We start from the raw sequence: 72,089 nt of genomic DNA, 5'->3' as shown, positions 1-72,089 counted from the left end.
GTAACAGCTGTGAGTCCCATGGGCTACAGGCAGCTTGTCTGGGCTGTGACACAAATCTTTTATCTCCATTAAAGTGCACTACAGGCTTCCTCAGCACAGACTGTTCAGCCATGTGCCCCTGGCTGCATGTGCTCACACTGATCATGACTACCTACCTGCTGGTTAACAGCCATGAGGGGCCAGCATACCAGTCCCATCAGCAGCCTGAGACCCCTGACTGGAGGATGACTCTGAAGACCATCAGGAATGGGGTGCATAAGATTGACATGTATCTGAATGCAGCCCTGGACCTTCTTGGAGGAGAGGATGGACTTTGTCAGTTTAAGTGTAGAGATGGTAATGTTTAGACATTATTTATCAACGTTTGGAGTATTACCTTGTTGGATAACTTGCTGTTATGGGATGTGAATATAATGACCAGTGACTCTCAGGTGAAATGTAAGCCAGTGCTTCTTTATCACTAGGGAATTGTACTCAGTTCTCAAAAACAAACAACAACAACAAACAATAATAATTTTAATCTTTAAAATAACACAAAGTGGTGACCAGATATCAAGCTGTATGTTGTTTTCGAGAACCTGTGTTCTAAACTCTATTGGGTTAACACAGTAGACAATGATACATTTAAAACGAATCTCTTTTAAACTTCAATATGAAAATATGATGCATTCAGTACTTTCCATTAAGCGTAGAATAAAATATTTTCTTATTGAAGTAAAATCTTTCTGATATTTCACCTGTATGTGTAAATCTTGAGCTGGGTTGCATTAGTTTGGACAAAATTACCAGAACAATTCTGATGTTAAAATTCAGTTGGAAAATCCTTAGACACTACATTTATGTCATAAGTATTCTGATTAACTTAAGAAAACATGGGATTTGTGCAGATCATGGAACAGGGGAGCTTATTTAAATTTTTACACATTGCACTATATGCACGGATATTTACTAACTTGAGAATTGTCCATCATTCAATGTCAATTTTACATTTATTTACAAAATACCTGAACTGGAAGTATAACTGACTTGGATAATTCTTCCAGTTTTGCTATTTTGCTTTTAAATTTGAAATTCCCTTTGCATTCCTGACAATTCGCACTTTTGTAATTAACCTTAAATTTTTTATTTTTTTTATTTTTTACACAAAGAATGTAAAAAAACAACAAAAAAAAAACCTTTCGCCACAGCTCCACTCCTTTAGTCCATCTACCGGGATTAAATTATGACTCATGGCATCAGAGATGTGGAAATTAATAGAAGCCTTATTATTTAATTGTGTAATTCTATTGAAAACTGTAGGGGAATATTCTTGGTTACATGGGCATTTGATGCAAAAAAATGAGCCGTGACGAGTAGTGAGTCCTACCTGGTGTCACTCAAAGCATTTTTATTTATCCTTTGGAAATAAAGATCTGGTGCTGATAACCTATCTTTCATCAGCATATCATGCACTTGTTATCAGTAATGAGAATTTTTTTTTTTTTTAAATCAGGTCAATGACATTTTGGTGTTTTTCTTCTTGTGAGACATGCAAGAGAGACTGTGCTATAGGTTTTAACAGAACGGTGTGATGCAGTTATGACAGGAAAAATGCTTACTGGTTTATAACTTTTATTGGCACTGGGTATGTGTGTCTGTATATTCATTGCATATGCATGACAAAATAAAAATAAAAGATTTTTCTACATTTTTCAAAAGGTAAAAAAAAAAAAAATAATTTTATAAAGAATATATGTCAATCTGACTCTCCATATCTGTTGCCCTCCATTTGTTATTGAGATTGTGGGCATAGTTGAACATCCCTATACTAGGAAAAAAATAAAACGTGAACTATAAGGTAGAAAGGCTATTGAGGGTTTATATTTAAAGGAACACTCCAAGCAACATGAGTGTTAGGGTGCCCTGTAGTTGTTAGGGTACCAGGTTTGCCCTGTAGCCCTTTCTGTTGTAAACTGTCAAATGGTTTGACTTCTTTACTGGGACCCACACTGGGCTGCTTTTGGAATAGTCTATAGTTGCTGGAGAATGGAAGCTGTCTGCCTGAGCCAAGACCAGTGGTGCATTTCTTCACTAACTGAGCGCACTCTACTGTAGAATTATTATCAAAGTGTGTGAATGTCTGGCGGTGTATTTGGTGTACAATTCAATGAAAAGCTTTTCAAGCAGGCGTCTCTTTCTTTTATAGGATCTAAGCCATTTCCACGCTACGGCTACAAACCCTCACCTCCAAATGGATGTGGCTCTCCAGTATTTGGTGTCCATGTAAGTATGGCTTATTCCCAAGCACTCAGTATATAATTAAACAGTTGTGTATTTAACTAACCTGCGGTTTATAGACCTGCAGTCAAATGGGTTTTTAAGGCAAATTGTAGTTTCATTACAATCTAATTATTATAGAATTCGGCCCAGAAAAAGACAATAAAACACATAAAGTGGTCCAAACAAGGAAAGTTTATTCCAATACTCGCCCAGCTTATTGAACATCATATACCAGTGAATAGTTAGACATTATTTAGTTTGGAGAACATTGTCGTTTCTCAACATGTTTAGAGTGGGAGACCGTAAAAAGGGAGTCTGACACATTTATGTGTATGATGGTACTGACCCTACAGGCTGAAGATAAAACCCACTTAAGGCCTTGCATAGTAAAATAAAAAACCAACAACAAAAATAAGTTATTTGCTCTAAATCTCCAGATCTGATGAGCGCTCTTATGGAAACAACAGGAAACTTTTCCTTAAACCTCTCAACCAATCCTAGTCTCCCAGTTGATTTCTGTAAGAGTGATAGCGATAGTAATAAGCTGAAAGCGAAGGTGTCCTGCACATACAGGGGTTGCAAAATTTCAGAAGTTTGCAATTTGGTTCCTGTAATCTAGTGAGGGAGTAATGTAAATCCACTCTTGTGTTGAATGTTTGTATGAATATATTAATATATGTGTGTTATAACACATTTTGTTTTACTAAGGTGTATGCCATGTTAATATCAATTACAAACACTAGAGGGAGACTTTTGTACATAAATTCATTTGTTTCTCTTTTTGTAATAACTTTCCTCCTTTTTACATGGAGGGCAATAATCGAATGTGAAATAAGAACAAAGATTAACACCCTAAGGACTACACTTCTGGAATAAAAGGGAATCATGACATGTCACACATGTCATGTGCCCTTAAGGGCTTAAAGGAACACAATATTCACCAGAACAACTACAGCTTATTGTACTTGTCCTGGTGAGTATAATTAGTTCCTTCAGACTTTCTGCACTAAACACTGTCTTTTCAGAGAAAATGAAGTGTTTACAGTACAGCCTAGTGATAACTCCACTGGACACTCCTCAGATTGCTACTAGAGGTGCTTCCTGGGGCAGTGCTTCAGTGTGCAGCACTGACATTTAGTGTCTCCACCCTCTGCATGAAGACACTGAACATACCTCATAGATATGCTGATTGGCCAGGGCTCTGTTTGGCTTGTGTTGGCTCTGCCCCTGATCTGTTTCCTTGACAAGCTCAGCCAATCCAATGCTTTCCTATAGGAAAGCATTGTGATTGGCACAGATAATCCTTTCTGATGATGTGCGCCAAGGAGGCAAATCAGGAACAGAGCCAGAAGCAGCAGACTGGAATAAAGGTAAGATTTTACTATATTTAGTGAGGCCAGGAGGGCTAGATGGTGGTTTTTAACATTAAAGGGTCAGAAATACATGTTTGTTTCCTGACCCTATAGTGTTCCTTTAAATATATTTAAGCTTATTTTATTAAATGCACTTAAAGTGACATTATAGGTAGCCAGGCCACTTCAGCTCATTGAGGTGGTCTGGAAGCATTGCCCCAGGTCCCTTAACCCTGAGCAGGTAATTGTAATTACCTTTGAAAAGGTGATGTAGAGAAGCAGTGCCTTCAGTAATGTCCTCAAATCCAATTGAGTATAGGCTGATATGAAGACAACAAAATGAAACCTAGTGCAGTATTTTCATTGCTGGTGATATTAGATGAAAAGAAAGAAACACATTAAAAAAATTTCTGGAGCTTAAAATCGGCTCTAGATGTTTTTGCTTGGACGGTATGATCCCCATCTATGGATACGCTGGATCATTTTAGTGTATAGGTCATCAGCCTACAGTGTAACTTCTCAATTCTCTGCCATTTATCTTTCATTTCTATGCATGCAGCCCTTGCAACTACTCCCCCGGTTGTGACTGACACATCCTGCATGAAAAAATGGTTTTATTTTCAATCAGATGTTAACTTGCTTTAGGACTTTTTATCACCTGCTCTGTAAATTGAACTTAAATCGCACACAGGAGGCTCCAAGGTCTACAAATTAACAGTGCAGACAATAGGAAATTCAAAATTGAAACTGAATGTGCAGTAAAGGAAGTTTAAAATTTAGATGTCTCTTTACAGGTAATATTTAGGAAGGCTGTGCAAGTCACATGTCTGAGGTTGTAATTACGGCCACATAAACAAAGTGATTTAACTCCTAAATCGCAGATAACTAATCGGTGAATGTGCAGGGGCATGTTCTATATAGCAAACTGCTTTTATTAAACTAAAGTTTTTTTGCTGACTATAGGGTCCCTTTAAGAATTCCATGGCCATTCCTACCATGGATACTAGGGGTTCTAGCAATACCTGCAAAAAAAAATGGTTTCTATGGAGAGCGTTGCTCCTTGGCAAGGTTGCAAGTAATGTAAGTAATTCCACCTGGTAGATCTAGGTTTTGTGATATGTTTTCTTTCAGTTTGACATAGGCATTCCTTCCATGACAAAATGTTGCAATCAGCACGATCGCTGCTATGACACCTGCGGTAATATGAAGAATGAATGTGATGAGCAGTTTCAAAGCTGTCTCTCCAAGATCTGCCGAGACGTGCAGAAAACTCTGGGCATTTCAGAGAGCGTTCAAGGTAAGTTTTTGCATTACTGCACATTACTAGTTTAAAGGAACACATCTATAGCACTTCAGTGTACCCCTCTTTCTAACTTTTTAAAAGTGCTGATCTTAAGAGAAATTGGAACTTGTATGAAGGTGATTGTTTGAACCCTCGTGACTGTCAATCAAGCATTGTTTATACATTTATCCTGCCTCCCAATGCAGAGCTGTCTCAAGGTACTGTCTCTGCTAGATTAGAGTTAAATTAACCACTAGTTTAGCGCACTATGGAAGAGACACTAATCTAATTGTACTTTTAAAATAGAGATTTTAGTCTGTAACACTGGAGTGTTCCTTTTAATAAAGACATTTTTGTACAGTTATGCGTTTTGAGCCTGCAGAGAACAAACTCATTACTAAGATTGCTCACTGGAGAAATCGCAATCTCCATATCAACCTATTGTTTTACAAATTAGGGTGTAAAAGCAATTACAATTTCTAAACAAAAACAGCAATAGCATCTCTTAAACATTCATGTAGGGTTAACCTTACTCCCTTCACAAATAATATATATTAGAAAACTACAATAAGTGAAACACCTATAAATAGTGAAGCGCTAAGCAAATATGGTTATCTTCCCCTCTTAAAACAACAATGTGTGGGAGGTCAGGGAAGCAGCATAGAAAAAAAAAATACAAAGCACTGAATATAGTGCAGAGGTAAAGTTCAAGTGAATATAGCAGAACACAGGTGACGACAAGATACACTCACATGGATTTGAGCCTACAAGCGGATTCACTTCTCGAGCAGTTATGCCTTGAGTTGGAATTACATCCTTCTTCCTGCAGGATCACACTTGGTTTCTGTTCTCTCTCCGAATATTAGGATAGTCTGCTTAATCCGGATCCAGATAAAAAGTGCAAATGTGCTCCCCTTCACTTGAGCCCATAGATCCTTGGCACTAAGTATAAAAGCTTAGTTGTTTTTTGGGGTGGCACTTTACCCAGTTGTATTCCTGGAAACTGTTATAATAAATTTATAAAGTATTTGCAGGATGTTCACAATACTTTATTAATTCTGTTACAAAATTTCAGTAAAAAAACAGGTATCCAGAAAATATAGTGGTACTAAAACGTGTTTTGCTGAAATCTTAGTTTCTTTAGTTGGTTAGCTGACATTTTATGTTTTTTTTTTTTGTTTTGTTTTTTTTAATTGCAGTTGTTTCTCACATTTTATTCATTTTTTTTTCTTTAGCTTGTGAATCAACTGTGTCTCTGCTTTTTGAAACGGTCATACACCTGGGATGTAAACCTTACATGGAGAGCCAGAGAGCTGCCTGCATGTGTCAGTTCGAAGAAAAGATTGACTTGTGAAGTAAACTATAGGAATTTTATAACCATAATCTCAAGTACCTTAACATTTCAGTCATGCTGTTGTGACTTGTATGAAAGACTCTTTAACAGATATTTAATATTTAGTTAGAAATGCAATCAAAGAAAATTAATATATTTTAATGCAAAATAAAAAGTAAATTGTTTTAAATGTAATGTTTTATTTTTTTCTTAATGAAAGAAATAGCATTCAGTGCTGTAAAAAAAATTCTACTTGTTGCTGTTATTATTATTATTATTATTATTAATGTTGTTTTTTTTTTTTTTTTAATACACCATAAGTAAAGGTTTGACAATGCATCCACTCCTCACAAAACTTCCTAGAACAGAGGCAACTATAGGCACTCCAGATGTTGTGGACTTCATCCACCAAAATGCTCTTACACCCTGGTAAAGCATCATGGTAGGTGTAGTCCAAAACATCTGGAGTGCCAAAGGTTGCCTATGTGTGACCTAGAACATCACTTATTTAGGGTTTATGGTAGTGTAAAATATTGGCTCCACCAATGTGATTTTCCTTTTTGTCAGTGTTCTCTCTTGTGTTTCCTGTACCCTACTCACTAAATATTTTCTTATTTTTTTTTTTTCTTTGAGGGGCAGACCCTAAACACTCCTACGGTGTTTTTAGAAAGAATGGGGTAAAAAAAAAGCACTTTAGGCACAACAGGGTATAATCGCTAAATCCTTGACTGGTAGGGTCTACTTGAGGACTGGGTTAGGAACCCCTGGTCTAGACTTAGAGATTACCCTGTTGTGCCTTTTGGTGCCTTTTTTGTTTTTCTTTCCTTCTTATGAACACCTTGGACATAACTGGGTTATCCCTAAATTCTGCTGGGGGGGGTACTTGAGGACTGGGTAGGGAACAACTAGTCTAGACTCCAGATCATCTCCCTTGCAAAGACTTCTCATTGAGCAGCAGTCTGTCTTTGGATAGCCACAGAAAGTCTGGATTGGGGAAGAAGGGGAGAGCGTATAAAGGCTGCAGACGAGAGATCATTTACAATTTGTTTTTAGATATGCCCCCAATGGAAAAAAATGCATAATTAAATGCATTCATATTTTAATTGGTGTATACTCAAGTTTAGTAAACAGTTGGAGGAGGTTGATTTTATTTTTGCAGGGTACCTTTAATTTTTATTGGGCTAGTGTCTTTGCTGCATCCATGTAGTTTAAAAAAAAAAAAAAACACACACAAACAAAAAAACATGCACAATTCAGGGATCTAGCTATCCATGATCAGTCTCCAATTAGAGCAGTCTGGATGTTTGCTGCAAATCTGAGAAAACAATTGTGATGATTCAGATCAGGGAAAAATAATAACTATGCACAGCCCACATCACATACGTAAGTGGTGGTGGCTAAAATGTGTCCTACACAAAAGTGTATCGGATATTTTCCCAGTAGCTATGATATATTGATGATAAGTTTGGTCATACTTTTTGTAGATAGTTTGTGTTAATGTGGATCATCTTGTGCTATATGCTTTGAGTTACTTTTTATCTCTTGGTTTAAGGCAGAAGTATGTTGGCAATTACAGCAGAGAAGCTGAGAATTACAGAGGTTTATCTACTAAATTTCTAAATTGATAAGCTGTGCATTTAGCTGGCTTGTAGAATTATTTCCAGTTAATCAAATTTTGCCCAAATTTGACCATTTAACCTTAAATTTGAAGGTTAGTGAATAAACACACTATTTCATGCAATAACCTGTAGTCCCTGTAAGCATATAGCACAAGATGTTCCTTATTACTGAATATTAATATTTTTATTTTTTGGCTCTTGCTTAAATATTTATACAGAAATGTTATTGTTATTTTGTTTTGACATTTTTAGACCTGAAAATGTAAAAAGAGGGGGGAGGGAAATCAACCCTTATTAGTAGCATCACAATCCTTAAAGGGACACTCCAGGCACCCAGACCACTTCTGCCCATTGGAGTGGTCTGGGTGCCAACTCCCTCTACTCCTAATCCTGCAAGGTAATTATTGCAGTTTATTATAAACTGCAATAATTACCTTGCAGGGTTAACTCCACCACTAGTGGCTGTCTACTAGACAGCCACTAGAGGTCACTTCCTCCTTCATAGCACAGGAAACCTGTGCTAGAGCGTCGCTGGACGTCCTCACGCTGTGTGAGGACCTCCAGCGTCGCTTATTTCCCCATAGGAAAGCATTGAAATTATTTTTCAATGCTTTCCTATGGGGAGCGCTAACGCACATTAGGTCTCCTCGGCTGGTGGGCAGGATCAGTCTCGCCCACCGGCCGACGCAATGCGGAGGAGGAGCGGCGCGGAGGAGGAGACAACGACGAGGGACATCGTCACTACCTCAGGTAAGTGACTGAAGGGGTTTTCACCTTTCAGTAACTGGGGATTGGGGGGTGGGAGGGAGAGGGACCCTCCAGTGCCAGGAAAACGGATTGTTTTCCTGGCACTGGAAATTCTCTTTAAAGGTAATCTGACTCTGTTACAGGCACAGAATGGTATGAGTGCATTTTAAGGTATTTTAATTATAGAGCTGTACTGGGACATACACATGCTCAGACTGGCCTTCTGGCAAATAACAAGTGAGATGTGGTTGCCATAGTCTGAGGGCTATCTAGGATAAAGTTTTGGAGTCTGCACTTTCTTTCTATGGAAGTCCATTTTAACCAATTCATCATAACCCTTACTGTCCTGAATCTGGCAGAATGGAGACACTTTGTTTTCTGTCATTCCAATTATGATCCTTGGTGTTTGACATCTGGGAACACCACAGAACCTTCTCCGGGACATCAGTAAATTGCTTTGCATTTTGTGGAGGGCACTAGGACCATGCAGAGAATGCTGCAACCCATTCATGCACCTTCCCTGGGTTTAAGATATTCTGTAAAAAATAAAAAAAATACCAAAACATTGCTTTATTAAAATATATAACTTAGCAATATTTATTTTGCTCTATATTGCCATTTCCCCACTGCTTTTTTTTTTTTTTTTTTTATAAATGTTTATACTACCTGTTTCCTATGTTATATTTGTATGTAAATATTATATATTGACAGTACCCCAGCAATCCACCCCGATTAACATACTATCAATGTAGGGAGGTATGCTTTTTGGTCATGATGATGGGTGCTATCTAGGCTGGTGCTTCACAGACCTCTGATAATACAATTCTGGCAAGTGTGATGGAGATTGGACTACTGCACTACCATACGAGGATTCACACACTTAGGGTAAAGTGAGAATTCATTGTGAATTTCTAATTAGACAGATTGGCTGTACTGAAAGCATAGCAGACTTATAGAGTTTTTCCATTTTGGTTATTTGGACCTTAAATTTGAGATTCACTGTATTATTTTTTTTTCGTCAATCTTTTTTTAAATTGAAGTACATATGAGCCATACATTACAAACTGTAATGATGCAGGTAATTTATTCTGTGTTCTACACAGAGATTAAAATGTCCTCATTTTATGTTTAAGTAAAAGATAAATGTTGGTTAAGATATCTCAAAAGCAAGAGCGGCGTATAAAGCAAACAATAACCACTTATAAAGAAATTGAAACATGACATGAGATGGGAATAAAACTAGTGATAACTGTCAACTCAACAAAAGAAGGAAATTTGTAGAACAAAATTAAGAAACACAAAATGAGACATCTGCGGCTGTCATATGCATGCAACATAAAATACCACAGTTTTAGAGAATCATCTAGATCAGGGGTTCTCAACCTTGTCCTCGAGGACCCCCTACCAGTCCAGGGTTTAGGGATTACCTGGGTGTGTCTAAGGTGTTTAGAAAAAGGAAAAAAAGACTCTAAGGTGTTTTTTTTTTTCTTTTTCTAGAGTCTTTTTTTCCTTTTTGTAAACACCTTAGACACCCAGGTAATCCCCAAATCCTGGACTGGTAGGGGGTCCTGAGGACTGGGTTGAGAACCCCTGATCTAGATCAAGGGTCAGCAAGTTACAGCATGTGTGCATGGCAGTCGAGGTACCTCTGCACGGCACTTAAGGCTGCCAGACCTCAAGTACCTCCTACCAGTCCATGATTTAGGGATTACCCTGTTGTGTCTAAAGTTTTTGTTTTGTTTTTTCTAAAAACACCTTAGACACAATTGGGTAATCCCTAAATCCTGGACTGGGTTGGACTGTTCTAGTGCAAACCAAGGGGTGATTGTAGGTACAATCCTCAGTTTATGCTTTTCAGCATTTATAGGAAGTGATTTTAGGTCCCAGCACTTGTGATCAGGAATCTGCACTGGAGTAGATCAGCCCGCAGCAGCTATCACAGTGCCTGCCCTTGACGTGTATCTGGCCAGCCCAATCCCCACTGGACCCCAGGGAAGCCACCTACACTACTAGATATACACAGAACTGCTGAAGAAGACTCCCACTCATACAAATAATACAAACAGTTCCCACAAACACAACACCATTAACAATCCACATACAGGCAATACAACAAACAGCCCCACACATACACATACCATCAAACACATCATCCACAATTCTACAAGCAGCCCTCATACACAGCGCACATCCATAGGTATCAGACATAGTACCATAAACTGCTCATAGACATATATAATATAACAGCCCACATACATAAATACAATGCTACAAAACAATTGCAGCACCCATAAATAACACAAGCAGAATACAGCAATATGCAGAGAGAAAGTGCAACAATAGTGGAGAGACCAACTGATCAATCCACTAGAGTTGTAAATGGTTGAAGGGTAAATAGGGCATAACCCAGAGTCAACAGTAGCATAAGGAAAAACTGAAATGGGTGAAAGGAAATCAATACACCCATAATCAGAATTTTACCCCAAGGTGAGTTTGCTCCGTTAGCAAATTACACAAATTGCCAGTAATGGAGCTTGAAATTGAACTTAATAATAGAAATTAAAAACCTTTATTGATCCCTCTTGAGGGAAAGAAACGAACACCACAAATAATAAATAGAAAATGTGAAAAATATGTACAGTGATAGATGTGTTAGTCTTCTAGCCCCACCTGAAGTACTGGTATGTGTAGTCCTAGGGGACTACTGGAGCCTAAAGTCAGTAGCAAAAGCTCATAGTAAGGTAAGTACTGACCAGGTCCCTAAATCAAGGCTTCGTTCGAGACCGTGAGCCGGGTTAGCAGTGAATGCATTATGCCAGCAAGATGCACACCTCAATTTTTTTTATAAAAAAGGACTAGCATGCCAAGGGTCTTCAATATTTCATTTTGGCACATTACTACTAATACGTTGCCTCTCCCTGATCTAGATTGTACAGACTGAGAGACTGGTATGCCATTAATATAGGCCCTATGGCTAACACAAAAAGTAGAGCTCAGCTGATGCCTGCTGTTGAAAAGCCACTGCATACGCATATGTCCAGCGCCCAGATTAGGATTTTGAGATCTTCCCACAGAATGCACCCAACAGTGTAGTTTGGGGGACTTCTCAATGGTGTGAGCTGTGCATAGGGGTTAATGGTTTGGCTTATGGTCTAGGTGATGGCGAGATTGGTAAGTGAGCATTCAGCATTTGCTAGAGCCACTCTCAGTAAGATTCAACTTGTGGTGTCGATGAGTAGATATAGGCTGAGTCTCCTGGGCATGAGGCATAGATAAGGTACCAGCTGCTTGTTGGTGGAGCTTAGTCCAAAATTTTGAACATAGTTGATCAAAGGCTTAGGTAAGCATGTCCACATGGGACGAAACAGGTGATAGAGCTGGCCTCAGAGTGGGGGCCATTTTGAAGAATATCCCCCAAGAAACCAACTGTGCTAATGGGTTCAGCTAAATTCCAGATCAAACACTCAGCTTGTTATTGCCTGGTAGATAAAGAAGCATATCTGAAGAACGTGCTTTTGCTTAATTTCTGGCTTTCCTTGAGGAGCACCAACTGCTGGAAGTCTCTATAACTTTAATTCATTGGGGTCATCAAACAGGAGAAGAGGTGAGAGGAGGAAACAGAAACCAGCAGGTACATACCCAGGGAAAAGGCAGAATAAGAGTAAAAAAGAGGACCTGTTTTTTTCAGGGCTGAGTTCTAGTGGACCACAGCTCATGCTCTATGTCCCTATTGCTTCTCTATTGGATTGTGATGATCAGTAAATTATCTCACCACTGAACAAATTGGGATTCTTCAACAGGAATGTTTCTGCACTAGAATAAATGTAAGTTTTTTTTATGATAAAGGGGAAGCCCTAAAAATAAGTCCCCGGGGAACTACAAAAAAAAAAAAATATTTAAAGGGATTCTATACAGGGAGTGCAGAATCATTAGGCAAGTTGTATTTTTGAGGATTAATTTTATTATTGAACAACAACCATGTTCTCAATGAACCCAAAAAACTAATTAATATCAAAGCTGAATATTTTTGGAAGTAGTTTTTAGTTTGTTTTTAGTTTTAGCTATTTTAGAGGGATATCTGTGTGTGCAGGTGACTATTACTGTGCATAATTATTAGGCAACTTAACAAAAAACAAATATATACCCATTTCAATTATTTATTTTTACCAGTGAAACCAATATAACATCTCAACATTCACAAATATACATTTCTGACATTCAAAAACAAAACAAAAACAAATCAGTGACCAATATAGCCACCTTTCTTTGCAAGGACACTCAAAAGCCTGCCATCCATGGATTCTGTCAGTGTTTTGATCTGTTCACCATCAACATTGCGTGCAGAAGCAACCACAGCCTCCCAGACACTGTTCAGAGAGGTGTACTGTTTTCCCTCCTTGTAAATCTCACATTTGATGATGGACCACAGGTTCTCAATGGTTCAGATCAGGTGAACAAGGAGGCCATGTCAATAGATTTTCTACTTTTATACCTTTTCTTGCCAGCCACACTGTGGAGTACTTGGACGCGTGTGATGGAGCATTGCCTTCATGAAAATCATGTTTTTCTTGAAGGATGCAGACTTCTTCCTGTACCACTGCTTGAAGAAGGTGTCTTCCAGAAACTGGCAGTAGGACTGGGAGTTGAGCTTGACTCCATCCTCAACCCGAAAAGGCCCCACAAGCTCATCTTTGATGATACCAGCCCAAACCAGTACTCCACCTCCACCTTGCTGGCGTCTGAGTCGGACTGGAGCTCTCTGCCCTTTACCAATCCAGCCACGGGCCCATCCATCTGGCCCATCAAGACTCACTCTCATTTCATCAGTCCATAAAACCTTAGAAAAATCAGTCTTGAGATATTTCTTGGCCCAGTCTTGACGTTTCAGCTTGTGTGTCTTGTTCAGTGGTGGTCGTCTTTCAGCCTTTCTTACCTTGGCCATGTCTCTGAATATTGCACACCTTGTGCTTTTGGGCACTCCAGTGATGTTGCAGCTCTGAAATATGGCCAAACTGGTGGCAAGTGGCATCTTGGCAGCTGCACGCTTGACTTTTCTCAGTTCATGGGCAGTTATTTTGTGCCTTGGTTTCTCCACACACTTCTTGCGACCCTGTTGACTATTTTGAATGAAACGCTTGATTCTTCGATGATCACGCTTCAGAAGCTTTGCAATTTTAAGAGTGCTGCATCCCTCTGCAAGATATCTCACTATTTTTGACTTTTCTGAGCCTGTCAAGTCCTTCTTTTGACCCATTTTGCCAAAGGAAAGGAAGTTGCCTAATAATTATGCACACCTGATATAGGGTGTTGATGTCATTAGACCACACCCCTTCTCATTACAGAGATGCACATCACCTAATATGCTTAATTGGTAGTAGGCTTTCGAGCCTATACAGCTTGGAGTAAGACAACATGCATAAAGAGGATGATGTGGTCAAAATACTAATTTGCCTAATAATTCTGCACTCCCTGTAGTGTAAGTAATACAAAGCTGTATTCCTTACACTAGAGTTCCCTCTAGCCTTCCCCTCCCTCACACCACCCATCAGCATGTAAAGGGTTAAAAAAACTTTGTCACTTACCCGATTCCAGCATCGATCTCCCTTGGCACTGGTCAGCGCTCTGCCTCATTCAACGTCACCCGACAGGAGGAAAGGGGGGCTAATGCGCATGTGCAGCAATGGCATTGGGCCCTCCCCATACAAAAGAATTGCTTCAATGCTTTCTTATGGGGATTTTACTAAGGATGGAGGTCCTCATGCAGAGCTTGAGGACGTCTAGAATCAGTAAGGCGACCTTAAGTCGCCTAGCAAGCAGGAACTATTTAGAAAATTGGGCAGACTAGATGGGCCGAATGGTTTGTATCTTATTCTATGTTTCTAACTGCCTTTAGTGGTTCTCTGATTGACAGCCACTAGAGGCAGTCTCAGTCCTGCAATGTAAATATTGCAGTTTCTTAACCCCTTAAGGACACATGACATGTGTGACATGTCATGATTCCCTTTTATTCCAGAAGTTTGGTCCTTAAGGGGTTAAAAGCTTCAATGTCTTCTAAAGCTGCAGTGCTTATTGTGCCAAGAGTACAATTTGACAACTTACCTGGGTCATGCTGGGCACATCTAACTGTATACTCTATATATGATCTTCTGTAGGAGAATCTGGATTGCTGTACAGCACAATGTACAACCATGCAGAGCTATGCTATATTGGCAGATGGTACCATTCTGTTTTGGCTATGCTATATTCTATATTTTTCCTGCAGGAGAACCCAGACACGTTGTCAAATCAAACTAAAATGATAACTATATTTACTGAGGGATGGCAGCAGGTTGCTCCTGGCAGCATAATCACTATAGTGGGCATATACACATTGGTGTGTTCTTACATTTGGCATTTGAATTCTGTTTAGTGCAGGGTATTACTTTTCGTGTGCCTTCCTTCCTTCATTATTTATTGATTAAAGTAACTGTATGGCATCATAACATCTGCATCGAAATTAAGTTGCTATGGTGCCCAGCAGTCCCTGGTGCTTTCTTACCTGAAGTAGTTAAACCGTTCCACAAATCCCACAGGTTTGTCAACAGCGCCGGATCTACCTTTCCCCAATGGCACCTGGAGTGCCACGTCCAGGGGCGCAGCTGATTAACTAGAGGTGCCAGCTGACACTCTAAGCCAATCAGTAGCTCCCCATTCATAAAAAGGCACCTTTTTACCTGACCACTCAAGCCAATAAGCAGCGCACTTGCGTGGTGGCAGTCCACACATGAAGAAGCAGGGTGCCATTTGGGAAATTGAGATCCTGCGTGGGGGAGCAATCTTTTGCATTAAACCGTTCGAGAACAGTTTGACACATTCAGATAAGAAAGCGCCAGGGACCTCTCGGCACCATAACAACTAAATTTCCATGAAGTTGTTATGTCGAACATACAGTTCCTTTAATATGTAAGTGGTAAATTTACAGTGGATCTGACAACCATGGACGAACTAGTACTGCATAAATGTTAAAGTAATGTCTGTGATTTCTGATCAATGGCTATTTTAAACCTGCAATTCGAAATTCACATATGCTTCCATATCCTCATAGATATCATCCTGTAACGAATGTTTACAAAACTTTGTTAAATACATAAAATGATGAATTCTAGAATATCTCACAGCAAACGAAGCTCCTCCCTGGTCTAAGATCTCTGCACCTTTAAAGTACTCTAATTACTGTGTACTGTACAGCTGTGTACATTGCAATGTGCATAAGCAGTTTATCTATTGTATCATTACGTACAGTCTCATGCTACATTGTTATAGCTGCAACTCAGGCCACAGTGTGTAATGGTCAGCACTGTAATAGCACAGACAGAAGACGTTTGGGAAAAGATTACCCCTTGCAGGGAGAAGGAGGAGGGGAAAGTTTCTTTAGGGCGGTAACTGGTGTGCCAGGAAGTAACCGACAAAAGAAAAAGCCATCTGCAAATACAACAGGTAGGACAACTATCCCCAGCAGCAGTGGAAACAATCTACCTTCCAAACAGTGTAACTCCAGCCTGTGACTAAGAACCAGAGGGGCATCTACACCATGGCAAGCTCACCAGGTTGGTATAAACATGGCTTAACATGCCCACGGGTAAAACACACAAAGGGCTGATATCATGTGAGTCAGAGCTCTTTAACATTACAGTCTGTGCTTTGCTTAAACATTGCCTCAGGATTTCTACCAGCCACAAACATATAGCTGTTAACTCTTCGATTTCCAGAAGTGTAAGTTGAGCACTGGCACTCATGGGTAGAATTGGCAAACACATGGATAGTTTTTTTTATTTTTTTTTTTATACCTCAACTGCGTCTAGAATGCTGCTTGTAAATGTATCAATGGTTTTAATCGGCAGTTACTCTAAGGCACACAGAGAACCTTGCCAGTTATTATACTGACTTCTTTACAGCGATTACAAATGTTGCCATTCAGAGGTTTAAAAGCTGGCTGAGGATTATGGAACATGTAGATCTGAAACATTTTGGGTGTTGGGTGCCAATGCTAGTTTTTCCTAAACAGACTGGGGGTTCAGTTTGTGCTTATAATGCAGTTTTTAAGTCAATTCATATCTCTAACCTGGCCTATCAATAACCATTCCCTCACCTCTAATCTTTGGGTGTGAATAGCAGGTGAATGTGAAAGGAATGGTTTACCTCTAATGAAGGTGATTTGTTGCTGTCACTGCAAGTAACCCTTAAAAATGGTATTACCTGTTTTACTTGTTTTTTTTCTGTGAATAACTGCACAAGATAATATTTCAAACCAATACGAATGTTACAGACAGTCCCATCTTCTGTTCTCACTACCCTTTTCACACCGCCTTTTATTTGTCAATATGTACACTTGCTCTAAAACTCTCTGCACAATTATGTTTTAATCGACATTTTCTCTCTAATAAGATAATACAAGCAATTTAATATTCTGTCAACAGACAATCTATTCTGTGTTTGTACCCTGACAAAATGCTTCCAGGACTTACCTAGGACTATACTATTTTGCCTCATGTATAAATATACCCCACTCCCTTCAGACTGTTTTTATTTGTATCTATCCTGTATGTGCTGCATACTATGGCCTAGAATAAATTTTAATAAGCTTTCTAAATTATTCTATACTGTTAAAAAAAACTTTACAAATGATTTGTCTACGAAAAGTCAGGGATTATACCGTGCACGCTATGTTTACTCAGAGCTAGGATAGCTCTACACAATGTGAGTCGACCTTTGTCTGTACACTTTTTTTTTATTTTTTATATTTCTTTCATGCTTTTGATCCATGCATTCTGAAGACTTTGTATGTGCAATTTTTATTGCTTATCTTTTCACTTGTCACAATTTTTTATACATTATTTAGAGCGCAGTGTTTATTTTTGTTTTGTTTGATTTGCATCACTAGGTGTTTATGATTTATAGTGTTTATTTGTTGCAGCTAAGGTTTCTTTTTTTGTTTTTGTTCTGTAGTGATATATATCTATAGTGTGTGTGTGTGTGTGTGTGTGTGTGATATATACACACAAAATTAAGCAATAAAAATATATTTGGCATTGTTATTTTGGCACTTTTTCTGCAGCATAATTTTGCAATTCCATGTTATGTCCCAGCATTAACAGTTATCAGAATCTCATCACAGCTAACCTGGATACAGATCAGAGTGCGTTGTTTATGTCCCTGTCCTTTATATCATGTATGTATTAATTGTATAATCTGATCCCTCCAGGAGCACTATTATTTATATCTACATTAGCTCACAGTGTCTCTGGGGCAGTAAATAAACGTGTGCATCAACCCACATGTCGTGACACAAACAACTTCCAGGAAAATAAATGATCAGAACTGTTGTTCTTTAATTTTACTAGTGCCCTTGTCATTTTACACATCAATGTAAATCATTGCTGTCTAGTAGATATGGCGTTGTGTTCATGGCAGGGCTTAATACATTTGTTGGACAAAAGTGATCTACCGTATATACTCGAATATAAGCCGAGGCCCCTAATTTTACCCCAAAAAACTGGGAAAACTTATTTACTCAAGTATAAGACTAGGGTGGGAAATGCAGCAGCTACTGGTAAATTTATAAATAAAATTTGATCCTAAAATTATATTAATTGAATATTTATTTACAGTGTGTGTATATAATGAATGCAGTGTGTGTGTGTGTGTGTGATGCAGAGTGTACCTTGGTGAGGGGTTATTTTTTAATTATTATTTTAATATTGTGTATTTGTTTCAATAATTTTTTTTATTATTTTATTATTATTATTAGTATTATTTATATATTAATTTTTTTTGTCCCCCCTCCCTGCTTCCTAGCTGGCCAGGGATGGGGGCTCTCACTCCCTGGTGGTTCAGTGACATTGGTAGTTCAGTGGGGGGAAGAGAGGGGCTGGCAGGGAGCACTTACCTCTCCTGCAGCTCCGGTCAGCTCACAGTGTAAGTCTCGCGAGAGCCGCACTATGACCTCGCGGCTCTCGCGAGACTTACACTGGGAGCTGACAGAGGTGCTGAACGGACCGACGCAGAGGAGAAGGGAGCTGACAGGAGCTGCAGGAGAGGTAAGTGCAGGGCTGCCATCAGAAATTTCAGGGCCCCTGACACAGCGCAAGATCTGGGCCCCCGGGGCCAGCCCCGAGTCCGCCCACAAGGATGAAGTGTGTGTGTGTATAGTGGATGTAGAATGTGTGTCATGCATGCAGTGTGTGTATAGTGGATGTAGAATGTGTATAGGGGATGCGGTATGTGTGTCATGGATGCAGTGTGTATAGTGGATGCAGCATGTGTGTCATGGATGCAGTGTGTATAGTGGATGCAGCATGTGTGTCATGGATGCAGTGTGTATAGTGGATGCAGCATGTGTGTCATGGATGCAGTGTGTATAGTGGATGCAGCATGTGTGTCATGGATGCAGTGTGTATAGTGGATGCAGCATGTGTGTCATGGATGCAGTGTGTATAGTGGATGCAGCATGTGTGTCATGGATGCAGTGTGTATAGTGGATGCAGCATGTGTGTCATGGATGCAGTGTGTATAGTGGATGCAGCATGTGTGTCATGGATGCAGTGTGTATAGTGGATGCAGCATGTGTGTCATGGATGCAGTGTGTATAGTGGATGCAGCATGTGTGTCATGGATGCAGTGTGTATAGTGGATGCAGCATGTGTGTCATGGATGCAGTGTGTATAGTGGATGCAGCATGTGTGTCATGGATGCAGTGTGTATAGTGGATGCAGCATGTGTGTCATGGATGCAGTGTGTATAGTGGATGCAGCATGTGTGTATAGTGGATGCAGCATGTGTGTCATGGATGCAGTGTGTATAGTGGATGCAGCATGTGTGTCATGGATGCAGTGTGTATAGTGGATGCAGCATGTGTGTCATGGATGCAGTGTGTATAGTGGATGCAGCATGTGTGTCATGGATGCAGTGTGTATAGTGGATGCAGCATGTGTGTCATGGATGCAGTGTGTATAGTGGATGCAGCATGTGTGTCATGGATGCAGTGTGTATAGTGGATGCAGCATGTGTGTCATGGATGCAGTGTGTATAGTGGATGCAGCATGTGTGTCATGGATGCAGTGTGTATAGTGGATGCAGATTGTACGTTTTGTGTAATGTATTTAATGTTTGTATGCATGCATTAGATGCAGAGTGTGTGTGTACTGAATGTAGGTGTGTGTATAGTGAATGTAGTGTGTTTGTAGTGAGTGCAAAGTGTGTTTAGTGGATGTAGTGTGTGTGTGTGTGTAGTGCTGTGCGTGTTTAGTAAATGTAGTGTGTAGTGAATGAAACGTGTGTATAGTGAATGTAGTGTGTGTGTGTGTGTGTAGTGCAGTGTGTTTAGTGAATGTAGTTTGTGTGTGTGTGTAGTTCATAGTGTGTTTAGTGAATGTAGTGTGTGTGTAGTGCAGTGTGTTTAGTGAATATAGTGTGTGTGTAGTGCAGAGTGTGTTTAGTGAATGTAGTGTGTGTGTGTGTGTAGTGCGGAGTGTGCTTGTAAGGATTCAGTGTGTGTGTAAAATAAGGGGGAGGGGAGTATTATTTTTTTTTATTTATTTGTGTATATTTCAATTTTATTCCCCCCTTCCCTGGTTCTTACCGTGCCAGGGAGGAGGGAGATCGCATTCCCTGTTGATCCAGTGGCATGGTGGAGGGAGCCAGCCGCGGTACATTGAAGAAGGGGGCCCAGCAGCACACATTGTCTTCCTTTCCAGCTCCTCTCTGACTAACTCTCGCGAGACAGGCCTGCATGCTGTGCGGAGCGTTGCCATAGTAACCCGTGGCAACGCTCTGGCGGCCGCAGGGTGCAGGAAAGTTAGACAGAGAGCAGCTGGAAAGGAGGACAGAGTGTGCTGCTGGGCCCCCTCTTCATTGTACAGGTAGCAGGGTGCCCTCTGTGCACATATATATATATATATATGTGTGCATATAATGAATGTGGGGCTCGGGCCCCCCAGGACTGCTGGCCCCATGACAACCGTTATGGTTGTCATGCCCTGATGGCGGCCCTGGGTAAGCGCTCGCTGCCAGCCCCCTGTCTGTATTATGGCAATGTGCTGAAAAACTCGTCTTATACTCGAGTATATACGGTATTAGGTTCTGGGTTCACTTCTCTTTAATCTGTTTATAATAAATGGTCTTGAAGTGGGCATTAAAGTAATGTTTCAGTGTTTGCAGATGACATAAAACCAGGTAATACAATACAGTCTGAACATGATATAACTTCTTTATAAAAGGATTTGGATAAATTGGGGGACTGGGCAGGCAAGTGGCAGATAAGATTCAATACAGACAAATGCAAACTCATGCATTTTGGAATAAGGAACCCATATGCCACTTATACATTTAATGGGGTTTAGTTAGGGGGAAGATAATATTGATAATAAACTAGTCAACGATATGCAATCCTGCACTGCCACTGCAAAGGCTAGTAAGGTGCTGTCAGCAGAAGTGAGCAGGTTCCTGACAGGGCTTTTCAGGTTCATAGATTCAGGGATACCTTTTATGCCAATGTTATTTTACTTGCGGCTGTGCCCGGTAAGGTGGTGTAATCTTCTATCTTGTAGATTTTGTCCACAAACTCATTGTGTGCACAGACATAACTCATCTGCTTGATTCTCCAGCCTGTCACTTCTGTCACCCTGTTTATGAATTTCAAGGTATAGGTCTTCTATTCTAGCCCTATTCTAGTCTTCTATTCTATTCCCCAGGTTTCATAAAGGGCCTCAAACTTTTTTTTCCTGTTACTCTGCTCACATCTGATGGTGGGCTAGGACTGAGGGTGGTGCGGTTGTGACTGAGTAGACGCCATCTTGTCCGCTTTGAGGATTTTCTATTCTTGACGCTTTAGGTGCCTATGTGCCCCATTTAGCTTCAGTGGGGGGGGTCAGTTGGAGGGTGGATGTACTCTGGCAGTGTAATGAATTTTTGTGAATAAAAGTTTTATTCGTCACCATATATAAATCACTTGCGGGTGTCCTGGAAAGCATGTATCAATGGTAACAATCATTTTTAGCAGGCGTACAGTAACTTTGCAAACAGCCATGCAGGCTAACCTCATCAAGATTAAGGAAAATGTGGACCCTCCCGTCCTACAATAATAAACATTATGCTCTTCTAAACAGAGTATGCAGTACTGGGAATAGTGTCCCATGGGCCTGTGCATTTATCGCAAGTCAAGACATAGTCAGGATGCAAACAGTCACTCAGGACAGAAATAAAGTCAACAATAATAAGTAAATGTGAGCTGGGGCCCTTGAGTCCTTCAGTAATCATTATGCTCGTATAAAAAGATGATTTCCTTTCTCCAAGGGCCTATTCAGCTAACTCGGGTCTAGCCCTATTTATGAGCAATGGAGCATCCCATCCTTAGCCCACTACTGTCATGTGTCCGTGGATGGATAAGCTCATTAAAGTAGCAGCAGACAGGTCAGCCCAAATCCGGTCCAACACCCCAACATTTGCCAGAAAGCTCCTCGCCTACTCTCTACCAGCGGCCCAGGGTCTGTCCCTCCAACTGGCCCGCCCCCCCCCCACCATCGTCCTCAACTCCCTGACTGTGTCTGGGTGGTGAGCGTTAAGCAGCCAATGAGTCCAGATATCTGTGTACATCCCTGGGACGCAAGGGTCAGCTCCTCTAACCGTTGTAGGTCCTCCATTTTGTCAAACCATAATGTCAGGGGTGGGAGTTCCTCTTTTTCCAATAAAGTGGGATAACCTGTTTGGCTGTGTTCAGGATCCGTATGGGCATGGATCGTTTGTATTTGGCTGTGGGAGTGATGGTGTGGTGAAAGAGGAATGGTGCCGGTTTGGGAGGTGACAGGTTGTCAGAGAACTTCAATAGGATGGCACTAATTGCTGTCCAGAAAGGTTGGTTTTATGGCAGTCCCATCAGACATGCAGGAACGTGCCCGATGTGGCCCGGCAGCGCCAACACTTGCCGTCTTAGGCAGGATTAATCTTCTGGAGGAGCGGTGTTTTGTACTATTGTGTTAACACTTTATAGGCTTTCTCCTGGGTTCTGCTAGCTAACGTGCAGTGATGCACTAGATCGCAAATTTCCCCCCATTGGTTGTCTGTGAGGGTTTCCCCAAGGGCCTCTTCCCATTTCCCCATGTAGCTAGGGTCCGGTCGTTTTCCTTGTGTTTGGAGCAGGGAGTATAGAAGAGAGACTGTGTGGGGTTGTGGGGTAGGGTCTATACAGTTTTGTTCGAAAGAGGTAAGAGCCCTGTACAAGTCTGGTTGTTGAGGTATGTGAGTGAGAAACCTTTTCAGTTGTGCGTACTTGAACCTGTGCATGAGTCTTCCTACGTTATCCCCCAATAAGTCCTCTAGGGCTTGAGTCCCTTCCCCTTGGTCATGTGGCGGATCTGGACCTGTGCATGTGGAAAGAAGCATGAGTAGGATCTACTCCCCCAATCCCGGTGGGAAGTCGGGCTTGTTGGTGAGTGGGTACAGGGGGGATGGGAAAGATGAGAGGCCCAATTTGGGGGCCAACCTATGCCAGATTTCAAGAGTGGCCTTGATACATGGCTGTTGACCCGTCAACACCCTACTCTCCACATGACATCCAGACTAGAGCTTGTAGGGAGCCCTTTGCTTGGCGTTGCTCAATGTCTTTCCATAATTTAGTCACCCTGCCCTTGGCCCATTCTAGTACTCTTTGCATGTGTATGGAGTGGTAACCTAGGAGAAAGTCAGGCACTGCCAGCCCCCCTCCGGTTTAGTCAGAATCTGGTATTGTAGTCAAGGTTTCTGAGAGCCCCATATATAGTTTATCAGTAGTGACCTCAGGGATATGAAATATGGAGCCGGGATCTTGATCGGGAGCATCTGGAACAGGTAGAGGATGCGCGGTAGGATGTTCATCTTTGCGATGCGTCCCAGCGAGGAAATGCTTGGTAACGTCCAATCGAACAAGTTTGAGTAAAGTTTGTCTCGTACAGTTGAGTGAGGTCTCTAGTTATCCAGATCCCCAGGTACTTAACGGATTATCTGACCATTGAAAGTTCCCACGCACGATGGTGGCCCTGGCCGAAGGCACAGAGTTGTTAAGCAGTGTCGACTTGGTATAATTGATTTTTAAGTTAGACAGGTCTCCGTCGATTCCGAACTCCCGCATGATGTTTGGCAGTGTAATCTCCAGGAATGCCACGAAAAACAAGAGGTTGCCATGTAAGCAGCAACCTTATGCATCTCAAATACCACGTATATCTGGATTCCTCGGTACTGCCTGTATGAACGATTTAAAGACAAGGATGAAGAGCGGCGACAGAGGGCAGCCCTGGCGTGTGCCATTTTGAAAGGGTTCCGTGTATGCCCAATTGATACATCCCCTGACTTTTGGGTTATCATACAGGGCTGCTATTCTAGCCCGCATCAGAGGTTCCACACCAAGTCCCGCAGACTTTGGAAGAGAAAGTCCCAGCTCACCCTGTCGAAGGCCTTCTCCGCATCCGTGGACAGCAGGGGGAGGCCCTCGCTGGTCGTCTGTACACATACACACACACACGTGTACACACACACACACACACACCTCTCCCCCCATATATAAATCACATGCGGGTATCTCTTCTCCCCCCCACCCCCGCTTTTCCCCCTCTTTCCCGTAAACTGCTTATAATGTATAGGCAATCTGTCCGGTCCTGGGCTCTTACCAGTTTTCATGGACTTCACTGCTTCTGCCAGTTCCTCAATGGATAAGGGGGCTTCACGTGTTTCTCGTTCCTCCCCCTCCACCGTGGTATGAACAAATCTCCAGGTAGCTGGTGGATGACATCCCCTCTCCCATTCGGTTGGGGCCCACTTGACTCCCTACAGGGCTTCGTAGTAGGAGCGTGAAACCCATGCAATAGCGTCCCTTGGGGTCTTGCAAAAATTCGATTTTTGTTTTCCATTTGATGATGTGGGCCAGCAGTTTGCCGCATTTGTCACTGTTTAGGTAAAAGTGCACTTTGGTCTGGAGAGGGGATCATTGATATCGTCTGTGGAGGATGGTAGCCAAGTCCCTTCTCAGGGCCGCTAGGTCCAGAAAGGCGGTCAAGTTGGGGCCTCAATTTATGGGTCCGTTCAAGTCTGAGTATGTCCTCTGTAAGCTGTCTTACTCCTGCTTCCCTCTCACGTTTTTAGCTGGGGCCACTATGGCCATGAAGAAGCCACAAACGGTGCACTTGTGAGCTTCCCAAATGGTCAGGACAGATACCTTTTGTCACGAACACACCCTACTCCAAGAGTGTGCGTGACGTAGTTGTGGTGGTGAAGGGGGTTAAAGTTCACTATTTGTCTGCACTAGACAAGAAAAAATGACAAAATCCCCCTTTTACCAACACCCACACTTAAACATAGTAACATAACTATTACTATTTTAACGCTGCCACCATTAAGACTATTTATAAATGAGGTGCCTTGGTCCCCCCAGGTAAATCAATAATGAAACCCACAAAATATTACTTAGCACAATATTTAAAGAATTGCAAAAAAACTAATTAGTCTCTTCATGTAACGTGCTGCTTAACCAAACCAAGGCAGAACTTAATAAATTAATGTTTATTATGAGCAAAAAATAGTCACAGTGCATACAAAAATATATGGTAAACAAATTATTTTCACAAACAACAGATAAAAACAAAAAGGATAAAATACAGAAGTCCTAATTACTCAATTAGATTTTCAAAGTAAAACTTCTGCCCAGAGGGTCTCTGGCAAGGAAGGATGATGGTGACTCACTCAAAATTAGATCTTGGCCCCAAGCAAGTACACCAACACCCCATCCAAATATTGGCTATATACCCTGTGGATTATCAAGTCTTGCCCAGGGGTGGAGTTAAGGCGTACCTATAGAAATAAGTGACCACATCCTTTGTTCCAGACCACCGTCAATCCAAATGGAAACATTTGGCTCTATCTTCTCTTATGTACCTGCCACATAAATAATAATTGCATCTACAAATTTGTTATTTTCCCATTCCATAGACCTGTCATACACCCCACCCGCGATCCAATAGGATGGACATCACAATTCCTTCCCCTATGGTCAAGTCAGGCCACTCGTGTTTGGGCTTGTTTAGAAGATGGCGCTTGTCACATTCCAAATATAACAAAAATGAGGCTTAATTATTTTGTGGGGTACATATTAATGTTTCTTTTGGAAATGATCATTAACATATCAAAGAAATCCCATCTTCAATTATAAGGTACATGCCAAATGGATGAAGAGATATTCAGACTTTTTCCAAGTGTAGAACCTCACACCTTGCAGAACCTTGAGTGATTCATATCCATATGGTAAAATCCTTTTCACATTGCTATGCCATTTATACTACCCCTTCTGGCATCTGACCTCTGTGAGGGTCCCAGCTTCAAAAGAGGTTACCCCATTTGACTTTGACAATACCATCACTGCCAGGCCAGCGGGTCCTTAATATACTACACAAATTACATTAAAGGACAATATTCCATAGTGTAATAATAAATTATGCATCCTTGCCGTGACACCTCGGGCGTCGAGTTCTCATCAAAATAGTTTGTCAGCGTGGTGTTTATGTCCGGCAGGACCAGTGGGTAATTGAGAAGGGTCTCATTTAATCTCCAAATTTACCGTCTTGGGTCTAGAGAGTGGGCTTATCTGACTAAGTGTGAGGAGGCCATGGTCAGACCAAGTTGTCACTCCAAGGGTGACCTGGGTAACAGTATGTAGATAGTAGTAGGGAATGATGAAGTAGTACTGGTGAGAATATCTAGCATGGGGAATAGAGTAGTATGAGTAACCCCTACCGTCCGGGTGCATAGCCCGCCAGCAGTCAGTTAGGCGGTGTGTGAGGAGTAGGTTTCTAATCCTCTGGAGTGTGTGGTCTGGGACAGCTGATGTGCCTGTCGAGGTATCTACTCGGGGGTGTAAAGCTAAATTAAAGTCTCCCCCTAAAATTAGAAAGCCCTCTATAAAGGCCATTAAAGTTTTCAGCGTGGCCCTTAAAAACCTGCCTTGTTGCGAGTTAGGGGCATAAATGTTTGCAACCGGGTCCAGCCACTTCATGTTGAGAGGTGGAAGGGAGATCAAGGTCCCGAGGTGGACCAGGTCGGCGTGGAATCATAACACCACCGGGCCATCCAGAGTATTCACGGATAGACCAGTCCGGAACATCCAACGGTTATGGGCCCCTTTTGAGGGGCCGCAACATCCTGTGGTAGTGTAGCGTGGCCTGGGAAAGGTCCGGGAACAACTGCAGCTCAGCCTGAAGATGATGAAGGGTGCCAGCGTCCCTGGCCACCCACAGATTTCCCTCCGGCTCCAAGAACGATTCCAGGCAGCATATCACGTCCCGTGGTGGGGCCTCCGGTGGTCCTCGAGGCCGCAAGGCCCGATGGGCACAGACAAATGCAATCTTCGTAAACGGGTCGCATTTCAGCAGGCCATTGAAGATCTCTTACAGGGTAGTGCACAGCTCGTCATGGGAGTTGTCTGATTCAGAGAGACCCTGCAGCCGCAGGTTATTCCGCTCATCCCCAATTATCAAGATCCTCCATGTAGAGGGCCAGGCACCGAAGATATTCCGCCTGGCGACCAGCCCACTCATTGGTGAGCGCGAGGTCCCCCTGGAGTAGGGCACAGGTGTATTCGAGATGGCACACCCAGTCGGTCTGGCCCTGTATGTCATCTCGCGACGCCTGGATGTCGGTCCGGATTGAGGCCTGCAGCACGCTGTTAGCAGCCGCCAGATCAGCCCGGAGGAATCGGGCACCCGTCCTCGGGGTAAAGCAAGGGGAGGCATCTTCCTGGTCGTCTGAGGTCTCATTCGACGTGGGCTTAGAGGTACAGTTGGAGAGACTGGGTCAGCAAGCCCTTTTTGGAAGCGGCATCCTTCTGGGAGCCGGTGAGCCTATTATTCTTCTTCCCCATTGAAGCAGGTAAGTTGGGAATTATTTAGCTGCAGAATACGAGGCAATGAAGCAGGAAAAGTTTAGGCGGCCATCACAATCCAGAGCCAAGCCCCGCCCCCAGTGTAATGAATTTTAGGTCTGTATGGTCGGTATGGATATTTCTAGATGGTCTAGACTCCATATGAAAGCTTGCTATATGGCTGTGCGACAAAACATTTTGTACTTCATTCCTTATTTTTTATGGATTGTTACATGTGTGTTATTTTCTTATCCCATGAAGCTTATGCAAGTTACTTCTTAAATTATACTTTAAACTTTATTTTATAAATGAAATGTAGTTTTTTCATGTTTCTTCTAAATTGCATAGATTTGAATTACCACTTAACCTAGTTCTACATTTTACCCTCCAAAGGCAACAAGTCATGTTATCAAGTGATAGAGATTTATTCCCATAATTGTGCTTTTGCTTACAGGCCAGCAAGAAACAGACAGCAAAAAGCTAAAAAAGAGCCAAGGTAGAGTGTTTTTTTTTTCTTCCTAATTTTTGCTATTTTTGTTTTCAGACAGATGGAAACATCTGATCATTTTTAATTGCAATAGTTCAGGGCATGAGTGTGTAAATATGTAATTTATTGAATACCGTTTTACTCTTCTAAACACATTTTAATGATCAGTGTCTCAAGCTATTGTACCCTTTGTATGTTATACATCCTTATCTATACATCTGTTTTCTCAGTTTTTTTTTTTTTATTGAATTGATGGCACCTCTCCTATTATTTACTGAGAACTCTACCACAATTTGGAGGAAAATTAGATGAATTGTTATGAGCTAGATATAAATCTAGAAATGGAGACATAGGTAGACATTTAGATCTCACTTTAGAGAGTATAAACTGAGCTTAAGCAGGGGAGGTACTTATTTAATGATTCTCATCCCAAGAGTGTATATTAGTAATTACTTGATTTTTCTATTGCATATCCCTTTCTTTACTGTCCACCAATAACAGGAAAGAATACCAACAGAAAAAATAACGAATACACAGTGACATAGGCCACTATAATAGCAAGCACCATCCTAAGACCTTTCTCTTTCTTAAAGATGCGACACACCACCATAAGAGTCCGGAAACATCAGACCTAATCCAACAGAGAAAAAACAAACACCCAAGTCTGTAGGGTCCATTCAGGAAAGAGAGCAAAAGGAAACAAATCCAGAACCGCTCCAACCGAAAAGACACCTTCCAAGGACCATACAAAGAGACATCGAACAGGTCCAGATCAGGCTGTGGAAACCTAAAAGAACAGGAGCCCAAAGGTTAAATCTGTACCGTAAACCAACATCAATGGCCAGATAACCATAGGCACCACAATTGACCCAAAACCACCAATAGTGTACACCAAACCGAGCCTATACAGATAACCCCAACCAAAACCATCTAGGTAAAATACCCCACTTACCGTACTATTGAGCCATAATTTGAGACAAAAGAACGGGTGGGGGGAACATACATAAGAACACAAGATGAAAATGAAATACTCGCAAGGTGGTGCAATACTCGCCTCTATGTCATTAATAAAATCATGACTTTATCATGCAATAGCAACACCATGTAATTTTATTGCAAGACACGGAGGCTCATATTGCAAGTTTAAAGCTGACCGATCATGCAAATCGAAAATAAAATTTACAAAAATTAGACTCCCGCGACCAGTCGGCCATCCTCGTCAAATCCTCCAATTGTGCACCCGACGCTATAAATCGAAGAGGCCCTCCCTGACAGAATGAGGGCCAAAAACCTAAGTGTCCACAATTGCCTGGCTGAACAGAAATTTCAACCAACGAGACAACCTAGTGCTCGCCACCAGGGAAAAAGGTGGACGAATGGTGAGAGAAAAAGCTAAGGGGTAGATAAGGAACGAATCGATCTGGTATGATCTTCATACTCGCGCAAGCAGACCATCAGGCATAAAGCCGGTGCTGAGGGACAAGCCAGGTACGACACAGACTTAATTGAAGTCTTGCACGTAATCGTGCGCATAAAAATATTAAAGGTCACCCCATCTGGAAGTTAGGTGCAAGCCTTGAAATCCAAGGCACGCACATCCAACACCCTCTTGCAAAAGAGACATACTAATTTAGCTGACGCCAACAAGCGTGAAATAGCATCCAAAACTACCTGTACCTCCCAGGGTCCCGTGAAATCCACCACGCCATCAGAAGTAGTGATCCATCCTCGAGGAGAGGATGACCACAACCGAATGCATTGCAAAGGAATCCTGGGTAAGATGGCAACAGTCTGGAATAATCCACCGCCATGTCCAGAAGTTGCGGCACCATGATTGCATTCCCCCAAAACGGAGCAAGAAGGACCAGATCTGAAGTAGAGTCCAGGGAAGCACGGAAGGAACGCCCCATGCCACTCCTGTAAAAAAGTGTCAAAAGCCTCCGCATCCGGGTCCAGACACCAACTAAAGAAGTGAGGCAGCTGGGCACTGAGTCGTGACACAAATATGTCGATGGCAAAAGGACCCCAAAGAGACGATATAGCTGATGAAACTTAAGCTGGAGAGTAGATCCATGGTCCATTAAAGATGTCATAGGAGGACTGAGCGATTCCAGGCCATAAAGTGTGTCATCCAGGTAGACAAAAAGGCGTAGACCTTGACTGCACAGCCAGACCATCGCCAGGCGCAGCAGCTTGGTGAAGTACCAAGGCACGGAGGAGAGATCAAACAGAAGACCTGTAAAGCACCAGATTCTATTCTTCCAATGGAAACAAAGTAGAACCGAGATGGTCGGCCACCAGAACCGTAAGATACGTGTGTCAGGATTACTGTTTGATCCAGCACGTAGAACTGTATAGCACGGATGACAAATAAGTAACGTATTACCGGTCCTTAGAATGGCCGGATTTAACGTACATAGAATAGTCAAAAATACAAGCCGAGGTCAGGGAACACAGAAAGGGACGCAGCGATGTGGAAAGCCAGGAGTCAGGATACCAGAATATAGAGAAGTCAATAAACGAAGCCAAAGTAAAAAAACAGGTAGAAAACTAATAACAGGAACACGCTGACAACGTGTCATTCAAATCCAGTTTTGGCAACCAGTTCCCACGAAGGAGCAGGTTCCACAGGAGGTGAATGCCCTTCATCTTGAAATGGCGGTAGCGCACCATTGTGTTGACGGGATGCAGGTTGATGTCGCATTTGGTCTCCTTTCTTTTCTATGAGGAAGATATTGCTGATGACCCCGGTGGGATTCAGCGGAGCAAGTTCGATTGCCTTCTTGACAAGGGGAGCCGACAATTCCTTGTCTGTCAACCTGGGGTCTTAAAGGGAATAACAGATCAGCCAAGGGGACGGAATGTGGCAAGGCACCCCCACAAGCTCTATCTGATAGCCTTGAACTGAGTAGAGGACACATGCATTGGAGGTTATAGCTAATCAAGCTGGGAAAAAAATATTGGACTCTGCCCCCTACACAAACATGAGAAGAAACCTGAGGTAGATGTAAGGTCATCTTGCACCAGAATTTCCTCGGAAGCCTCTTAACCGCCATGGTCATCCACGTGATGGGAAGAAAGGGGAACAGTTCCTCGTCTCCTGGTAGTTGGACAGTAATTAAAGGAGCCTTGTCCTGAGCCACAGGACTAGAAGTAACTGCAACCAACCAGACGACCCCTGGATCTGCCTTCCCTAGTAAAGACCCTCCCATGGAATACCCTCCTCGTGGAGGACTGGGCCTTATCTAGGGCTGTAAATGCACCAACAAAGCGCCCTAGGTCTTTTATAAAGAATTTGCCAAAGAGCCTTAACTGCCTTAGGGCGAGATCGGCTCCTTTAAGCTCTTTTTTTTTTTTTCTTAGGCTTTTTTTTTTTTAAAGGATGGTCTTATGCCGTTCCATGGACAGGGAGGTGTTCACACTCATCGCAATGCAAATAGCCCTCTGGACCCAACCACGGAGTTCCTCCGGGTCAAACAGACGGTTATTGGCCTTGGTGTCTTCTGCCATATCAAAGAGTTTAGTCAGGGGACCAAAGATGTCCAATTGCTTATCCTGGCATGATCGTGTGCAGAGTCCAGACCCTTACCCAGGTTCCAACCCTACTTGGGTCCATCTCTGGGGTGTCACACACCTTTTGTTAGGCACCATAGGCCTAAGACATTCAGCCCTGAGTTTGTTCTGATCCACCTTGCTGAGTGGGTGCCGCACCCAAGTTTCCAGGTAGCTGGCTACATGGTACGCTGGGAGACACTTGGCTGACTTAGGATGATGGAGATCATCCAGGTCAAATAAGGATTCACCCAACGCATCCATGAGGGCAGTCCCCACATCCGCGGGAGGATCAGCCCTCAGATCACTTCCGGTAAAGAGGTCAAGGCCCAAATCAGCAGAATCCCTCTTCTCACTATACTCGCTTTCTGTGTCAGTTGCTCTCTTTTTGTGCTTTAGCACATTTCCATTGCTCTTTGTGTGGTTGAGACACTCTTTCTAGGGCGACCGAAGAAAGGCAGAGGGAGAGACATGCCTAGATTTATGGCTAGACTTTTTGGGTGCATCTCCTAAATGGTCCACAGCAAGACGCGGTTGGCGTGTCATGGAATCTGATAAATCTGCATCCATAGGGTGTGCAAGTAGGGCCTGAGAAATTGTCTGGCATAAGGCTGAGGACATAGAGCCCATGGCAGCCATAATAGCGTCCCTCACCGTGCACTGTAGCGAAATTTAAATCATTAGTACAAGCAAAAAAAAACCACAGAAACAGATAAGTTAGATGCTTAACTGACTGTGGAGCAGCAAGGTCTTAGGCTACTCCCCGTCTAAGTCCCACTATAATAGCAAGCACCTCCCTATGTCACTGTGTATACATTATATTTTCTTTCTGTTCGTATTCTTTACTGCTATTGGTGGACAATAATGAAAGGGATATGCAATAGGAGCCTCCGTGTCTTACTATAAATTTCCAGCTTCCGAGAAAAGGAGAAGTGCTCCGTCACATACGTGTGAATTTTTTTAAATTATATATATATATATATATATATATATATATTTTATTTTTTTTAAGAATATCACAAAAGTATAAACCGTGAAATACTATACATATCCTCTGACATTCTAGACCGACTTTTTAAATTTGTTTTATTAGATATTTGTTGTTTTATTTACTTAGCTTTGAATTAAGTAACCAGCAATGATTTTAGGTCACAATATATTGCTTGCAATTTTTCCCCAACATTTTTTTCAGATTGAGTGTTGTGGTCTTAATTGTGTGATCCCCTTGTCAATTCTTTTCTAGTTTAGTGATGCACGTAGTTATAATGAAGGATCATACTTTGTGTGGTTTGATATATCCATAAGCCATATTAGTAACTGTGCACTATGCAGAATATGCCATTTCCATAGATGGTAGTTGATTTTACAATGAGATATAATACTATATTTATATTATTTTTCACTTAGATGAATATGAGAACCACACAGAAACTGATGCAATCATCTCAAGGTATCCATTTTAAAATGCAGTCATGCTATAATGTAATAAAATCATTGTCATATTTTTTTTTTTAGCATTACTGATTTATTTTTTTGTACCCTTTGCTCTGTCTTTATATTTGCCTTTGGTTTGCTGATAATGGAAAACAGACCCACTTCCATAGCTGCTTCAGCAGATGGGTGTTTTGTGTGATTTGTTTTAAGAAATAAGTGCAAGATTATTTGTTGTTGCCGCACGATTTTCGCCTCATTTCAGCAGCCAGGAGAGCTGGAAACAACTGCTTAGGAGCTTTTGTTAGCTCTCCTGTGCTTAGCCCTGCACCATTGGGCTTAACCCCTTAAGGACCAAACTTCTGGAATAAAAGGGAATCATGACATGTCACACACGTCATGTGTCCTTAAGGGGTTAAAGGAACTGTCGTTACCCAGACCACTTCAGATCATTGAAGTGGTCTGGGTGCAGTGTCCCAGGTCATTGTTGTAGTTTTTAGGAAACTGTAATAAATACCTGCTGGGGTTAACTCCATCTCTAGTAGCTGTCTACTAGACAGCCACTAGAGGGACTTCTTGGGCTGTCAGGTGACTTTTGGTCGCCTGACACTGGACATGGGAACTTCCAGCATCACACAAAACTCCACAGGAAAGGATTGAATAATGCTTCCCTATGGAGAAATCCTAATGTGAGTGCGGCTATTGCCACACATGCGCATTAGGCTGACGCGGGAGGGTGAGGAGCTAAGGCAGACCTGAGCCAGTGCCAGATGTACCACAAGGGGAGGAGGTGGGCATTGATGGAGGGTGAAGCTATAATGCAAAAAAAAGTTTTTCCTTTTAGAGGTGAGCAGCACAGTGAATGTGATGCTTGGAGCTTTCCTTTAAACTGATTGGTTAACCAGTGCTGACTAGCCTCCTTACTGCAGCTCGAACCTCCTCCTATGAGATCATCAAGTTGATGACCTCTGTCCCATCAAATGCTTCTTATGGAGAACCATGGTGTACATACAATCTAAATGCTGCAGTTCACTAATCCAGTGCTTCTCTGTGAAAAGCAATTAACGCTTCTCAGAGGAAAAACACTGTTTGCACACCAAGCATTCAGTGTCTGCATACTTTACATGCTAACCCTGGACATCAAATAAATGAAATTATTAAATCTTTTTTTTTTTTTAAATCTGAAGAGCCTATTGGTTGACCATCTAACGGCCACTAGAAACTGGAAGCCGTGCTGTTTCTCAGAATCTGCAAAAATGCAGGGGCAGCCTTATGGCTCAAAATCACTTTATTAGATGAAGTGCTAGCAGTTTTGTGAGCAAATGTATAGATTGGGAGAAATATCTATTAAAAAGTACGTATTTCTCTCACTGTCAATCAATTCTTTGACATAGAGACCTTCCACAGACAGTCCATCTGCTAACCACTCACAGCAACCACAGCACATACACAGAGGGTAAGTTAAGTCTGCAACAAGTTCCTTTTAGTCCAAAAAGCATTTTCTATGAAGCTTCTGTTACACATTCCACATTCCTCCTTTGTCCCATCATCTGTATGAAACTTTTGGACTTGAGCATATGCCCACTTTCATCTTTGTTGATTTCATGGTTTCATACCCTTTGTATAGTCTTTGAGTTCTGAGCTTTCATGAAACAAAGTTTTACGTAATTTACTAAAACTTCCCCTAGAGCAGGGGTGGGGAACCTTCGGCTCTCCAGATGTTTTGGACTACATCTCCCATAATGCTCTTACAGGAATAATGCTAGCAAAGCATCAAGGGAGATGTAGTCCAAAACATCTGGAGAGCCGAAGGTTCCCCACCCCTGCCCTAGAGTATAATTGGTTGTTTCCACATATAGCTGTAACAGATATTGTAACACAAGTACAAGTGAGATATTTGGAAGCCCACTAGAAACCTGGAACATTTGATTCTGAGTGAAAGATGCTGAAAAAGTTCTGCATCATAATACGTCACTATATGTTCTTATTTTGTTTATATATATATATATATATAATTTTATTATTTTTTTAATTTTATTTTTTTCTTTATTCCTGAAGGACAGCAGCATTGGATCCAGCTGCAGAATATAAAATGAACAATGTAAAGCGAGGCTTGGCCTTGATCTTTAACCATGAAAGGTTCTACTGGCAGTTAACCTTGCCAGAAAGACGTGGAACTAATGCTGACCGAGACAACCTTCATAGAAGGTAAGCGAAAAGCATCAGCTTAAAGGATAACTGGGATAACTGTAAAAAAAAAAAAAAAATCTAAATATAGTCTTTATTTTATAATATTCCATCTAATTGTTTTGTATTTTTTTTATTCCAAATTCTTCACTGAGTTTTGGAATATTAGTTTAATGCTAATGTACATAACAGTAGTATGTTTAGAGACAAATGGATTTGGATTTTTTCCAGGATATTTTTTTTTTAAAGAAATAACCTTGCTATTCTCCCTTTCTGACAGTCATCTTGTATGCACATTGGATCAGATTGCCAGTTTTTTTTTTGTTTTTGTTTTTTTGCAACCATCAGTTCATATTCAAATTTGTATGTTCTTTCTGCCTGTAGCATTGTCTATCAGAAGGGTTATTCAGTAAAGTGAGAAGAGTTTCAAATCATTGAAAATTTGAGGCCAAACTAGGTGAACTGCTTTGCTAGGTGACATCAAACGTAAGAACCTTCGAAGATTATTTTTTTTTTAATTAAGACGTGCCTCTGGTGGCTGTCAGTCTGAGTTGCAAAAGAAAGAGTCCTTTTGTAACCACAGCACCCATGTGAGCACAGCTTGTTTAGTGCTGTCTGTGGAGCACTATCTATTGGTAAAACCTGTAGACCAATACAGGAGGTAGTACTTTATCCACACCACACTGCTCCCTCTACGTAATAAAATAAATAAAGAATGGCCAGGCAAACCGCTCTGGAGCTTCAACTTTGGGATTAATCTGTTGTCAAATGGTTTAAACCCTGAAGGTAAGAAGGCACCCGGGTACTGCCCCACAACAACCTTAATTGAGCTTAATAGATACCTATATGTGCTTGGATTCCTCTGATGCTGTCCTTCCATTCAGTGTTAAATCAGATTTTAGCAGTTTAAAGCTAAATAAGATTATTTGGCCACGCACAGCTCAGCCCTTACTAGAGGTATCGCTAAGGCAGATATTACACACTTCCTTCTAGCCATAACCATTCATACCAGCAATAGGCACTGTGATAGACTTAAAGCATAAGCTGACACTCAGCCAGTCACAGCTGCCCATTACTGTTTGGGCTAATGTTTCCTCGTTTAGCATTAAAACATTAATGCTAATTGGAAGGATAGCCCTAAGGGACTTCTGACACTATAACTACTTTACTTTAATTAGATATAACAGTGCCTACAGTGTCCATTTAATTTGTAATGGGGATGAGTGGTCTTTTTTTTTTTTTTTTTAAATTCTTTATTTTTGAAGTGCATGAAGGTATAACAAGAGGGCTCGTCACGCCCCAACAGCAGTGACAAGTATATAATCAGACATTCGTTAACAGTTGGTCAGCATGAGAAAAGATCAGCACAAAATTTTTTTTTTGGAACATGAACAGATTTAGCGGTCCTGTCTAAGCGATCTATGTATAACATGTTTGTAGGCAGGAATTTTACCAAAAATGCTTGAAAATTACTGAATTAAAAGGTTAGTAGAGTAATAGAATAATAACAATTCAAACAGGCGTATAGTTAAGCAGGTTAGGTTCACAGAGTGCTATGATGCTCAGTAAGTTATTTGGAGGCTATTGGAGCTGCACTATGCGCGCATGTTGTATCATGTTTTGTTTTTTAAGCTACCCAGATTTGAGACTAGTCGGTTAGGAGGTATAGGTGAAGCTTGTGTCTATAGACAACATCGCTGTTCTATCTATTTAGCCCACTTTTGGCGTCCGAAAATAATCAATCTGTGTGGTGTAGGCTGAGATTAGTCGTTATAAATAAGTATGTTATGTATGTGCGGTATAGGCTAGGTTAACATTTTTGTCAAAAAAAAAAGGTTAATTAGCGTAAAGTCTAACAAAACAATTGATGCATGTCGTTAAATACCGGCTTTTGTGTTATGCCTACTGATTTACATATATGGCTTAAACTTCGCCATTGAATACAAAAGATTTGCTGGTATCACATTATGCCAGAGCTGTTAAGAGAAAAAATAAAAAAAAAAAAAAAAAAAAAAAATTTTTGAAAGCTTAATAAAACATGAACCTTATAGTGGGGCACATCATTATATCAGTAGTTTGCATTTTGTAGGTTAGATGAAAGCACAGAGCCCCTGAGGTACACTTAGATGATACCAGGTAGATTGATGCACGATTATAGTAAACTATGGGCTAGACATTGCTTTTCATGCTAAACTCGCTAAAAATGGGCGGCCTGGGGTAGAGCCTAACATTTATTAGGGTGAAGTTAGAATTGGCGGTATGCCGTGTAACATTCTGCCGTTTTATGGTAGTTGAACCGGCATATAGTAAACAGCTGAATCAAGGCAGTTAAGGCGTGTTATAAAAATCAGAGACCTACCAGGCGTGTTATTGCCCTTTCAATCGCTAGCAAAACACCAATTAAGAACAAATGAAAAACAGATGAGTTCGATTCCAAACATGCAGTCCCAATGCCATGTGAGTCATAATGTATGATAAGTATGGGACACCTGTAGTCTGTCCGCCGCAGGCCCTCAGCCCACGCCAGTTCTCGAGGCCCGCCGTCCAGCAGCAAGCAGTTGCTCGGCAGTGTGTCGTGACCAGTAGTTCTGGAAGAGCAATAAGTCCAGTTGTAAGGGTCTCAGCGGTAGGGCTTCTCGTCCATCAGGATATGTTCTCTTCCCCCTGGGCCTAGAGAGTGACCTCCGTCCGCTTCTTCCGCGTGTGGTAGCGCCTTGCTTGGTAAAGGTGTTTAAAGCCGCTGAGGGAGATGCAGTACACGCTTGTCGGTAAGTCCCCTTCCGATTCTGTCGGGTGTGAGTATTGGCGCCTATTAACAGTGGCGTTATCGCTCTCCATGTGAGCCTCCGCTTTATGTTCCGCCTAAGGGCTGCTTTGGGGGTGCGAGGGAGAGTCCGGCCTATTTGACGCCGGGATGCCGGGCGGATCCATGCCGCCACTTCTTTAATCGCCACCTTGAAAGCTTGTCTTCGGGCATAAAGTCGAGTCCACAGGTTGGCATAGAGCTTGTCATAAAGCTCCTCCGTGTTCTCGGGCGGAAGGTGGAGCGTGCGGTTCATCACAGGCCGTGTCTTTCCCTCTTGTCTGGATGGCAGGGCTAAGGTGTGCTCATCCGCCATTTTGGAGGCCCCTACCCCCTTGCTGCTGGTGAGGGCCGCAAGCTTGTTCGGAGAGTGCCGGGTGCTGGGTTCTCCGACTGGCGGGGACCGGGATGTCCCCCACCGGTCCAAAGGGGGGGGGGGAGGTATCGTTTCCAGTTTACTCATGTATGAGTGTGTCTGGCGGGAAAGCGGCCGCCTTTCTCCGCCTCCTCCTTCAGTAGGCCTCAATTCGCTGATGCGGTATCCGATTGACCCTGGCATCGTATTCAGCATCTCCGGGTTCGGGTCAGCTGCCCCGGTCCAGTGAGCCCACTTACAGGAGGGTGAGCGCACTGTATCTCGATTTTTTTATGTTTTTCAAGCTAATTTTCCAGGAGCTGTTGCTGAGCACGTCTGCTCTGCTCGCTGGTCAAGCCCCGCCCCCCGGGATGAGTGGTCTTTTATAAGTTGCACACATTAACCTTATTTTTTTCCATCTTTTTTTAGGTTACATGACCTTGGGTTTGAAGTAAGAGTGTATAGTGACCTCAAAGCAGTGGAAGTGTTTGAAAAAATACACGAAGGTACGAAGGCTTTTTAACTTTATTTATAATGTTTATGGCTAATATAGATTTTAAGAAGTGTCCTTGAACATGTACAGTACAATGTTATACATCTGACACGGGTTGTGTACTCTACAATGAAAGGGAAAATCAAATTAAAATAGTACTTTACTTAGCAAATTCAGAGCTCTTTAGTTTATTTTCACGTTATGAACATTAGATTAAATTGAGCATAATAATGTGTAGAAAAGATATATCTCTGGTGTCTTATGGCAGATAATTCTAGAATGTTGATGCTGAAAGGTCAGTGTTCTGATGTAGTTAATGTAGTTAAGAAAATCACAGGGACAAAACATTTATTTATTTTAAAGGAACACTATAGTCACCTGAAAAAACAGCTTAATGAGGTTGTTCTGGTGAGTATACTAGATTCCTGACTGCTTTTTAATGTAAACACTGTCTTTTCAGAAAAAAAAGTGTTTACATTAGAGCCTAGGAACGACCACTAGAGGGACTTCCTGGGTCAGTCCTGCCCGATGTGCAGTACTCACGTTTTGACTTCTTCACGTTTAGCTGAAGAATTCAAACATAATATCAGGACCAGTGTCCTACAGTAAAACTCTGAGGCTGTCTGCAGTCTGCTCTGGCTGACAGGCTGCTGAAGGCAGAATAGATTTCACAGAAGGCAGAGGACAGGTTGCTAAATGCTGAAGACAGGATTCTGGAGACCCAACAGGAGGAGAGATTTGCCACCTGCCAGAAATCTACTGAACTTCAAATAGTAAGTAAACTTATTTTAAAAATAAATGAGTTGGAGAGTGAGCAAGAGCCAGCCCTGCCAAAGGGAGAGACACACAGAGAGAGAGACACACACAAACAGAGAGAGAGAGTGCCAGCCAGAGGCAGCTGGGGAGAAAAAGAGGGGGGAACCCTCAGTGTAAGCATAAGTGTATACCAGAGGCCCAGCAGTAATGATTATGGGAACCCACTAAAGTGCACACCAGCAGAGCCCAGTAAAGGGCAATAAATATGTATAGCAGCAAAGGGGGGCACCCTATGCAGCAATAGGCCTGCGACCCTATCCCCATGCAGGGACTCTTGTGCCAAACCTGTCTGTGTCTTAGAGTGTCTAAATGTGATCGGAAAAGATCTGCAAATATACACTCCATGTGTTAATCATATACACTGCTCAAAAAAATAAAGGGAACACTTAAACAACACAATGTAACTCCAAGTCAATCACACTTCTGTGAAATCAAACTGTCCACTTAGGAAGCAACACTGAGTGACAATCAATTTCACATGCTGTTGTGCAAATGGGATTGACAACAGGTTGAAATTATAGGCAATTAGCAAGACACCCCCAATAAAGGAGTGGTTCTGCAGGTGGTGACCACAGACCACTTCTCAGTTCCTATGATTTCTGGCTGATGTTTTGGTCACTTTTGAAGACTGGCGGTGCTTTCACTCTAGTGGTAGCATGAGACGGAGTCTACAACCCACACAAGTGGCTTAGGTAGTGCAGCTCATTCAGGATGGCACATCAATGCGAGCTGTGGCAAGAAGGTTTGCTGTGTCTGTCAGCGTAGTGTCCAGAGCATGGAGGCGCTACCAGGAGACAGGCCAGTACATCAGGAGACGTGGAGGAGTCCGTAGGAGGGCAACAACCCAGCAGCAGGACCGCTACCTCCGCCTTTGTGCAAGCAGGAACAGGAGGAGCACTGCCAGAGCCCTGCAAAATAACCTCCAGCAGGCCACAAATGTGCATGTGTCTGCTCAAACGGTCAAACACAGACTCCATGAGGGTGGTATGAGGGCCCGACGTCCACAGGTGGGGGTTGTGCTTACAGCCCAAAACCGTGCAGGACATTTGGCATTTGCCGGAGAACACCAAGATTGGCAAATTCACAGATGAAAGCAGGTTCACACTGAGCACATGTGACGGACGTAACAGTCTGGAGACGCCGTGGAGAATGTTCTGTTGCCTGCAACATCCTCCAGCACGACCGGTTTGGCAGTGGGTCAGTAACGGTGTGGGGTGGCATTTTCATTTGGGGGGGCCGCACAGCCCTCCATGTGCTCTCCAGAGGTAGCCTGACTGCCATTAGGTACCGAGATGAGATCCTCAGAACCCTTGTGAGACCATATGCTGGTGCGGTTGGCCCTGGGTTCCTCCTAATGCAAGACAATGCTAGACCTCATGTGGCTGGAGTGTGTCAGCAGTTCCTGCAAGACAAAGGCATAGATGCTATGGACTGGCCCGCCCGTTCCCCAGACCTGAATCCAATTGAGCACATCTGGGACATCATGTCTCGCTCCATCCACCGTCACGTTGCACCACAGACTGTCCATGAGTTGGCAGATGCTTTAGTCCAGGTCTGGGAGGAGATCCCTCAGGAGACCATCCGCCACCTCATCAGGAGCATGCACAGGCATTGTAGGGAGGTCATACAGGCACGTGGAGGCCACACACTACTGAGCCTCATTTTTACTTGTTTTAAGGACATTACATCAAACTTGGATCAGCCTGTAGTGTGTTTTTCCACTTAAATTTTAAGTGTGACTCCAAATCCAGACCTCCATGGGTTGAAAAATTTGATTTCCCTAAATTTTTGTGTGATTTTGTTGTCAGCACATTCAACTATGTAAAGAACAAAGTATTTCAGATGAATATTTAATTCAGATCTAGGATGTGTTATATTTATTTCTCTTTATTTTTTTGAGCAGTGTATTTCCAAACTTCTCAATCTGTAGAGAAAGTAGGGGAGTAAAAGAGAGCTGGAAACACAGCCAGCAAGCAGCAGCACTGGGGGGGGGGGAAGAATCATAGGGCCGTGGCTGCAGGAGCGTGTGCAGTGGCGTCTCTAGGATTCATTTTTAGGGGGGGCACATGGTGGGCCAGGTACAAAAGTAGGGGGGCACATTTAACCCCGCCCTCACCGCAGTTTGACCCTGCCGCATGTTAAGCCCCGCCCCCGACACAATGTGTTTATTTTATTTTTTTTCTAATCCCTGGTGGAGAATTCATTATTTTCCACCAAGGATTATTAAAAAACAAACACATTTCCCTTGATACAGTCCATACACACACACACACACACACACACACACACACACACACACACACACACACACACACACACACAGACTGCTGAGTCCTTACACACACAGAGACACAGACTGCTGAGTCCATACACACACAGACACACAGACTGCTGAGTCCATACACACACAGAGACACAGACTGCTGAGTCCATACACACACAGACACACAGACTGCTGAGTCCATACACACACAGAGACACAGACTGCTGAGTCCATACACACACAGAGACACAGACTGCTGAGTCCATACACACACAGAGACACAGACTGCTGAGTCCATACACACACAGAGACACAGACTGCTGAGTCCATACACACACAGAGACACAGACTGCTGAGTCCATACACACACAGAGACACAGACTGCTGAGTCCATACACACACAGAGACACAGACTGCTGAGTCCATACACACACAGAGACACAGACTGCTGAGTCCATACACACACAGAGACACAGACTGCTGAGTCCATACACACACAGAGACACAGACTGCTGAGTCCATACACACACAGAGACACAGACTGCTGAGTCCATACACACACAGAGACACAGACTGCTGAGTCCATACACACACAGAGACACAGACTGCTGAGTCCATACACACACAGAGACACAGACTGCTGAGTCCATACACACACAGAGACACAGACTGCTGAGTCCATACACACACAGAGACACAGACTGCTGAGTCCATACACACACAGAGACACAGACTGCTGAGTCCATACACACACAGAGACACAGACTGCTGAGTCCATACACACACAGAGACACAGACTGCTGAGTCCATACACACACAGAGACACAGACTGCTGAGTCCTTACACACACAGAGACACAGACTGCTGAGTCCTTACACACACAGAGACACAGACTGCTGAGTCCATACACACACACACAGACTGCTGAGTCCATACACACACACACACACACACTCAGACTGCTGAGTCCATACACACACACACACAGACTGCTGAGTCCATACACACACACACACACACACTCAGACTGCTGAGTCCATACACACACACACACACACACACACACACTCAGACTGCTGAGTCCATACACACACACACACACACACACACACTCAGACTGCTGAGTCCATACACACACACACACACACACACACACACACTCAGACTGCTGAGTCCATACACACACACACACACTCAGACTGCTGAGTCCATACACACACTCAGACTGCTGAGTCCATACACACACTCAGACTGCTGAGTCCATACACACACTCAGACTGCTGAGCCCATACACACACTCAGACTGCTGAGCCCATACACACACTCAGACTGCTGAGCCCATACACACACTCAGACTGCTGAGCCCATACACACACACAGACTGCTGAGTCCATACACACACACAGACTGCTGAGTCCATACACACACACAGACTGCTGAGTCCATACACACACACAGACTGCTGAGTCCATACACACACACAGACTGCTGAGTCCATACACACACACAGACTGCTGAGTCCATACACACACACAGACTGCTGAGTCCATACACACACACAGACTGCTGAGTCCATACACACACACAGACTGCTGAGTCCATACACACACACAGACTGCTGAGTCCATACACACACACAGACTGCTGAGTCCATACACACACACAGACTGCTGAGTCCATACACACACACACAGACTGCTGAGTCCATACACACACACACACACAGACTGCTGAGTCCATACACACACACACACACAGACTGCTGAGTCCATACACACACACAGACTGCTGAGTCCATACACACACACACAGACTGCTGAGTCCATACACACACACACAGAGATACTGCTGAGTCCATACATACACACACACACAGAGATACTGCTGAGTCCATACACACACACACACACAGAGATACTGCTGAGTCCATACACACACACACACACAGATACTGCTGAGTCCATACACACACACACACAGATACTGCTGAGTCCATACACACACATACACACTGCTGAATCCATACACACTGCTGAATCCATACACACACATACACACTGCTGAATCCATACACACTGCTGAATCCATACACACTGCTGAATCCATACACACTGCTGAATCCATACACACTGCTGAATCCATACACACACACACACACACACACAAACTTCCTCACTAGCAGACAGACACACAAGCACATTAAGCCTACCTGTCACTGGAGCCTGTTGCTGGTGGTCAGGCAGCCATCTTTCATCCTTTCCAGGGGCGGGGCTTATGTGCGGGAGGCGGGGCTTTGTTTGGGGGCGGGCCTGTGCCCGGGAGCCTGTCAGTGCTCTCTCCAGCCCCAGCTGAGCTGGTCTGCCCTGCATTGCCTCGGGCTGTAACAGACTGTTACAGTCCGATGATATATCATTTAAACACATGGCCAGCAAGTTGCTGGCATTTGGGGGGGGGGCCAAGGGGAGCACAGCATGATATAGGGGGGGCCATTTCCCCCCCCCCAGCGACGCCACTGAGCGTGTGTGAGCTGACGCTGCTCCAACTAGATGGCTGCCGTGGCAAGCAGGCTTCAGCCTAGCAATGTGTTCCGGGAGGCGCGGAATGAACGCCACGAGCGGAGAAGCTGCTCATGTGTGGCCAGCAAGGTGGCCGAGACCCGCAAGGGGCTAGAAGGGGAATGTGGGACCAGGGATTCAGTGCGGCAATGACTAGAAAGGCTCCACGGACGCACTATGGGTGGCAGGGAGGAAGCCTCTTTGTAAGCCCCAGGAACAGAGAGCAGCTCAGCACAGAGGAATACCATAGAACTGAAACACCTAAATACAGTATCCAAAGGAACAAGAGAAATAAGCAATATTTAATCGGCAAATACAGTACAATATAGAAAAAAAACACAAATACAGAGAAAATAATTTAGTAAGAACCCAGAGCAGACACACTTTCTGAGTTGGGGAATTCTCACCATTCACACAGCCAAAAAGCCCCACCCAAAAACTAGACCGGATAATAACATAACTAAACTAAATACAGCTTACAATTCAAGGTAAAAATGCATCATATAGTAATACATGAGCAATAAAGCAATAAACAGGAGCAGCAGCAAAGAAAGCGGGAGTGGGAGAGTCTGTCTGAGAGTTTTATATTACTGTTCTTTTTCTTATTGGTTGTTTCCTGAAAGTTATGGTAAATATTTCTTTGCTGCTGGAGGTTTCAGTAAAGATGGTAAAGCAAATATGATGCCTCCTGTAAGATGTAAATGTTCCTGTAGAACATTGTTTAATCTAGGTAACCAGTATTAAATTGTAGATGTATTTTTTTTTTTAAATATATTTTTCAGCATCCACAACAGACCACAGTGACTTTGACTGCTTCCTCTGTGTGTTCTTGAGCCATGGAGAAGATAATCATGTGTATGCTTATGATGCACAGATTGAAATCCAAAGGTTGACTAGTCTATTCAAGGGTGACAAATGCAAGAGTTTAGTGGGGAAGCCAAAGATTTTTATAATCCAGGTAAGTATCTGTCCTGTCATTAAGAAGTATGCATATGCTTAATATTTTCTATGCTTCTGTGATTCTCAATACCCATTATAAAAAAATCTGTATAGGGCAATGTGCATGTTTTATTTAAGGGACACTATAGTTACCAGAACAACTACAGCTTATTGTATTTGTTCTGGTGAGTAGAATAATTCCCTTAAGGCTTTTTTTGCAGTAAACACTGTATTTAACACTGGCCGCTCCTCTGCATGGAGACACTGAACTTTCCTCATAGAGATGCATTGATTCAATGTATCTCTATGAGGAGATGATTATCCAGGGATGTGTCTGACTTGTGCTGGCTCTGCCCCTGATCTGCGTCCTTGACACTCTCAGCCTATCCTATTGGAAAGCATTGTGATTGGCTCAGACAATCACTTCTGATGATGTCAGCAGACCGAGGAAGTTCAGAGACAGACAGGGGCAGAGCAAGCAGCTGAAGACTTGAATACAAATAAGATTTTACTATATTTAGGGAGGCAAGAGGGTTCTAGGGGGCTTGATGGTGGTTTTAACATAATAGGGTCAGGAATACATGTTTGTTATCTTGACCCTATAGTATTCCTTTAATCGGCTTAGAGTACTCTTATTGCACCACCCTTAAGATAATGTAAAAACTTAACAAGAATCCAGGTCCAGGCAAAGTTCTCAGTGAACTGCTCCTCACTACTTCAAGATCAGGGTGCTGTCTTCATAATGTGCCTTTAGTTCACCAGGCTGAATGATTGGGAAGAAGCCTGACATGCATTCACACCAGACTGACATTCCAGTTCTTTGGGCAGTTCTGGTTATGTGATTTGCGTCCATGGCCCACCCTTTCACCCCACCCACTGACATTCTGCTTCACCGGACACTCTGTTAAGGGATATGGATTTACTTGAGAGATGAAAGCGAGAGATTAGCATAGGGTATGTGTTTTCTTGAAGCTATATCCTATGCGCTTCCCTCTAGAACCACATCCAGCAGGTACACAGGGCCGCAATAGGGGGATGACAACCATAACGTCTAGCGGCGGAATGCCGCCGGTGCAGCTGCACCGGGGCAAGCACGCTGATGGGACCCATCAGTTGGCCCAGGAAGCATTTAGGGCCACCTGATAGGCCCTATATCTTCAGGGGCCTGGTCAGGGCTGCAGCTGTGTAATCGCACAACCAGGCCCTTTTAAACAAAATGCAGTCACAACAGTTGCTGGGAGGAAGTGACGGCCGATCACTTCCTCCCAGTGTCTGTATGTGTCACTATGTATGTCTGTGTGTCTGTTTAGTATGTATGTGTGCATGTCTGTGTGTATCTGTGTCCTTTTGTATCAGTGTTTGTGTCTCTGTGTGTGTATATTCGTATGGGTTGGATTTGGAGGCGGGGCCCAAAAATTTCTGATTGCAGCGTTTCAGGTACATGATGCTGGGAAGGTATGACTGTTTTAGAGTTTTTTGTTTAATAAGATTCTGTAATTAGGCTCCACATAATTGTCAGCACCATGCCCAATGGGCTCTAATCTGGCCCTGATGTGCATGTATATTTTATTCTACACAAAATGTAAAAGGTATGTGGTAATGCACCTGTTTTTTATTTCAGGAAACAATAACATTTATAGAAAAAAAAAATTACCTTAATTTCTTAGTTAAATAGTTTTTATTGATGTCTTCTCCTTCTGAAGGCTTGTCGGGGAAATCAACATGATGAGCCAGTCTTGGCAACGGATTGTACGGATGGTGTTATCGACGTCCCTGACACCAATGTAATTGAAGTGGATGCTGCATCCGTGTACACATTGCCTGCTGGTGCCGACTTCATTATGTGTTACTCTGTAGCAGAAGGTAACTTAGTTTAATTGTATTTCTTCCAGCAATTTAGGACTGTCAGTATTAATATCTATATATACCATTGATCGGGGCTTCACAAATTTGTTTGGAATCTAGGAGCCAGATAATAAAGTTAGGAGCCAGTTTAATTTACGAGAAACATACAATTCTTATAGGGACACTGTATAGTCACCAGAACCACTACAGCTTAATATAGTTGTTCTGGTGCCTATAGCCTGTCCCTGTAGTCTTTTCAATGTAAAAGGCAGTGTTTACATTGCTACCTAGTAAAACCTCTAGTGACAGTCACTCAGAGGGCCGCTAGAGAGTCCTGTTGCAGTGCTGCACAGTGTGCAGCACCTTTGTTCAGCGTCTCTACGCTATGCATGGAGGTGCTGAATGTTATCTGTAGAGAACATGCACAATATCTTCCCAATGTTTTCCAATAGGAAAGCATTGGTTTAGCTGAGATCTTAAAGACTGATTATCTCCACCATAAAGCCGAGGAAAACTGGCATGGCGTGGGAAAGAAGGTGAGTAAAAACATCAATCTCGTGATCGAAGGGGTGCAGATACCGAAACACACACACACACACATACACACACACTGACATTTTCCATGTTAATTTTAATCCACCCAGCCTCCCTACCTTTGGGAGAGCTGAGTGGATCTTTCCCTGGGGTCCAGTGGGGCTGCTATTCCTGTATGTGCGGGAGAAGTGATCTTCCTACAGCTCCTCTCTGCTCCCTCACACTGTCTGCAGTGACGCCGGGGCCGGAATGACGTCTTATTCCGGCTCCCGGTATCAATACACAGCGCAAGGGAGCAGAGAGGAGCTTCAGGAAGAACACTGCTCCCTTGCGCGCTGTCCAAGCCTGCCACCTCCATGATCCCCAGGGCAGCCGCCTGCGTGCTGCTCAGAGTGACCGGCCAGCTCCATTGTTACCCCATACTGTCTTTAGCTAAAGGGCTTCAAATCCCAGGCGCCAGGGCAAACGTTCTAGTCATCATGTCGACATGGCACCTGGGATTTGTCGAGCCCTGCCCTTGTTTTGGATTCTAAAGTAAACTTACTCATTGAAGTATTTGGTAATATGTGATGGGTTAAACTGAAAATGTGGCCTTAATCTACTCAAAGATGCCTGTCTCAATTAAAGCATGGGTTTTGCAATGTTTTCCTGTGAATTGATGGATTATGAAAATGTCCATGACAATCTATGCACTTTGCATTGCTTATGGTGATAGTGACTTTAGAAATACCCAATGTTAACATGTTCTTAGCTTTTTTTTGGAAAGTTATAGGATAATAAGTACAAGTAGCACTTAGTTATTTCCAAACCATTTTTTTTTCAAAATTAATTAAAGTTGCATTGTAACACGGTCAGGAATCCCTGAATAACCCTTCACATGTATATATTTTTTAAAAGAAGATAACCTAAGGTATTGAACTTGGGGTATATGGACTCCTTTTCATGCAACCATTTAACCACCAATCTATGCCAAATTTAAAGAAATAAAATAATTAGTATTTTTTTTTTTTTTTACCCCAAGTAATTTAAGAATGCATGTACGGAGAACTCTAAGGATTACTGCCAAAGAACACCCCAATATGTGTTCAGCAACATCTCCTGAGTACAGTGATACACCCCCCCCCCCCATGTATAGGTGTGTCGGGTTCTCTGGGGGCTAAAATACCTTATTTGGAGGGTGTGAATTCCAGTTTTCCAACTTGGAATTTTCACAGCTGGTCATCATACACGCATGTCCCATTTGGGACATTTTTGAAGCCAGCTAATGTAATTTACCCCCATCAAACCATATATTTTTGAGAAGGAGACACCCTAGGGCAGGCATAGGCAACCTTTTGGCACTCCAGATATTTTGGACTGCACCTGCCATGATGCTTTGCCAGCATTATGGGTGTAAGAGCATTATGGGAGATGTAGTCAAAAACATCTGGAGTGCAAAAGGTTGCCTATCCCTGCCCTAGGGTATTTCAAATGGTGGTATTTTAATACTTTCCATGCACTAATTCTACCACCAGTTTTTATCAGACTCACATTGTACTTTAGGCATGGATTCTCAGTTCCTGTTATGTGTTGCTGACAAAGAATACCCCAATATGTGTTCAGCAATATCTTCCGAGTACAACAGTGCCCCAAATGTACAGGTTTTTGCAAACTTACAGGGGTCAAATGTAGGGTTTTCCCCTTTTCCATGTTTGCTGGGCCTATGTTGCCTTTGAGACCATATAGCAGCCCAAGAATGAAAATGAACCCCATCACGGCATACTATTTGTAAAAGTAGACCACCCACGGTATTCAAAATGGGGTATGTCCAGTCTTTTTTTTTTTTTTTTTTTTTTTTTTTAGTATCCACTTAGCCACAAACGCTGGCCAAAGGTAGGGTTTTTATTTGTTTTTTGGCATTTATTTTTACACAAAAACTGCGTTTTTACTGGTGATTTCATCGTCGTGATAAGTTTTAAACACTCTTATTTGTGTAGAGTGAAGTCTCCCGAATATAACAATAACCCCCATGTACAGGTTTTATGGTGTTTTTGAAAGTTACATGGTCAGTATAGGGCTTGCCCAATTCAGTTTGCCAGGTTGGTTTGCTGGGTCTATGTTGCCTTTTGAGACCATATGGTAGCCCAGGAATGTGAATAATGGCATACCATTTTCAAATGTAGACAACCCAGGGTATTCAAAATGGCCAAAGTTAACAATGCAGTAGGCCTGTAATAAAGAGGGCAAAAATAAGTGTATCATACAAATATATATATATATATATATATATATATATATATTCTACAATACCTCAATATTACTTGGATACGACACGAGATGCCTGATGAATCCCTAACCGGTTCAGGTATAGGAGGATGATGTCCGGCTGTGATTTGTGGAGTAGTCCCGGCTCTAAGGGATGCTGGACTATCTGTGTATACTTGGCGAGATAGAGCCTAGACCTGCAGTGGTGTTTGGTAGAGATGGTAACCCAATGATTTGGGAACTCGAGACATACGATTTATACAAAGCCACCATTAGTATTATCCATATAACATAGCGGCAGGCTAGTTATTGCCAAGTGGTGAAGAATTCAACTAATGAGGGTGACAGGTGAGGCCCTGCTAGTTGTCAAGTGGCATGAGAGGCTCTATCTATGCGTGGGCCTGAGTGGAGGTAGAGGCCACCGACACGTAAGTGGCGGGGTGATGGCCTCTCGGTGACTACTAAAGTATAAGATAGAATGGGAGTGACAGGTGAGACCCTCCCTATGCAACAAAGCGAGGCGAATGTGTTGGGCTGATGGCGTCGTCCTCAGAGTATGAGGGGTATCTCCAAGTATGAGGATGGGTGTTGGCCTCGCGGGACCACTAGACTATGGCATAGAGGCTAGAAACCTACCATAGTGGGCACTTAGATCCCTAACAACCAGCACTTATCTGCTAATAGGGGACCTCAGCGTGGGTCAGATCATGGACCCAGCTAGACTGTGGACCCCTTTAGAATGGAGTCTGCGTGGGCCGGACTGAGAATCCATTTAGAACGGTGACTAAGAACGTATGCCCCTATGTGGGCCAAATCGTGGATCCATGTAGAACAGTGACCGGGAACGTATAATTGTAGATCATACTAGCTTTAATGTAACTATAATCTTAATTATATTGATGACAGGAGGTGAATATTTGCTGAAGTCTCTTTCCTAGAACTCCACAGCAGCACATTAACACAGAAAAAAAAAAAACCTACTTAGAAAAAAGTAAGAAACAATAAAGGCCCCCTCCCAACCAACTTCCTCTTTCAATCTGTGACAAAACAAAGAACAGAAGCAAACATATCCATCTAGTAGTAGTAGAAGAAGTCAAACAAAATCAACAGACTACCTCCATCCAGAACCCGAAACCGAACGTGGATCCGCAGATGAACCATTAAACTTTATCCAGACGTAGGTATTGAACGTGGATCTGTAGAAGAACCATTAAACTGAAACGAGATAAACAGTCAAAAGCTCCGGTTAGTAAACGAAATGTACTGTGAAAACATGAAGACCCCATAATCAACTACAGACAGTACAATATCTATAAAGTCTCACCCCGACTTCCCTCAGGAAGGCAAAACCACTGACCTACCTAGTCCTAGTTTTGAAGAACAAACTATCAACTAGAGGTGATCAAATAAAACAAACAAAATTAACATGGGTAGGGTGAAACTGGGAGGGAAATATTCGCCTCCTGTCATTAATACAATTAAGATTATAGTTACACTAAAGCTAGTATAATCTACAATTTTATAACATGACAGGAGGCTTCATATTTACTATTTTAATGCTCAGACAGCACAGGAAAGGAAACATGATCCTTCAGTCTGAAAAAAAAAATAGTGGAAAGCGTCCCCCAGGACCAGTCAGTTGACCGCAGGATGTCCTGGAGAGAGTCGCCCTCGAGGAAGGAGTCCGAAGCCGCCGCGCTCCTAACCGAATCCACTCCGACGGTCGAATTAACGCTCGCCAATGACCACTACCACAAAATTCACCAAGTCAGGGTAGGAGAAAAGAGCAGTGTGTGAGGTCTATCATAAGAGATCAATAATTGGTCGGAACTGGACAGGTGAAGCGAAGAACTAAGCGTCACCTAGTGAGACAGAGCAGTCGCTACACCTAGCATAGGGGAGTCGTGGAAATATGGGTAGAATACAGCTGTCGAACCCGACTGGTACGCCAAGACACCGCGAAGGTGACTCTCTGGGGAGAAAGAAAAGCATCAACATCGAAGGTACGGACCCTGGAGACTCGACTGAAAGAAATTCAGCACAGTAGGAAAAACAAAATCAGTCAAAAACTGACGGAGGGAAAAGTCTCGAGTATCAGGCCCAACCTGGAGAAGTGACAAGACCGTGTGTATGTCCCAGAGGGAGGAACACTAGACGTCGGAGGCCGTGAAAGTCTCATGCGTCGGAGAAATCTGCAAACCCGCAGGTGCAAGTAGTAAGTTCAGAACACTGGTTACAGGGCCCGTAAAGGGTTGGTATCCCATTCCAGGCACCAACGACACCAGGAGTTCCATGCTAACAAGAAGCATCATTTAGTTCCAGGAGCCCCGGATAGGGTCTAGCAGACCGCGATAATGTATCGACCTTCCAGGTTCCCCTGACAGTCCAAGCCACTAAACAGAGGGAGCCATCCACCACAAGGGGTTGAAAATCGCCCCGGAAGTCCGAGAGGAGCATTAGTGGGGATGGTGGCAGGAGTGGATCCTGATGGGTTAGATCCAGAAGTCCAGGAAACTAGGCCTGACTCCGCCCTAGAGGAGTCAGCAATACCAAAGATACGCGTTGATGGCGAACCTGCAGTAGGACCCTGGAGATCATAGCAAACTGAGGAAATGCATAAAGTCCCTGCACAAAGGAAAACAACCACCGCTGCGCAAGCCGGATCCGGAAGCCAGTTGAAGTAGGTCGGGCCTGATGGTTGCCTTGAAAGCGAAAAAGGTCCACCACGGACGTACACCTCTGGGCCGTGATCTTGAGAAACATGGGATGTAGGAGTCTCCAAACGCTGGCGTTCCTCCAATGTCCAGAGGACCAGTCCACCGTCGGGGTCAACACCCCCGGAAGATATCCAACCTGGAGAGTGATGTTGCTTTGGAAGCAGAACCTGTAAATTTCCTTCATCACCTCAGAAAGCATCCGGGAGCGAGCATCAACCAGGAGGTTGATGCATAGCACCGCCGAAATATTGTCCATTCCGAAGAAATGGCCGTAATCGGAAAGATGACTCGCCAGGCTCCGAATCGCGAACAACCCCGCAACCAATTCCAGGCAGTGTATGTTGAATTCTGACCCATCTCCGAATTGAGGAGAATACTCGGTCGTAGAATGGTCTGCGCGGAGGAAGTGAGCCTTCAGGCGTTGTATGGCCCTGTAGTGAAGCGAACCCGGGTAGCTCGCCAGGATCGATACGGAGAGGAGGCTCCCCATACGTGTCCAACATCCTCAGTGGAATCCGGTCTTGACGTAGTATCCTCCATAATTCCTTACATATGTTTGAGAACTCAGATAGGGGAAGGCATAGGAGGCACTCCCTTGTGTCTAATCCGAAACCCCAGAACTCGACTACCTGTGATGGAGAGAGGGCCAATTTTCCTTGGTTGTCCACGAAACCCAGGGACTCTAATAAGGAGACCGCAGAGTGCGTCTGACATTAAAGCCTGGAGGGCTCCTCGCAAAATCGTCCAGGTAGATCATACAGCGGACGCCCTCTGATCGGAGACGCGATCGGGCCCAACCACATGGGAAAACAACACGGAGCCGAGCTGAGACTGAACGGGAGGAATGTGAGTTGGCGAAGAGGTAGCCATCCTTCAAATTCAGTCTCCAGAACCAATCTCCTGGGTGGAGGAGGTCCTGCAGGAGGTGGAAGCCCTCTACCTTGAAATGTCAGCAAATGGTGAAGGCGTACATGTTCCCCAGATTGCACACTGGATGGAAATCCCCGGGTGACTTCTCCACAAGAATAATGGTGCTTAAGAATCCCTTGTCGTCCGAAATCCACCAGACAGGGGACCCTGGAGGAGTGAACCTGCATCGGCGGGGATTGATGTGGGTATCCCTGTTCGTCTGTGAGTCTGGCTCCCTCCACTGCGGTCCGATTTAATGTGAGTTGAAACCCGGGGGCAGTAGGACGTGAAGACCCCCTGACTTGGGGTCACGTCCGGTATGTGTCGTGAATGTGGACACGATGTGGTCAAATTCCAGGGACAGGGCAACCTGCCTTGGATCCTTGATGTCCTGACGGCCGGAAGTGGCTGGCAACACGACTCCGCTGTCGTCCAGCTCTGGCAAAACACGGGAGCCTTGTGCGCGAAAGACCCATTTCATTGAGGACTGTGTTTTGCTCAAGGCAACGAACAGGTTCACGTGCTTGTGCAGTTATGTGAGGAAAGGCTCTCCGAAGCGTAGACCCTTGGCTAGGGGGGCCCCCAGGTCCTTTTATCCCAAGTCCAACAGCTTGGTGTCCATGTGTAAGAGTACTGCTGTCCTACGCACGGTGCAGAGCCCAGTCTCGTATGGAAGCTGGGTCCAGGGTAGCACCCTTTGAATAAGTCTCGTCCTCCATCATGAGTATTCTTCCATACCCCCAGACCAGAGGCCTGTGGACCAAATAGTGCACGTACTGTGCCAGGTGATTTAGATCCATTTGTGGATCTCGGTGTCTCGAATACATCGTCCTCCAGCCTAGAGGTGGGTGTTCCTTGCGTAGAATGACCGCCGAATTCGCGGGGCCACATAGTGTTGTCCAGCTCATCCTCGCCCCACCTGACTTCCCTGGACTGCCTGTCTTCCGTCCAAGATGGCCAGGGGCGGTAAGGGGTCCTCCTCCCCCTCATCGGCGAGTCTGAAGCCACAGGACCCTGTCGTTGTGCTGGAGCCTTGCCCTTTTGGGAATGAGGTTCAGGGCCTTCACCCTTCCCATAGTACTTGGGCGCTCTTGCCTGATGTCTCCTGGGAGAGTCTGACTCTACTGAGTTGTCTGCCGTGATCGTGTTCCCCTTAGAGCCCCTAACTTGAGGGGTGCACAGAAGGGCCCTAGCCAGGCATGGGATATGCTTGCAATGTGACGCAAAGGGACAAAGGCAGAATAATAGGGGCAGCATCCCAAATTTGTGGCCAAGGCAAGATAGACAGCACCCGCGACATGTATGCATACTTAGATGGGTAGCCACACCGGGGTCATCCCGTGGCTGGGGCACAGACCGCGCAGGCCAATCTTGGGGCACAGACAGCGCAGGCTAAATACATGTGATGCGCGGGAATGATGTACGGTCCGCTGAATATGGCAGAATATATTGTGGGCAAATGTGGGAAATGTGGGCACAATGCCTGTAAAACAAAACAAGACAGACTGTATTTCATCTGCCCAGAACAATGGGTAAAACCAAACTGATAAGTTAATCACACAGAGAACAAAGTGTTAACTGCACAATAGTATGGTGACTTCCTATCATAAAATTCCCAGCTCCATAATACCCTATACATGCGTATGCTCCAACTATGGAGCAGAACAAAGCGGGAACAAGAACACGTGGTGTGCACCTCCATGTCTAATGCCTCCCGCGTGTAAACGCACGGAGCCAGGAGGGGAACCGGAGTGAAGCCAGGAGCCGTCGATCCCACGTGGCTGTGTAGTGCTCACTGGCATGGTGAAAAAAAAAACCCCAGCACTAGTTAACCCAAACGCCCGACCGGAGCAGGTTTCTGTGCAGGGGAGGGTACCTAAGGCAGACCGGGAGCTGCTGCTCCCATGTGGTAGGCCTCTTACACCTCGCCGCACACAGACCGCGATACTGGGTGTTATTTTCCTGCGGCCCGGCGATGGGGAAGGTAGGCGATGTGAAGAGAGGGGAAAGGCCCAGGTGATGGGTCCCGAGCAGCAGCGCAAGGCCAACTGCTGCAGGACACAACACGTGGGGCCACCGGAGACGTTCTCCGCGTGCGACCGGAGGAGGCGGCTAAATGGCAGTCTCCCACGATCTCTGCGTAAAAGAAAAGCCCACAGATGGGGAAAAACTAAGAGGAGAAGGGAGAGAGAGTCTGGTTAGCACCCAGGCAGTGAAGGCATTAGAGAAACATCAGCTAAAGGAAGGCATATAGGCAGAAAATATACACAGGATCTCTAACCAAATAGACACCAAGTATACACAAAAGATACCCAAATATAAACCATAAATATGAGATATACACAATATATGCACACAATATATATGCACAATAAATACACCATATATACATGAAATATACACAAAATATATATATATATATATATATATATATATATATATATATATATATATATATATATAATTTATATTTCCATTAAATCCCACAGCCACCCACTAAGAGCAGGAGGCAGTGGTACTCTGACCTGTGCTTGATGTGGAGTAATTGGTTGGGAGCGGACCTTTTATTGTTTCTAACTTTTCTGATTGGTTGTTCTTTCTGTGTTAATGTGCTGCTGTGGAGTTCTAGTAAAGAGAGACTTAACCCCTTTAAGGACCAAACTTCTGGAATAAAAGGGATTTATGACATGTCACACATGTCATGTGTCCTTAAGGGGTTAAGCAAATATGAAGCCTCCTGTCATGTTATAAAATTCAGAATGGGCCAGATCGAGGACCGAAATAAAAGAAAGTAACCTACCCCACTGGTGGACACGAGGCAAGACAGGCAAACACTGCCAGGAAGGATGAGCTCCTTGGCAGGACAATGGTTAGACAAATGTGTCACCCAGATAAGTGAAACCCGGGTATAAACCATAGAGTAGGGAAACAGGAGAGTATAGAAACTTGGCAAAAAGAAGTGCAAAATGTGCCCAACCCAGAAAAGACGAGGTGCAACCCAGCGATCCAGGTCAAGAGACAGAGACCCAGTAACAAGAGCATACCAGTGAGCACGTTAGAGGTGCAAGAGAGCAAACCTCAACGCCGAAAACACCAAATAAGTGAAAGGGACAGGCATACACCAGATGAGCAAGCAGGGGCACACCAGACAGTAATACCAAACGCAGAATCATAACAGGCAATCATACCCTACGGTGAGTCACTAGAAATAGCAAAATACACACAGCCGAGTCACACATACCCGCAATACAATGACAACCAGCTATCCATACAGTAAGTGACATACCGTAATATTGTATCATGTGCAAGAACTAAGCACCCATGACACAACCGGATTATGAAACGAGAAAACATAATGCTCCTGGAACATACAACATGCAAAATCTCTTTTTTACATGTCAGTGATTTGCATGAAAGGTTGCACTTCCTGTATCAAAACAGAAGACAAATCATGGGGGAATAACAACTACACACCATATGAGAATACATCACATACACTGAACTAAAGTGTATACCATTCCCAGGCTGCATTACTTAAAGGATCACTATAGTGTCAGGAAAACAAACCCGTTTTCCTGACACTGTCATCCTCCGGGTCCCTCTCCCGTGGCGCTGAAGGGGTTAAAACCCTTTCAGCCACTTACCTTTATCCAGCGCTGGGCTCCCTCTGCTCTGGTGACCTCTCTTCACCTGCCGACATCAGCTCCCGAGTGGAGCGGAATGCGCATGCGCGGCAAGAGCCGCACACGCATTCTAACGGTCTATAGGAAAGCATTTCTCAATGCTTTCATGTGGACGTTCTGCACGCCGGATGCGAATTTCGCATCCAGCGTTGCAGAAGAGCCTCTAGCAGGAAGACAGCCACTAGAGGTTGTATTAACCCTGCTATGTAAACATAGCAGTTTCTCTGAAACTGCTTTGTTTACATGTATGTGAAGGGTTAAAACCTGAGGGACGTGGCTAGCAGACCACTTAATTGAGCTGAAGTGGTCTGGGTGACTATAGTGTTCCTTTAACAAACGCCCCAGAGGTCCAACCAGTAAACTGACTGGTGATGGCAAAACCTACCAGCAGGCAGAGCACCGAGAGTGCTAAATCCCATACCAGCTGAGTTCCACGCTAGTGGCAGACACCATGCCAGCAGACTGAGCACCATGAGAGTGGCAGACACCATACCGTAACGGCTTTGAGCCCTGGAGCGCCCGGTATACTTGCCTTACCGGCGCTCCGCTTTGGGAAGACTGCCTCACAGCCCAGCGAGCCCCCCCCTCCACGGCAAAAGAAGCCCCCGGGGGCCATGTGATCGCTCTCAAAGAGCGATCACATGGCCCGCTATAGCTGGCAGTCGCCCTGCTGGTGGGATCTGTAAAAAAAAAAAAAAAATTATTAGACATGTGTAAAATTTAAATAAAATATATATATATATATATATATATATATATATATATATATATATATATATATATATATTAATATGTATGTATGTATATGTATATATGTGTGTATGTATGTATATGTATATATGTGTGTGTGTGTGTGTGTATATATATATATATATATGTGTATATGTATATATGTGTATATTATATATATTTAACGTCATACATAGTGTATTTTAATACTAATATAAGTACATATATTAGTATTAAAATACACTTAGAATGACTTTACATATATATAATATACATATATTATATAAATACGTATACCGTATTTTTCGCTCCATAAGACGCACTTTTTTTCCCCTCAAAAGTGAGGGGAAATGTCTGTGCGTCTTATGGAGCGAATATGAAGCTTTACTTACCTGTCTTGCAGCGTTTGCCGGCAGCACAGGGCGCACCGCGGTAGTGGAACTTGAATTTCATGTTCCGGTTTCCGGCGGGACTGAAAGGAAGTGTGCACAAGCTGAGTGCGCACTTCCTTTCAGTCCCGCCGGAAACCGGAACATGAAATTCAAGTTCCACTACCGCGGTGCGCCCTGTGCTGCCAGCCAACGCTGCAAGACAGGTAAGTAATTATGGGACAAGGGGAGGGGGGCAGTATGGGGGAGAAGTCTATGGGGAGGGGGATGAAGTCTATGGGGAGGGGGATGAAGTCTATGGGGAGGGGGATGAAGTCTATGGGGAGGGGGGGAGATGAAGTCTATGGGGAGGGGGTGGATGAAGTCTATGGGGAGGGGGTGAGTGAAGACAATGGGAGAGAGGAGAAGACTATGGGAGGGGGGACACTATGGGACAGGGGAGAAAAAAAATATTCTGTACAAACTGTCCCATAGTAAGAAACACTATGGGACAGTTTGTTCTGAATATTTTTTTTCTGGGTTTCTTCCTCTAAAAACTAGGTGCGTCTTATGGTGAGGTGCGTCTTATGGAGCGAAAAATACGGTAATTACAATAATAAATAAATTAAATAAAATTAATAAATAAAATATTGAAACAAAATTTAATATAAATTATATATACATATATAATCTCATTCTAACTATATTTTGTTATTAATATATATATATATAGGTAACAAAATACACTTAGAATGACATTCTATATATATCTATCTATATATAAAATGCAAATAACGCATATATATATATGTATATATATATATATAAATACATATAATTACATAAAAGATTACATTAGTATACACGTAGAATTTAAATACCTATAAATGCATATATATTAAAATTCAACGTGTATATTTAACTAATCTTTTAACATAATTAGGTGATTTGATTAATTAAAATTTGATTGTCATACCTGACAACACAGGGAGAAAGTGCAGTGAATTTAATTTGCAAGCACTATATTTGACCCTGTAACTCTCCAAGACACCATAAAACCTGTACATGGGGGGTACTGTTTTACTCGGGAGACTTCACTGAACTCAAATATTAGTGTTTCAAACTGGTAAATTAAATTACAACAATGATATTTTAAGTAAAAGTGACATTTTTACAAACTAACTGCACTTTTATGGACCATATTATTGTTGATATATGTTTTACTGTTTTAAAACACTAATATTTGTGTTTAGTGAAGTCTCCCGAGAATAACAGTACCCCCCATGTACAGGTTTCATGGTGTTTTGGAAAGTTAGAGAGTCACATATAAGGCTTGCATTTCATTTTTTTGACATTGAAATTTGCCAGATTGGTTATGTTGCCTTTGAGAGCGTATGGTAGCCCAGGAATGAGAATTACCCCCATGATGGCATACCATTTTCAATAGTAGACAACCCAAGGTATTGCAAGTGGGGTATGTCCAGTCTTTCTTAGTAGCCACTTAGTCACAGACACTGGTAAAAAAACAAATAAAAATAAACTATATATATATATATATATTTACATATAGGAGTTTACTCTGGGATGTGTTTAAATAGATAATAACAAGCTGTATTCAATGCATTGTTCTATAAATAAGCAACCTGTAACAGTTTGTCACTAAAATGCAACATGGTATAATAACATGTTTGCAATGTAATGCCAGGGGAACCCCTCTGCAATGTGGAAATGCAAGCAGAGTACAGCGGCTACTGAAACAGTGACCTAGAAAGGACTGTTGGTGTAGAGTAAACAATGTTGGTAATGTGCCTTTAAGGGCACCTATGCTAGATTTAGATCTAACCATCACTGGATGGCACTACCGATAATTATCACCATTACAAAATACGGTATCACGTCAGAAATGGCGGGAAAATAATTCTGCTTCAAATATGTGTAAGTCTGTGCCTTTTGTAGGCACCTGTAAAGAAGGGAAAATAAACTTGCTTTCGCTGAAATAATAGTAGTGCAAGGATTTGCTAGTCTGTGTTTTCAAAGGCACCTATGAGAAAGAGAGTCTATCTATCTATCTCTATGGAGCAGAACGCCAGAAAGTCTAATCACCCTGGTCAGACCGCTGCTGAAGAATTCAATGCAGGGAGGTTTTGTGAGAATACACGTACTGATTGTATGACGGTGGTCACTGTCTGTCAGTAGATGATGTGCGGTCTAACCTGGGTGAATGATGGTGCCCCGGCGCGCGTATAATATATTATAAAATGCGTTAATGATTTTATAATATATTATACATATATATGTATAACTTTTTTTTTTTTACTTTTTAGCACGGGGGGGAATGCCTGACAGCTCAGACAGTCCCCCTGCTGGCAGCTCCTAGAGTCTTATTGCGGCGATGTGATCATAGTTATCACATGGCCCTGGAGGGCCAGGGTGGCCGGAGCTGCTGCAGCGACACTGCTGGGGTCTCCACGTCCACAGTCATTAAGGAGATATACATAGAATTTTTTATATATATATATATATATATATATATATATATATATTTTTTTTTTTTTATATATATATATTATCAAAATACAGTTAGCATAAAATTACACATATATAAATAAATTATTTTTACAGTTTTTTATTTTTAATAATTTAATTTTTGTTATATATGTGTGTAATTTTACTCTAAGTGTATTTTTATATTAATAAAAAATACAATTAGTATGACGTTATATATGATATATATGTGTGTGTGTGTGTGTATATTAAACACACAATTTGTTAATTTATTAACTTTATTTAGATTTATTTTTTTTTTACTTTTTTTACTTTTTTCACCAGCAGGGGGACTGCCTGCCAGTTCAGTGGACACCTATTGCGGCCATGTGACCGCTCTTTTAGAGCGATCACATGGCCCCTGGGGGTCCTAAATTGCAGAGGGGGGACTGTCTGGGCTGAGCCCAGACAGTCCCCCTCAGTAGAAGACCGATTGTTGGTGATTGGTAAGTACATAGGGAGGAAGGGAGGGTACGGGGTTAATTTTGTAATTTTTTTTATGTATTTTTTAATTTATTTTTGAAAACCATGTACGGAGTGCAGGGAGGGGGTAATGCAGGGAGGGGCCTCGATATCAAGCCATTGTGTAATACCCTTAGAGCTGCTGGAAGCGATCACGATCTCTTCCAGCGCTCATTTGGGCCGCAGACGTACAGGGTAAGTCAGCGGTCGTTAACTGCAGTTTTTTTTTTTTTTATAACGTACCATGTACGTCCGTGGTTACTAAGGGGTTAAAAGTGTTTTTATGTCCTGCTCTGTAAATTGAACTTTAATGACACACAGGAGGCTCCTGCAGGCTATTGACAAAGCAGGAGATAAATTAATCAATCTGTACAATAAAGGAAGGTTAAACATTAGATCTCTGCAAGGAGATGTGGCTAAGGCTGCATAAACAAAGGGATTTACTTCACAAATGGTTGAGAATTTAGCAGTGACACTGCAATGTCATGATCTACACACCAAAACTGCTTCATTAAGCTAAAGTTATTATGTTAATACTTATGGTGCTTGGAGTAACCCTTTAAAGCCCAAACCCTCACTCACATTGGGACAGGATTGTTATTGCAAGACTTGCTTGCTTTACACCTTTCAAACAACATCTTTTTTTTCATGTTTGTTTTCGTTAAGGCCCAAAACCTTTAACATAGACCTTGGGAATTTCAAACCTTATTTTACAAAACAAAGTCTTTTTCTTTTCATAATTCAGACAGACGTGAAATCTGGACTAGTTAAGCTAGTGAATTCAATGACTCAGTGTGTGATATCATGCAGGATGTTATAAAACTGGATTATTGGCCAGTGCAATGCAAAGATAGGGCCATTCACAAGATGCTGAAAAATGAATTGTCATAATATGCCTCAGAAAAGTCTCTGTGGCGATTTTTATTAATTGATTTGATGTATTTGTAACAAGGCATGAGAAGTTGCATGTTTTTAAATGTTTGTGTTCTTTTTATTTGTCTTTAGGCTACTATTCACATCGTGAAACCTTATTTGGCTCCTGGTATGTTCAAGATCTGTGTGAAATCCTTAAAACGTATGGAACAACATTGGAACTGACCGAACTTCTAACTTTGGTGAATCGGAAGGTGTCTCTGCGCTCTGTGGAAAATTGCCTTGACCGTAACGCAATTGGAAAAAAACAAGTGCCGTGCTTTGCATCCATGTTAACCAAAAAGCTCTTTTTTAAACCAAAGCAGAATTGATCTTTTTAAATCATTTTTATTTCTGTAATACTTTTTTCCTTAAACTTTTTTTTTTTAAATAGATATTTTGTTATTCTATTGTTCATTGTTGTCCCCCCATAAACAACTTTTGTATTTTTTTTGTAGGAGGTAAAAGGGAATATATTATGAAAAAATATTAATTAGGAAACTGTTTTTCGGTTTGTAGTTTTTTTTGTTTTGTTTTTTAGTACTGATTGATCCTTAGTGAAAGCAAAGACGGTGTCTCTTCAAAATGTATATTGATGATCCTAAAATAATTTTACTTGTGAGATCAATACACTTGGCTATTGCATGGTTTGTATGGTGATCTTAGAGAATTATTGTTCTGTGAAATAAGCCTGAATAGGTAGATAAGAGTTGTAGCAATCTACCTGGACATATCAACAGTCCACATACTGGTTTATTTGTGAAACAAAAAGTTACCCTTCTTAATGTGTTTAAATGCAACATTTCATCGTGAGCATCTCTCAGGTAATCCATTGTTAATTAATCTAATAGATTTGAAAGTATGGTGTCTATTAATATGTATCTGTGTTTGTTTTTCTTTTTGTGCACATGGAGCAGCAGAAAGGCCAGGCTTCCAATGTTATGCACAACTTCCGATGCCAATCCAGTACGCACTGAACAATTGTGTCACCTGTGAATTGTATTACATTATTTGAATTGACAGTACATAAACCCCTCCCCCCCCCCCATAAAAATATATATCAATGCTGGATGGTACGAATCTGCACGGTTTGTATATGAAATAAGAAGCACAGACACTATTTTAGCTTTCCAGTCTCACTCCACAAATATAGTAGGGTAACTGTCATATACCTTTACTCTGAGCACTGTGAGTTGGCACATGCTACGTATTACAATTGCTTTGGTGTGATGATTTCACTATAATGTTCACATGGTACTTGGGCTAAGCTCTGTTGTGCAGGGATGGTTCATTGGCAGAGAGAATCAGGGTTTAGCTCCATGCAATTGCTTCTGAATGTGACTGGTGCCCAGCGGACACCAGATAAGTTGTGAGAATGTTCACAAACACTAGGACTACTTTCCCTGGAAGGGTGCACTCCCGGTACCATAACCACGACAGCAGGCCATAGATCTGTGAAGATCGGTGTGAAAATCTTAAAATGTATGGAACAACATTGGAATATTGGAGTATTTTAAGTTTTTTTAATTTGTTTTTTACTTTAAGATCGCATTGAACCTACTCTACTGTTATAGTGATAAACTAACTAAATTAACTCATGCATAAAGTTAAAGCAGGCCCTGAACAAGCCGATTAATTGATTTCATTAACAAGTTGCTAAATGAATCACAGGTCTTGCAAAACTCATTTCATACAATTTATCACAAACCACTCTAGAATTGAATACACCTGTATCCATTCCTTGACCGATAAGACAACAAAATTAGGAATTATTTTGTTACTGAATTACACCATATACAAAAACCAAATGTACTTTCCTTTGAAGAGTATTTCTAGTTTTTAAACTAATCTTAATAAACTACATTTTTGTAAATGTGTTAATATTAACACCTTGACAGTTTCAAAAGATTCTACCATTCCATATTCTGACAACAAAAGAACATTTTGGAAACTTTAAGAAATGTAATATGATTTGCATAGTATGTTATTTTTAAGTTGTTCGAAAACTGAACTGTTTACATTTTGGCTATCCAACAGAACTATTTTAGTAGTTTTTAAATGTTTGTTTGTTAGCAAAATGTATGTTTACAAATTAGATTCCCAATGCACTTCTTGGATGAGGAATGTGTATAAACTGCTGAACTTGTACCTCTTCTGTTTATGCAACTCTTTGTGCTTAGGCTAATTGAATGCTAATGTTTTGAAGATCGGATTTCAGTGCTAACTTGATAATATAAATGTACAGAGTTAGAATTAAATGACACTGGCATCAACAATTCTTTTTGCTATAAATTTGACTGCACTTTTAAATCTATTTCAGAAATGCTGTTGTTTTTTGTGTGACTTTAGACGTTTAATACATTGCAATTTAAGCTTTTCAATTTAGCCTTTAAAATGCCAACGTTGTATTTATTGATCAATATGTCAGTTTTGTAACCATAAAACACATTTTCCTAAGTGATTCTGGTGGTTCCCTCCTTTTCTCTGTAATGGCACAAGATGAGCTAGAACCAGCTTGAGATCTGAGCGGGGACCCACCGAAGGCCAGGCTATTTCAGCTGCTGCCCGTTCTCAGTATTCTCTTGTGCCCCGTTTTTTTTTGCTTCCCTCCTTTTAGTTTTAGTTTTTAAAACCCAAGTCCACTTGAAGTAATATAATACTCACCAGGTATGTTAAAACAACTGACAAACAGCAGTAGATGAAAGCAGAGGGTAGCACATGGTATTAAATGAACTTACTATCTTGGATTCTTCAAACAGAGACCTTTATTATGAAGGTTATTCACTAAAGTGTGAATTCAAATAGAGTGTCAAATTAAGGTCAGAGTAGCCAAACTGAAAGCATAGCTAGCTCGACTTATAGACATTTTCCACTTTGGCAATTTAGATCTTAAATTTCAAATTTCTCCTTGAGGGACCTAAGTGTCACCGCCAAGGTTCTCCTTCCCCCTTCAAAGTAGGGCAGCTCTACTTTCCCCTTTGAAGTACAGCAGCGCAGTATTCAGTGATTATAGCTTAGAGCAGGCCCGGACTGGCCATCGGGCAAACCGGGCAAATGCCCGGTGGGCCATGATGGCAATGGCCTGAGGCCGGCAGGGGAGATCACAGAATCTCCCCTGCCGGCCTATGCAGAGCCCACGCTCTCTATGCAGCACACTCATACACACAAGGCACCCTCACACACACAGCACACTCTCGCACACAGTACCCTCACACTAACATCATACTTGCACACTCACATTGACAGCACACAGCGCACACAGCACTCTCACACTAACCGCATACTTACACTCACACAGCACACTCACACTGACAGCACCCTCACATTAACAGCACACACAGCTCACTCGTGCACACACACACACACACACACACACACACACACTATATAAAATAACCCTCAGTGAGTTAAGACAAAGAAAATTGGAAACATAAAATGTGACGACACATAAGAACACCCTTACAGACACTGCACCCCTCTTACACACACACTGTGCCCCTCACTCATACAATACGTCCAAACATATATATATATATATATATATATATATATATACACAGTATATACAAAGAAAGGATGCACTCTCCGGTCTTCAAAAAGTAGAAAAGTATTTATTCCATCAAAAGGTAAACATTTGTGTGATCGACGTTTCGACCCATTCGGGTCTTCCTCAAGATCAACATGTAACCATATAAGCAAACTATATATAGAAAAAATATAGTGTACTCACCAATTGTGATAATCACCCTCCTCCCCTTACTCGAAACCTGGAACTGTCTGCCGATCGTTACGTGATGACGTGACCATGTAGGACGTGCGTGATGACGAGAACATGGTTACTAGGAAACCAGTGTACACAATAAATGACCGGTCCGATATAGTTCCGTGTGAAGTTAATAATAGAGTCTGTGTGACTGTCTATTAAGGATATTCGTGAATGTGATATATACATCGTGGGAATTATTTTAAAACCAGTATTGTGTGAAGCATTCCATGAATTGTGTTTAGTGGAAAAAGTGCCATATATATATAACATCAGTGAAAAAAAGGTGACCATGTCCCACAGTGACGGATGTGTGTATATATAAAGAAATTAAAAGAATGTTGCTAAACCATAGGAAGATAATGTATCAAATCTTCTATTATTTAGTAGACTAGTATACATAGCTTTTAGATATCTAATTAAAAATTAGAGTTATGCTAAGAGCATAGAGACCTACTATTACAGACAGATCTATTACTAACAACTAGATTCTGACAGAAGCAAAGACGTAAATTCTCAATTGTTAAATAGGTTACATGTTATAGAACTTTACCACTAATTGGGAACAATATGAGCAGTATTTGAGTATTCAATAACCACCTTAAAAAAAATCATGTGCATAATATTATAGTGATGGAATATTGTAGGACTAGCATACGGCCAAGGGTTTAAGCTGGGCTAAAAGAAATGGAACAAATAAGGAATATAGAATAAAAAATAAATTAAAATAGAAATAAAGATAAGCCGATAGCATTATGTACATATGGAGATATCTGTCTTGACTGAGGACTTCATATTCAGAGGAAAATAGAATAAACAATGTTTTCATTCAGTCCTCTAGGTGTAACGGTGTCTAAACTATGTATCCATCGAGCCTCCCTTTGTAGCAGCATTTTGGCTCTGTCTCCCCCTCTGGGTGGGGGGGGGGGATATGATCGATAGTTGTAAAGCGTAAAGTCGGTAGTCGGTGTCCCAAGTACAACAAGTGTTTTGCAACTGGTTTGTCACTGGCGTTGTCACAAAATGTGGTGGTGATGGTGGATCGGTGGCCGCGTATCCGACCTCTAAGGGTCAAATTGGTTTTGCCCACATCAGACAGTCTGCAGGGACAAGTAATCATGTAGATCACATGGTCAGTGGTACATGTAATATATTGGGAAATGTTAAAGGGACACTCCAGGCACCCAGACCACTTCTGCTCATTGGAGTGGTCTGGGTGCCAACTCCCACTACCCTTAACCCTGCAAGTGTAATTATTGCAGTTTTTTTTAAACTGCAATAATTACCTTGCAGGGTTAAGTCCTCCCCTAGTGGCTGTCTATTAGACAGCCACTAGAGGACACTTCCTGCTCTATAGCACAGGAATGCTAGAGCATTGCTGGACGTCCTCACGCTGTGTGAGGACCTCCAGCGTCGCTCTATTCCCCATAGGGAAGTATTGAAATTCATTTTCAATGCTTTTCTATGGGGTGCGCTAATGCGCATGCGCGGCATTACCGCGCATGCGCATTAGGTCTCCTCGGCCGGCGGGCGAGATCAGTCTCGCCCACCGGCCGACGTAAGCAGAAGGAGGAGCGGCGGGGGAGGAGGAAGCAGCGACGTGGCACCTGTCGCTGCCTCAGGTAAGTCACTGAAGGGGTTTTCACCCCTTCAGCAACTGGGGATTGGGGGGTGGGAGGGAGAGGGACCCTCCAGTGCCAGGAAAAAGGATTGTTTTCCTGGCACTGGAGTTTCCCTTTAATTCTTTGGCCGCTATGTGGGTGGGCAAACTAAGTTCCACTGACCATGTGACTACAGGTGACGCACCCACTACATTTGAAGCACCCCTTTCTGACAATTTTAGTTGGTATTTGATAGCAGTGTCTAGGATCGTTTCTCACTAGTATGTCTCTGAGGTTCCTGTTCCTTTTGTAGCGGAGTGTGGGTGGGCTTTGGAACGTCTTAGGCAGTTGTTTATCCGCTCGTAACAATCCCCAAACATACATACAAACATACATACTACAGCACCCCTCACACTGCACCACTACACACATTACGCTCCAGATACACGCTAGATCCCTTACCCAACTCTGGATCACCTATTCTACACACACACACACACACAAATAAACACGCTTGATCCCTATATACACTGAATCCTCTACACACACACACACAATCTCCTATACACACTCTGGGTCCTTTACACACTAGATCCCCTACACACACACACACACACACACACACACACACACTGCATCACCTACAAACACTACATTCCTGACATACAAACTCTGGATCCCCTATGCACACACTACATTCCTTGTAAGCAAACACATACTACATTCTCTAAACACACACTCTCTACCACCCCTACACACACTACAGCCAGTATGCACACACTCGCTACATCCCCTATACACACTATGCCCCCTATACACACAAACTCTCTATAGCCCCTAGCCACACATATTACACCACATACATGAAATCAACCTATTTACACAATACCACACCACAATCAGCTCACTCTATACACACGCAATCCCACAAGCAGGCTCCAAACACATGCACGATACACTTTCCTGGTCATTTGGTCCTCTGGTATCTCACTTATGGAGACACCAGAGACTAGTTAAAAGCAAACACAGCGCAAGCATGTTATTAAATTTGCTTACGCTGCGCAGAACAGGTGTCTAGATCATGCCCCTGAGGTCTCACTGCTAGACCCTGCAGGAGCCTCTGGTCTGTGATTAAAGTTCAATTTACAGAGCACTAGACCATGTTTTTCATGCAGGCTGGATCAATAACACCCAGGGAAGGTGTGGCTAGGGCTGCATGGATAGAAACAAAAGTGATTTAACACCTCATATGGTTGAATAAACCCTTCCAGACACAGAATGTTAGCAGATGCCACATATAGGTCTTAGACAGAAGAAATCCAGAGACAGGGAAGTCCCTTGCCCAATAAGCAATGCAAAGTGCGTAGATTGCCATGGAACTTGGACTGTCACTTTAAGGACAATAACATTTTCATAATCCATCAATTCACAGGAACACAATACAAAGCCCATGCTTTAATTGAGACGGACATCTTTATCTAGATTAAAGGAGCACTATAAGGTCAGGAACACAAACATGTATTCCTGACCCTGTAGTGTTAAAAACACTATCTAGCCCCCTTGGCCTCCCTAAAGATAGTAAAATCTTACTTGTATTCAAGTCTGAAGCTGCTGCCTGTGCCTGTGAACTTCCTCTGACATCAGAAGTGGTGGCCTGATCCAATCACAATGCTTCCCCATAGGATTGGCAGAGACTGACAAGGAGGCAGATCAGGGGCAGAGCCAGCACAATTCAAACAAAATTTGATATACAAGATATAAAAGAGAGCGCATATAGTAAAAAAATATAATTAAAGTGATAATTATAAAAAACCTACGTGGTAGCCAATATATAGTCTAAATAGAACAATACAGTAGTACCTAAGGTACTCTAAAAGTAACAGCAGCTGAAACAAAAATAATTTTCCCAATTCCTATGTAAAGAGGCCAATTTATATTGTCAGCGCTTAATAGATATTCCCCTTAAATATAACAAGGGTGCTGCTGCCCCTTCCCCAAGGGACTCTTTCCAGGTTGGCCCACTATTTTTAGTAGCATGATTTTTGGGTTTCATGCCTGGTCCCTTGGGGCCGGAGGCATTGTATATGTAGACACTGTTTTTCTGGGGGGTGGGTTCGGAGAGGGGCGGTGGGCGGCGGGATGCAGTTTTCCTGGTGTTCATATTATTTTTTCGTTACCTATTCAAATGCATCAGGTCATGACGTTGCTTATTATTTGTCCCCCCCCCTCTCGCTCCTGCTTCGATGCCGCCCCTTCCCCATAGGATTTTTCTCGGGCCGGCCCACCACTTTTTGGTTTCATAGCTAGCCCTTTTGGGCCGGGGTCGATGTACATTTATGTTACTGTTTTCTTCTGGGGGGTGGGTTCGGGATGAGGCGGCGGGATATGGTTCACGCTATGTTCACGCTTATTTTTATGCTACATACACTTTTAAGTCAGGTTATGACACTGGGTGTTGTACGTTTCTGGGCGGGGGGTTGTGGGGGAGGGGGGGGAGGGGTATGCTGTGTATAGGTGTAAGATTAAGGCACCTGTTAAATTTTGGAGTTTTGTTTTTTTTGATTCTGGATGTCGCCTAGGGGCGGTCTAGCGGTCTCCCCCTTCATTTCGGTTCTTTTATATAATACTTTCAAATTTTGTCTCCAATTGGGGATTGTCTGGCACCCTGGGGGTGCTATTCGTTGTTGGTCCATGTTGAGGCGGTTCTGGGGCCGACTCGGTTCTCTGGAAACGCCTCGACATATTTCCCATTTGGTCCTGGCAACAGGTAAGACCAGGCTACTGTTTTTTATGTTTTTCTCTTTCTCTTTTTCTTCTTTCTTTCACTGTTCTTCCACCCCTTGTTACCCTTTTTACCTTCCCTTAACCCTATTCCCTGTTCGGACCCTGTTGGGGGGAGGTGTCATTGTGTCCGCTGCGCATTATCAGGGTCGATCCATAGAGGATCCGACTTGTATGACAAGCCGATCTCTTAATCCACTACAATGCCGTTTAAACTTTTATCTCTGAATGTTAAAGGCCTTAACGCCCCGAGTAAACGGCGCCTTATGTTTAGGGAACTTAAACGCCTGAACCCTGATAGAGCCTTCCTGCAGGAAACGCATATACCAAAGCCAGCAAAATTTATGTTGAGGGACCATACATTCCGCATTGTGCATGAGGCGAGAGCTCTAAACAAGAGGAATGGCGTAGCCATCCTTATACACCACAGATGCCCCTTTCGGATGGGGAATGTGATAGCTGATCCGGCGGGACGCTATTTATTGCTTTCTGGGAGTTTGCACTCCCATACGATCCACTTCATCAATATATATGCCCCCAATATCCCCTCTGCCGAATTCTGGGACGCCATGGCCCAAATGGTCAATAACTTACCGCATGGAATGATAGTTGTGGGCGGCGACCTTAACGCCACTCCGTGCCCGGCTGTTGACCGGAGCCGTTGCAGCGGGTTGCCAAGATCACACGGTAGGGGGAGTCAGGACAAACTACTCCGCACATTTATCCAGCGTACCGGCCTCTTAGATATTTGGAGAGCTCATCATCCCGATGATCGTGATTTTACGTTTTATTCTGCACCCCACGACTCTTACTCTAGGATTGACCTATTTCTAGTTAACTCGCATGCGGCATCCGGAGATCTCGTTATTCCACGATCGGTTCTATAACCTGGTCGGACCACGCGGAGATCTCGTTAACAATGGACAAACTATGCACCGCGTCTCCGTGGTCCTGGAAACTGAACACTTCGTTACTACAGGACCCGGTCGTGGTGGAGACAGTCCGTCAGGAATTATCCGATTATTTTCTTCGGAGCGTAATGCCTGACCTCCGCCCGGCAACGGTTTGGGCCGCTCACAAAGCGGTTATCCGGGGAATATTTATTCGAGAAGCGACGATAAAAAAGAAGCGTAAAATGCAACTATTGTCATCCCTTCTGGAGGCCCTGGGATGTGCGGAAGAGAAGCATAAGGCAGTCCCGTCAGCTACCACGTTGGCGGACGTACAGAAATTGCGTATGTCTGTGCGAGAGACACTCTTAGATGATACCGCTAGGGCAGTTGTATGGTCCAAGAGGACATACTACGAAAAATCTAAAAAAATGGACACAATGTTAGCTAGGTCCCTCCGCCCGAGACAGGGTCACTCTCATATCACGAGCATCAAAGACGCTGCGGGTAAGTATTGCACGGATCCCACTGACATAGCGACGGTCTTCACAGCATACTACTCTAACTTATATAACCACTCTGGAGGAGCAGACGGGGAACGACAACAGCGTGAGACGGAGGAAACAAGGATTTTCCTCAATCAACTAGCCCTACCAAAACTGGAGGGTGGCGACGCTGCCACCTTGGGAGCTCAAATCACAGCCGACGAAAATATCGTCCT

At 42.9% G+C, this 72,089-nt stretch overlaps 2 protein-coding genes across 2 annotated transcripts in view; both read left to right on the top strand.

Moving 5' to 3' along the window:
* The window catches only part of LOC134614473 (group XIIA secretory phospholipase A2-like), a 6,610-nt gene extending 279 nt beyond the window's left edge, over positions 1-6,331 (top strand). The window contains exons 1-4 of the mRNA XM_063458347.1: positions 1-336; positions 2,186-2,262; positions 4,743-4,908; positions 6,129-6,331. The exon at positions 1-336 is cut by the window's left edge and continues 279 nt beyond it. Coding sequence (XP_063314417.1) covers positions 111-336; positions 2,186-2,262; positions 4,743-4,908; positions 6,129-6,247 — 588 coding nt within the window. The 5' untranslated portion in view covers positions 1-110 and the 3' untranslated portion in view covers positions 6,248-6,331. The remainder of the gene's footprint in view (positions 337-2,185; positions 2,263-4,742; positions 4,909-6,128) is intronic.
* A 9,686-nt stretch (positions 6,332-16,017) lies between these two features.
* LOC134615520 (caspase-6-like) lies at positions 16,018-62,665 on the top strand. The gene is made up of 8 exons (XM_063460051.1): positions 16,018-16,178; positions 27,960-28,001; positions 32,952-32,994; positions 35,034-35,183; positions 38,750-38,826; positions 45,230-45,405; positions 47,090-47,249; positions 62,427-62,665. The coding sequence occupies exons 1-8, from the start codon at positions 16,163-16,165 to the stop codon at positions 62,663-62,665; spliced, it is 903 nt and encodes a 300-aa protein (XP_063316121.1). The 5' UTR covers positions 16,018-16,162.
* Positions 62,666-72,089: the final 9,424 nt, after the last annotated feature.

Source organism: Pelobates fuscus, chromosome 6, assembly GCF_036172605.1.
Source record: "Pelobates fuscus isolate aPelFus1 chromosome 6, aPelFus1.pri, whole genome shotgun sequence".
Taxonomy (NCBI): Eukaryota; Metazoa; Chordata; class Amphibia; order Anura; family Pelobatidae; genus Pelobates; species Pelobates fuscus.
The sequence above is the reverse complement of the archived record's forward strand: the minus strand, read 5'-3'. Positions and strand labels throughout refer to the sequence as shown.

Bases quoted from the DNA above. Each gene is read 5' to 3' on its own strand.
- LOC134615520 (XM_063460051.1), top strand. The intron at 28,002-32,951 runs GTAGAGTGTTTT...TTTTTCACTTAG, and splicing joins AAAGCTAAAAAAGAGCCAAG to ATGAATATGAGAACCACACA. The intron at 32,995-35,033 runs GTATCCATTTTA...TTATTCCTGAAG, and splicing joins ACTGATGCAATCATCTCAAG to GACAGCAGCATTGGATCCAG.